Genomic DNA, 72,089 nt, shown 5'->3' on the forward strand with positions numbered 1-72,089 from the left:
GATGCATGCAAAGATCAGGATTTAATTGGTTCTGCAACTAAAGTGATGAGCATGGCACCTAATTGCTTCACCCTGTGCAGCTGTCCCACTCAATTTACCCTTGCTGCAACTTTACAGTGAATGTACAGAAAGCATGGACAGGAAATATGCCAAAAAATAGTGACAGGGAGATAACAGTCAACTAATCAGTCATTAATCACATATAGGACAGCAACAAAGACTAGATGGTAAAGGAAAACATAAGAAGATATGCTGACATAAGAAGAAGGGACAGAGTGCACTCTTTTTATAGATACAGACTTTTTTGTTGATAACATGTGAGAAACAGCAAAAGTATGATTCTTTGTTCAGCTCATCTCCCTATGAGACAAGTGAAATAAAAGTGCCAGTGATTACTCTGACAGACAGCAGATGCACATTTATCGGGTTCCTATTGCGTAATCAAAGTTTTACAACTTCAAACACCATATGGTCGAACTCATATGTTTGAAGTTGTAAACAAAAAAGAAAAAAACGTACCTGATTGTTATAGTGCAGTCTCGGAGTTGGTATATTTAAAGAGTGGGGGGTGTGGGGGGTGCAGTAGGGCTTGCCCCCTGCTTAAAACAGTCAGGTAAGTTTTTTATTTTTTTTATTTTTTTTTTTACGTTTTCGAAGATTTACAACTTTGAACATATGGGTTCGACCATATGGTGTTCGAAGTTGTAAAACTTTGACAATGTAATAGTAACCCCATTCATCCGACATTGTTCTTTTTTTAATCTCTGGCAGGATGGTTGTCGTGGTCAAAGAAATAAATATCACTATAACCTTAAATCTTGACACTAAGCCAGCTAGGGATATGTCCACTGGGAGATAACTTGGTAGCCATACCATTTTGTCTTGCTGGCTGCAGGGCATGGTGTTCAGACCATTTTATTTAAATGGTGACATTTCTTCACCCATCATCTAAAATGCTAATAATAATAATGGTGTTTTTACGTGTTACTTAAAAGCAATGAACAAATAGAATTGGTACTTCAAAAATATATAAATTCTTTTAGCAAATTATTTTGTGACAGACTATATATTTTTTCAAAGGCCACACATCTGGTTGTAACAAAGTACATATGCTTCTGTATGTGAAATAATGTAGTAGAGTTTTATCTAAAGCAGTGTCAGAAATACTGGTGTAATAATTGATCTGCCATTATGCTACTGATTTCATTTACTTAGTTTGCTTATAAAAATGCCATGAGATATGCTGATTGTTATAGCTATTCTGATGTTAAAGTGATTGTTTTTATATGGCCGTGATAGGAACTGAAACTCTGTCCTACTAAAGAATGAGATGAACTATACAATAAAGTGCTACCTCATATGGCTCAAACCCTGGGCTGGATTCTGTAAAGCCTACATGGTACGCTAAGACTGTGTGCCCATTGTGGTATGACACGCACACAATATTACACTGTTTTGTATTCATTAAGTGGCTATACACACTGTATAGAGCTGTATAAACACTGTGTGCCCATTGTGGTATGACACGCACACAATATTACACTGTTTTGTATTCATTAAGTGGCTATGCACACTGTATAGAGCTGTATAAACACTGTAAACATCTTACAATATTTTACAAAGTGACATGCATAAGCTGAATTGTATGCTAATTAACCAATCCAAGATAGAGGAGCTATTCAACAAGCTATAAATCAATTGTGTAGACTCAGTTCAGATTTTGCCTGTGAATTCCAAAACCTATTGACATACAGCCACAGAAACTACTCTACATGTAAAGTATGTTAGGGGCTGCTGTTGCTCTTATACATGTGAATGTGCAACAGGCCCAAGTATATTTTGCTGCTGCTGCTAATAGACCAAGTCCAAGAAGGAAAAGGGTATTTAGACCCCATTTAACTTTTCACAGTCTGTATAAGGTGGAAATTGTAGAGTGCTACAGGGTGGATAGAGATACAACAGGAACTTTGCAACCTCCATCATCCTCAACTGAGAGCAAAGGCAAACTGAGGGGAACCAATATCTGTGGAGACAAAGGTATGTGTAGCACCTAGAATATTAGCTACAGGAACTTTCCAAAGACCAACAGGGGATATGATGGGGGTGTCACAGGTGTCAAAATCCAGGATCCTACATCAATTCCTGAATGCTGTGCTACAACATGCCAGGGACTGCATATATTTTCCCCGTACACCTGAGGACAGCGCTACAAATATTCAAGATTTCTACCTGGTAGCACACTTCTCTGAAGTCATGGGTGCCATAGACTGCATGCACATTGAAATCAAAGCACCACCCAGGGAACAGAGAAGTGTGAACATAAACAGAAATGGCTACCACTCCATTAACTGCCAGGTCATGTGTAATGCTAAGGGAATCATACTGATGTGTGGCTGGCAACTCAGGCAGTTACCACGATTCCCATATCTGGCACAACTCTCAACTCTATCAGAGATTTTCAAGGGGAGAATGCCACAGGGTCATTTACTGGGGGATGCAGGTTACACACTCGAGGCATGGCTAATGATGTCCATCAGAAATGCACACAGACCCATAGAAGAACACTATAATGAGGTACACACTTAAACAACAAATATCATAGAGCATGTGTTTGGGCTGCTGAAGTCACAGTCCTGGTGTATAGCTACATTCAGGGGGAGTACTCAATGAAATTCCCATATTTGTACTGAAATTTCACTGTGCCATCTTTCACAATATTATTCTGAGAAAACAGCTTCAACAGAAACATCAAGGAGAAGGGACACACATCCTGCCACCACTGGCAAAGTCACCACAGCCACACACAGGTGAATTTTTATTTATTTTTTATTTATTTTGTATTTTACATTTGTTGACCGGGCTAGTCTAGCTGGATATATGCCCATTTTCAGTAGAGGCCTGGGGAGAAAAGCTCCACAGCAGCTGGATACAACTAATATACATAAGTAACTATAGACATAAGGGGATACTAATCAACAAATGGTTATACATGGTAAAAGCAAAAAAAAAAAAAACCTTACGAGTTAGGCTTATTTACATTGCATAACAAAAGAAACAGCAGTGAGGGAAGGACATATAAGTAGGTGTCTAGCATAATAGGTACAAGACAAAATAGACACTTTTGACAACAGAGTTTAAAGCAGAAAAAACTTAGTAAATAAGAAAAGGTTAGTTGTGACAAAAAGAGTTTCAGCCAGGATTAGTGCATGGACACAGCCATTGTGAATTAAGGAATATTTTTAGATGCTTTTTGAACAGAGGAGTAGATGAAAGGGATATAAGATTACTTGGAAGTTTATTCCAAAGGATTCCAATGGTGCTAGTAAATAGAGAATCACCTGATTTGTTATTGGATTTTAGGATTGCGTCTAGTAATTTATTGGTTGAGCGCAGGGTACTTAGATTTTTATAGGGGTTGATCAAGTTACAGAAAATGGGAGTATTTGTAGGATGATGCAAGATTTTGTGGGTGATGGTTAGTTGTTGAAAAAGAAGCTGGTTTTGCAGTTCCAACCATCCTAGTTTACATAGATTTTGACAATGGTGAGTACGGAATGAGGACCCAGTGGCAAATCTGGCAATGTTATTGTAAGATGTGGCCAGCTTATTTTGATTATTTTTAGATAGATTTGTAAAAATTGGGGAGGCATAGAGAAGTGTGGAAATTAGGTGAGTTTGGGCAATACTAGTCCTGGCTATAGGTGTTAGGAATGGTTTTAGCCTATAGAGGAGTCCCAGTTTTCTATTCACTGATTGGATGGTTGAGTTTATTTGTGAGTCAAAGTTGAGGTTCCGGTCAATTGTTATGCCTAAGAGTTTAGTAGTTGAGTCTGGTACAATTACAGTGCTATTATTTGATGTAATTGTGAAATCAATAGAGGGAGACTTCTGGGTAGGGGTAAACAGTAGAAGTTTGTTTTTTTTGGGGGGTTAAGGAGGAGACAGCATTTGGAGAACCAGTTTTCAACTAAGGTAAATACTTTTTGGGTATTAGACTGAAGTTCAGCAGAAGATGTTGCTGCACAGATTAGGGTCGAGTCGTCGGCATATTGAATACAGGTGGTTTGAGGTAGGCATGTTTTCAGGTCATTGATAAAAATAGAAAATAGGAGGGGCCCCAAGATAGAGCCTTGTGGGACTCCCTGCGAGATAGGGAATAGAGTGGATAGGCCTTTATCCCAGAGGACTTCCTGTTGTCTATTTCTAAGATAGGATTCAAACCATTTGACTGCCTGAGTGTCAACTGAAAGTGAAGTAAGTATATCTATCATTAAGTGATGATTCACCATGTCAAAGGCTTTGGAGAGTTCTAGAAAGAGGGCAGATGTGAGTAAGTTGTTGTTTCTATTTTTATTAATTGAGTCAGAAAATGATAGTAGTGCAGTAGTAGTACTATGAAAAGGCCTAAAACCATGCTGGCAGTTAGCTAAAAGATTATTTTGGAGGAGATGATCGAGAAGTTGCCGGTGAATGCATCTCTCCATGATTTTTAGCTAAAGGAGAAAGTAGCGCTATGGGACAGAAATTAGAGAGTTCAGTTGAGCTTCCTCCCTTATGTAGAGGTATAATGTATGAGACCTTCCAAAGAGTTGGTATAGTACATTCTGTGATGGTCCAATTAATTAAGATAGAGTTAGGGTAAGCAAGTACTTCAGCTGTCATTTGCAGAAATTCAGCTGGAAGGAGGTCAGCTGAGGGGGTACATGGTTTTAGTTTTTGAAGCTGGGTATGGATGAGAGAGGTTGTAACAGGCTGTAATTGGAGGGGAGGAGGTAAAATGGTTTGTGAGAGTGTGTTGGAGATGCTGGCTGGTGATAAGGTACACGCTAATGATTGGACTGAGCCCACAAAGAATTTATTAAAGGAGTTGGCAATTTGGCAGGGAGAATCTTGAGTCAAATTAGCTGGGGTTAGAGTTTTGGACTGGCCTGGGTGGAGTAGGCTATTTATACCTTACCAAAACTTTTGAGGGTTTTTATGTTGGGTGTGTTGGAGCTTATGGAGGTGGTTCTTTTTATCTTGGACTGTTGATTTTTTGTAGCATTTCTCAACTGTCTAAAGATTTCATGATCAGTTGGGTTTTTAGTATTTCTCCATTTAGACCAAATTTGATTTATTTGAAGGATTTTTTGTCTTGTCTCCTTAGTGAGCCAAGGTGCAGGTTTGCTCTTAGTTCTGACTGTCCGAGAGGGGGCATGGTGTTCTAGGATTTATAGAAATGTATTATTAAAGTAAGAGACTGCTTTATCAAGTGGTAGGTATTTAAGGGGTGACCAATTGCAAGCTTTAAGTTCGGCTTGAAAGCTAGCTTGGTTGAGGTGTTTTTTGTTACAGATAGTTCTGTAGATTGTGTGGTTAAGTATGAGTGTTTTGTGTCTGGTAATGAAGATAAGAGAATGGTCACTAATATCATCAGGAAGTATACCTGATTTATAGGAAAGGGGATTACTGTTAACTAGAATCCAGTCTAAGGTAGTTTGCTTGTTGCTAGGTTTATGGGTTCTGGTAGGGGAGGTAATGGTTTGATTAAAGCCATATAGGTTTATATGAGTGTTAGGCTGGGAAGAGTTACAACAGTTCCAGTCAATGTTAAAGTCACCAAGGAGTATGGTTTCTTGTGGAAAGGATGTGGAGAGACAATTAAGGACAGTTTCAAGAGTGTTAATGTTGTTGCCTGGAGGGATATAGGAGCAGAGTATATATAATGATTTATTAGCATTTATCAGTAGTTTAGAGATTAGGATTTCAATGCTATTGGGTGAGGAAGGTTGGGTATTTAGTGATATAACCTGTAAATGAGATTTATATAATATTGCTACACCACCACCCTTTTTATTTAGGCAATCTGATCTCAGGATGTTATAACCTGGTGGGATTATATCATTATCCTTAGTAACTAGTTTGAGCCATATTTCTGTAAGACATAGAATGTCAAAGGAATGTACATGTAGAAGGGCATGAAGGTGGGTTATTTTATCATTTAGGCTATGAATACTGAGGTGGCCTATGAGGAGAGAATTGTCAGAGATATTGGAGATGCGAGAAGCGATGGGATGGTCAGAATGAGGATCTGACATTGTTTTATTTGGGCCTGGGTTAGGATGTATATCTCCATGCAATAATAGGAGCTGTAAAGGGCTATGAAGGTGTTTCAAGACTTTATAACGGAGAGGGATTTGTTTTTTAGTGTGTGGATACATAATATGGGTTAATCTGTGGAATTTAGGAAGGAGGTAGGATGGTGAGGATGTTATGTTCAAGTGGGTTTCTATGGTTAGAGGAGAGATTGAAATTGTGTGTTTTAAGGGGAGCTGAAAATTAGAGAGGCTATGATGCTCATTGCAAGTAAGGTAATGTGATAAAAATAGGGGGGTAATAATAGTGAGAAAGAGAAGGCCATTATTGAGGGTAGGCCTGTGTATAGTAGTCATGCCTGGGAGGAATAGGAGACAGATGCCTGGAGATATGAGACAGAGTTAAGAGCAAGGTTAAAGGGTAGAGTTGTTAAAGGGAAAAACAGGTGAATAGGATATGTCAATTAATGAGATAGTAAAAGGGTGAAGTAGTTAGAGAGAAAAATGTGGTAGATTAAGGTAGCAGGGGATAGGATGGGTAAGTTAATGAGGAAGTGAGAGGTAATTGGTTAATAGAAGATGGGGTGTGGTCTGAGTAGTATAAGGTTAAGTGTACTGGGGTGGTTGTGAATTGGCGATAGGGTAGGGGAGCAAAGTGAGCCCACAGGGTGAACGGAGTGGGTTAGAGCAAGTGAGAAATAGCTCACAGAAACAATCAGTGAAATAACAAAATAGAGCTGAGTTCTTGGAAGTTAGAGGTAAGAAGGGAGTGTTAGTATATTTAAAACATAGCTAGGGCTAAGGACTATAGCTGAAACAAAGAAGAAAGGAGAAGGGACTAGACGAAGTAAGCTAAATGGCAGGACAGAAGAGTATAACAGAGTAGTTTAGTGTTGAACCAAAATAGATAAAGGTAAGGATTATTTAGAAGCTAATAAGAGCCTTGGGAAGGGAGCCCCCTCGTGGAGAAAGTTTAAAATTACATTTAAATTATGTAGGAGGACGAAGAAGAAAGAGGACAGGGTTAGACAACACAAACATAAGGAGAGATAAATACCCTAAGGGGGAGATGGGGAGGTAGGCTGCTGGTTACCTGGTTCAGGTAGGAGATTTAATACAAAGTACTACACTGTAGCGAAAGACTAGGTTTTAGTTACAATACAACTTCTCAGTTTAGTAGACAGGTCAGACATACTTTCTCTGATTCTTTGGATGGAGGGAGATTTGAAAAATAGGACAACAGCTTCCTTTAGCTTGTAGTTTGATAATTGAAGTTATGTTGGGGGTTCTTGCAGGGTGGGTAGGTAGCATACACAGGTCTTACTGCAGGATAGAGTTTATACGTTTCTCTGATTCTTTGGATGGAGAGAGATTTGAAAAATAGGACAACAGCTTCCTTTAGCTTGTAGTTTGATAGTTGAAGTTATGTTGGGGGTTCTTACAGGGTGGGCAGGTAGCATACACAGGTCTTACTGCAGGATAGAGTTTATAAGTTTCTCTGATTCTTTGGATGGAGGGAGATTTGAAAAATAGGACAACAGCTTCCTTTAGCTTGTAGTTTGATAGTTGAGGTTATGTTGGGGGTTCTTGCAGGGTGGGCAGGTAGCATACACAGGTCTTACTGCAGGATAGAGTTTATAAGATTGATAGAGGCAGACCCACTGGGTCAGGGGAACACAATAGCCAGGGGGAGAGTGAGCCTAATAATAATAATGAAGCATCAGGGGGGAACCATATGCCCTTGCCCTGGCCAAGTGGCAATGGATAACACACACGCTTACCATCTAAGGTTCATCCTATGCACATACATACAGTGACATTGATGCCAGGCAATGCTCATAACCTTTACTTACCCATGTGATGGCTGTGTACTGCTAGCATCACACAGTCAGCCCCAAATTAAAACTCTTCTAACTGCTGGACTATCAAAGTAAGTATTGAGCCTGGAATATGAAAATAAATGGCTAAGAACACAAATGAATAGCATATCCTTACATACTGTTTCTTGCTAATGTAATTATCTAGAAGTTGGGTGGTTTTAACAGCAATTACATCAATATGTGACAGCAATGATTTATTTCAACAGATGTGTTCTCTATCAGCTAATAGACCTCATGTATCAAAGATTCACACATTACAGAAATCTGTCTTTTCAAAAGAGCATCACAAACACATATATACTAAGCACTCAGTCAGCTATGCACCCTGGGCATCAGACAAAAGACTTATGTACCCTTGAATCCAGAAGATAGAAAATCAAGAATATGGCACAGTTATCATCATTTGCACAGGGTGTTGTTTGGGGAGCAAGAGGCCAAGGCTGACACAAAAGGTAGTAAGTACATGTGAGTAAGAAAGACAGGCAGGCAGAAATTTTGATAAAGTATCAAATGGCCACTGAGACCAAATGAGCTGTGAGGCTCACAATTGACCCATATAACTGTTATGTGTGTTTGTCTGTATGGGCACTCAATGTGAAATGTGTGTCTGAGTGTCTGCAAGAACATAGCTAAACTCTGTGCCAGCTCTACATCCTGGTATGTTGGACAGGTGTGAACCATGCATGGCAGAGGCAACAGTTCACCATAGGTGCCCTCAGTTGTGAGAACTGGCTCTGCCAGGAGTTGCACTGGCAGGTCCATGCCCATTGTCTGATACACTGCTGCTACCTGAACATGACTAATGGCTGCTGGATGAGTTCTCATCATGGGTATGCCCAGGACCATGACCCCATGGCCTACCACATCTGGGTGTGGACACCTCAATCACTGATGGAGCAGTGGAAGTAGTGCCACTAATGGAGCATGATGCAGCATGGCCACATTTAACATCAGAAGATGCTACAGATCCTACGTTCTTGTGGATACCATCCCCCTCCCAGCAGACATTCCATCGCGGGCACTGCCCGTTCCATCATGTCATTTATCTAATCTATTGAATCAGCCACAAAGCAGCAGAAGTCACTCATGTCAGCCTGTTCCACATCTACAACCCTAAGCATGTCTTCATAGGCCCTAGTGGAATGTGCCTGCAGTCCCTTGGCCCTAAACACATGTTAAGGGACAAGTAAAGACACACTAGGATCAGGTGAAGGGTGGACAGCAGGCCTCCTCCAAACAACCCTAACTACCCTCCTGCATATCACCTTGCCCACAGTTTGGCTATGGCCAGAGTCAACTAGCACCAAAGCTACAGTAACCACACTACCCTGATCAAATGTGTCACCCTCCACCTGTACAATATCTGAGGGTCACTGGAACAGATATGTGTACTGGCAGTGTCCGATGGAAATACAGAGGATGGCTGAATGTCAACCTCAGTGTCAGATTCAACCTCTGCACCCCCTGACTGTGCCTCTGTCTGGCCACCATCTGCCAATACTCTGTCATCAGGTGGTAAGAGTCCTACACCTCCACTGTCCGGATCACCTGTGATAATAAGCAACAACACAGGACACAGGAATGAAATTAATGCCTATACTAAAATTTAATATATGATAAAAAACTAACACTAATGCCACTATCACAGATGGTAGAGCAATACACACACCGCACACAGATGGATGAATGCATATTTCTGGCAAATTGTCATCAATAATCAAATACAAATATTTGCCTTATTCTATGCAGACAACTCCACAATTGGTAGGGAAGATGGTCCTGGAAGAATTGCAGCAATGTAAGGATGCAATCATCACAATTGCAATAACACAGGGGAACAGTGAATATACAATGTTTGCTTATATGTCCAGTAACAATACTTTTAACTGAAACTTGGCTGACACATCCACCCAAAGCCCATGTGTAATGAGCAAAAATGTGTCATTAACTCTATCAATTTATCAATAAGTTCATCCAAAAAACAGGTGAACTATTACTTACAATATTTTACTATTCAAAGCAAATTGCACAAATTGACATATACAAGCTTACCTGGAAGCTCTTCCTGAAACATGTTAGTCCTCCAAGAAATGTCAGCACCAACATCAATCACATGTTGTTTTGCAGTTTCCACTGAGCTCTCTGGATCTCTGACAGTGGACAGGAGCTCTCCATTTGGTATCAGTGGTGGCTCTGTAGCAGGCCAACCCCTCCCCTGTAGCCAGCTGCAACTGCTCTCCTCCAGGTTGATGAAATCATATCAGTGGCCCATATACCTGGTCATAAGTCCTGGTGCCCCCCCCCCCCATATGGCATTTACATCATTGACTATCTGGTTCTAAATCTGGATTTTCTCAGTCATATCCCCATGTCTCTCAAGCAGAAAGGTGCCATGGCACCTGAAAGCCTGCACCAGAATGTCATTTACCGAGTCACTGAAAGGGGGTTTACCTGGATTTTGTATGATTGCATGCCATAATTCTATGTGGCATAAAACATAGAAGGATACAGCACATAAATATCACATAATGAAATTCTTGATTATATACACACATATTTTCAACATTAACCACTGGAAACACACATATCAATTAATAAAATCTAAGGTTATGTTGTTGTACCATATCAGTGATGTATTGTTTACCATGGAAAGAACAGGATGATTACATAATTTCAACAGCAAATCTCTTGAAACACAACTTGGCTTCCCACCTCCCCAAAGCAACAGGCAAATGACAATTTGTACAAATTAAGGAATACCACATATTTAAATTGTTATAAACGCTTTCTCATCTCTCACAAAATACATCTAGAAATTTACAACAGAAAAGTCAATTTTATATGATTGCCAGTCACCTCTCACTGTGTCCAGCATTCTCGTGGAGGTATCTATGGGCCATCTTAGAAGCCTTACACCCCTGTGACATTGACAATATAGCACATTACATTTCCCTGAAATAACATAAGAAGAGTGTAAGATAACCAGTTGTAACAATATTCCTTGTGATGAAAATTAATAATGGCTGTCTATCTGAGAAAGTAAAATGCCTAGGCCAACAGTAAACTATAAGAACTATGTACATACAGAAAAAGTTCTATTTTCTAATGCATGTTTATACAATTTAGCATCTAGTCGAAAAATACACTCATACTTTAGTGAGATCAGAAGCCTTCTGTGCAGATAAATTAAAACGGAGAGCAATCTTCTGTGTTCTCCATATATACAAACCTCCTCATCTTCAAGTTCCCTAGCTACCTTTTTATAGTGTACATTCAGGCCTCTGAGCATGGTGAAGATGCAGATGAGGTGTAAACTCAGTAAAATTGCTAAATCCCAAACTTTTACTTCAGGTCGCAGGTGTAAACATAGTGTAGGCACTACCTCAGTATTAGATGCTAATGGATTTCAACTGTGAATGATTAGTGTGAGAGAGAAGACAGATACAACAACAATTCACACTACCTCACCTGCATTGGGTGTGTCACCCAGGATACAACAGTAATTCAGACTACCTCACCTGCACTGGGTGTGGCACCCAGGATACAACAGTAATTCAGACTATCTCACCAGCATTGGGTGTGTTACCCAGGGTACACTTACAAAGTATAAAAGTAACTGCAACAAGCTCTTAAATGAAAGTGAACAGCATACATTTCTCATTTCATTTCACTAATAGCCAAACTCTACTCCCTTTTCTGAAAACTTTTTTTACTGTCATGTAATTTTATCACACATTTAAATGACATTGATATCGAATGTCCTATAGCCTGTGTGTCTGAGAATACAGCACAGATTAAGAACCAGAACAAAACTAAATGAAATGAATGGAACCAACAAGCAACAGTCCATGCCAGCTACAATTCAAAGGATTTATTAAGCGCTTTTGACAGCTCAGTCACCTGACTTCTTCAGAATAATTGCATGACAAAAACGAAGCCATATTTATACAAAAATAAAATCACGACATTATGCAAGCTTATAGCTATTACATCAATTAAAATCAACAACCCTTACACACAAATAATTAAACATTTATGAGCATATAAATAATAAATACCCTACTAGATAAAATAACTACTTATTGAAACTAACCAAAAAAAGAGAAGACAACTTGTTCAATTTGATCCCACACACACTAGGGCTCGAATGGTTTGAGGAGTTTTTTATTTGATTCCAACAAATTCAGCAATAATGATGTGGCAGTTTTAGTTACACTTATGGAACTAGTGTTGAAACACAATTTTGTGTTTTTTGAAAGGCAGTTCTTCAAACAACTTACAGGGGTAGCTATAGGGGCATGTTGTGACCTCATCTTTGCTAACATCATTATGCTTATGTGGGAATTTATTATTATTTATTATTTATTATTTATTATTATTTCAATTCCCCATTTACAGGGTTATGGAAGTTGTATATGAGATATACTGATGATTTGTTTTTTGCTTGGACAGGGGATGAGTATGAAGTACAGGACTTTCTTGATTATATTAATAATTCCACAGAATTTCTCAAGTTTACACACAATTATAACAAGGAGGCTATGAACTATTTGGATGTTATGGTCTCCAAAGACATGGTTGATCATAGTTTAGTTAGTAACCTGTACAGAAAACCTACTTATAGCAACAATTTGTTGCACTACACTAGCTGTCACTCTGTGCATGTTAAAAGGGCAATTAATCCGAATTTCTCGGATGGTCAATAGGGAGGCAGATTTCCAAGATCAATGTAGGAAGATGAACAATATGTTGTTATCAAGCGGTTACCCCCTTGACCTTATAGAAAGAGCCATGGATGAAGTTATCAGGAAAATAAATTCAGGATTATTTAGTCCTTTATTGAAGGGGGCTATTGACTCTCATGAGTATGTTTCAGTTACTTCAGCTACTTGTAATGAAGTTGAGCAAGGTTCATTTCCAGTTACATCTTTCATTACTAGGTATTCTATGGACCATAGTGACATCTTTGACATTTTAAGTAAAAATTGGACTGTTTTAAACAGTCAAATAGGGGTCACAGACAAACTAGGGATCTCACCTAATATTTTTAGGAGGGGAAAAACCTTCAAAGATTTGTTACAAAGTATGTATAATGAAGGAACAAAGTATGGTAAGGGTACTAAAGCTTGTGGATTTTGTGCACAGTGTGCTCAAGGTGGTCATTAATGGTTTTAAGGTAAAGGCAAGAGGGAATTACTCTTGCATTACAAAAGGGGTGGTTTATGCTGCACTCTGCTGTCAATGTGCCAGGTTTTACATTGGGAAAACTAAGAGAAGTTTTAAAGATAGGATTTATGAGCACATCCAGGACATCAGAATTGGTAATGCAAATAGTGCTTTAAGCAAGCACATTGTAGAATACCCCAAACATACATTTAGATTTTTAGTTATTGATAAGTTACACTGGATTTAAGGGGAGGTCCTTGGGAGAAAGTTCTTAATTTTAAAGAATTATGGTGGCAAATCAAACTTAATGCCACATCTACTCCAGCACTTAATGACAACATTAGTATCAGTAGTTATTTAAAGCTACAGTCTTTTTTTGTTAGTTTCAATAAGTAGTTGTTATTTTATCTAGTAGGGTATTTATTATTTATATGCTTATAGATTTTTAATTATTTGTGAGTAAGGGTCGTTGATTTTAATTGATGTAACAGCTAAATGCTTGCATAATGTCATGTGATTTTATTTTTGTATAAATATGGCTTCGTTTTTGTCATGCAATTATTCTGAAGAAGCCAGGTGACTGAGCTGACAAAAGCGCTTAATAAATCCTTTGAATTGTAGCTGGCATGGACTGTTGCTTGTTGGTTCCATTCATTTCAATACAGCACAGATAACAGAAGAATGAACACAACACAAAGAGAAGACAGCTGCACTAGTGCAAACAAAAGTCATAAATGGTTGTGTGATCATTCATTACACTAAATATGTAAGCTACACATGTACAAACAATACAATACAAGTGTATATGTATTTTTAATACTGTGGAGGAAATGGGACTTGCTTATCTGCACAAGGATTTGCATTACTGCTGCAAACTTGTTTCTATGCAAAGACAGATAAGACACCCCATAGTGTGTTTTGTAGTTTTGTTAGTCTTACAACTCAAATCCAAACTTTGTCTAAAAATCTGTAAGGTGTGTTAAAATTATTTGTAATGCTGCTATATTTCCTTTTTTGTAAATATTAAGATTTGCACAACACATGGCTTAGCGCAAATACAGTGAAATAGCAAAATAAATTAAAATTAATAGAAGTTGCTTCTATGATAATGATGACATAAAAAGCTGTGAATCAAGTGTGTATGTAGCACACCTACTAAACAGGATGAATCCCACGGCACATAGTATATGTAGATGAAGGCTCAAGTCTCATATTTATCTTTTAGTGATGAAAACTAATAAAACTTTTTTTTACAATAATAATACATGTTAAGCTTTGCTAATGTCATTTGCACATTGCTCACCTCCGCAAAATCATGGTGTAATTGGCCCAGACAACAAGCAGACATTGTCAGTTTCATAAAAAATATATTGTTACATCTTTTGCCTTTCATTGTGTAAACACACTAAGTGGCTTTGCGAGGTGATTAGCAAGCTTCCATAACACCTGCAAGTCTAAAGCACCTGCAGACAATAGGCAGACACTGTCAATTTCAAAAAGGATACATTGTAATATGTGTGGTCTTCCACTGCACAAACGCACTAAGTTTCATTGTGCTGTGGTCAGCACACATATAGACAAACAAATGTGAAAATATACAGCTGCTGTCTAGTTCTTCCTGTGGCAGCAGGAGTAAGTTAAGGGTTATGATACAAATGAACCATGGTTCCAATCCAGCAAACTCAAAAGTTTTATTAGAAAAATTCACAATAGAAAAATAATTACACATACAAATAACTATGTATAGCAGGTGCAATAAGCATGCACAGGATATCATATATATATTAAACGTCTAACTGTAGGTATAAGTACAATTATGGTTCTATAATTAAACATTTATTTTCTGAACTTTCATGTCACTCACATACATGCTTAACCACTTTCAACTTTTTAATGCTTATGTATAACTAATGAGCATGTCTGACAAATAAGTTCTCAGTTGCAATGAGCACTTTGCACAGTAATAGCTGTAAAAATACACCTGTTGCCCAGCCTTCCCTGTTGAAATTGGTATAAGTAAATGCCCACAGTAAAGGTGAGCCAAGGCTCTAATTTAGCACACTCCAATTTTTATTAATGCTTGTCTAGTCAATTTTAAAAACTAAAGCACAATGTAAAGGTTATTATAAATAACAATAACTATGTATATCACCAGAGATCATATGAATTATATGTGTGTCTGAGGGTATCCTGACAATTATGTTTCTGTTCTTAAAAGTGTCTTTTCTGTCCTGGGATGGACTTCAGGCTTCAATGATAATCAGATATACATGAATGTATAAACCAGGATCTTGTCAGGTCACATATATACATGGTTAACTACTCACGCTTTCATGTATCCATATAATTAATGAGCATATCTGACAAGTTCTTCTTCTGTGGTAAGGATAAAAAACACCTATATGGAGGTAGGTTTTCTCTATTTTAAATAGGTTTGAATCCCACATTGTACTATTTACTTTTATCAGTGTGTAAAGCCACACATAAAGATGTATCAGGTCATAAAATGAATAATCTTGGGGAGGGGTTGGGAGGGTGGCCTAATGGTTAAGGTGTTTGCCTTATAAACACAAGGTACAGGGTTTGAGCCTCACAAGGGATAACTGGCTAGGCTTAAAATGGCTTGCAAGGGCAGTTAGCCTAGTACTAATCTATGAACCTATGAACCTATATCTCTGCAAAGTTAAATCAATTAACAAATACAGCAGCAAGCAACCCATAAACTAATGGCAACTGTCATATTACCCTTCCTGTTTCAACAACTACATTTCTCCCTGTTTGGAAATGTTACTCTCCACTTAACATCATCCAAACATGGTTGGCGTTGTTGTTTGAGTTTGTGGACTAAGCTTAAATGTGATATTCTGAATTGGTGGGACAACACTTTAACTGTTAGTGTATGACCTGTACAGGCATGGCAGGAGTGAGAAAGGGAGATGCCCAATTTAGGGCTCAAACATGGGGTGTAGAGGAGTCCAGAATATTCATTGGACTCCTTCTATTGTGCCACAGCCATAAGGTATCGCAGTGGTACTATACTGGGTCTCGATGTAAATCAGAAACTTGGAATAGTCTTGCCAAGGCTGTCTCCAGTGCAACTGGCATTCCAAGTGCTGGACAGCAATGCAGGCATCACTATAATGACCTGACAAGGTGCAAGCAGGAACAACTCAATCAGTGGCTGGATGAGTTTAGGACTGCTGACATCCCACAGTTGTGTAAGCATACAGATAAAGATACTTTAAATTATATATGAAGCTGGATATAGCCAAGACAGGTATGCAAAATGCTCTTCTCTTTTTTTCCTTTTTATTTTACATCTGCCCAGGAGATTGTAGTGAACAGGGAAGCCCATGCTGAAAAATTGGAAAGCTTAAGAAAAGCAAAGGGTATTTATGCACCACAAAATAATTATTATTTTATCAAATGTATTGCTCTTCTATACATTTGTAGCAAATTAATCACACGTATCTTAACTGTAAAATCAAGCATGCATGCTTCATTCTGTAGCTCAAGGCAATTGCATTAATCAGTTGTAATAGTGCATTCAGATGCTTTGGGTTCAAATACCACAAGTAACAATACATTGTAAAAAACTTAAAAAATATGACATAATTTGACTAAATTGGCATAAATGCCATTTTGTTAACTTAAGCTATATTATTTGAAAAAATATATGTACAATATATGCACATTGTAAGAACTACTTGGGACAATTATCAGTACTTGTTTGTAGGTTTTAAAAAGTATAATTAATGTAAAAGTAAAGTTATATTTATATCATAGTAATTTATTGTATACAACTAATGATTCTAATTATCTTTTTTCTTTTTTTCTGTCTTACCCCACCACTTAACTCTCTTTTTATTTTTATGTGGGTGGTCATAACATTCTGATATCATCAATTTCTGACAACTGATAAAATGCTTTCCAGCATAGGGAGGTAGGCCAACCAGTGCATCTCAGCCTGCCACCTGTCCAATGGCTACTGCACAGACACCCATCACTTCTGGGACAAAACCTGGCAGTCCTGCCTCTGCAGTCCCTGCACTACCTTGGCCCTTAACATCAGGTAGCATTACCCTGGCAGCTGATGCAGTGATACCTCTGGGAGTACTGGTGGAGGTGATTTCCTCACCTCCCCCCCCCCCAGGAGATGCCAGGCATGGTACGTGAGGTTGTGGAAAGTACTATTGGTGTATGACTAAGGATGAGAGTAGAAAGAGAAGGGCAAGACAATGGTGTATGTAAATCAGAAGATGCTCACTGGAATGCTTGGGAAGAGAAAACATCAAGTACTCCAACAGCAAGCCCAGGAAGGGGATTGTGATGACAGTTCCGAGGGTGAGGACTAGATCTTACTGTCCCCATGCTTGACAGGCATGGCATCTGATGTTTTCTCTCTCTCTATCCCCAGTCATGGTGTCCCCCAACCATCTGTGTCCCTAACCATCCTTGTCCCTGTCTTGGTTGTCCTGTTTGTTTGCAACCGCTTCCTCACCTTCCCAACTTAATTGACCCTGGCATACCTATGTCCCTTGCCTAATATTCCTCTCTCACTGAAATTAAATCAAACAACGGGCACCTGTACCACAAAAAAAATATTGTCTCATACATAGCTCTCCACTTCACACGTGTCTTTTCAACATACTTGATTCGGTCCAAGTGGCTATACAACATGATTGTGTTGTTGTCACCTAGCTTTGTTGCAGTGATAACTCAAATTCATCCAATATTATATCCATGTTCATTTTACACTGTTGAAGAAATGGATAGCTATGGTTCTTTCCTAATTCCCTCTTGCACATTCCTGTAATACTTCCCCTTTGTTCTTCCCCCTGCTTGCCTCCCATTTCACCACTTTCCTATCTACCCCATTTTCACACCTTTAATCTGGTCAAAAAATAGAATCACACACCACACACATAATAAATACTTAATGAAAGCCTCCACTTTTTAGCCTCTACATTTGCATGAAGTTTGGCATCGAGCACCAATGTCGAGCAAAGGTGATACGCATAAGTACTTCTCAAGTTCAAGTAGTAGTCATAAAGAATACCTCTGACAATGGCACACCAAAAAAACTCCACTTCTCCAAACAGAATTTGTAAAATATGCACAATTTATTTACCACTTTAATTTTAAAAAAGGCTTCATCAGAATGAATGACATGTGTTTAAACCCATATATATAACCACAACCTGGAAAAGAACATTGTATCACTTCATGGGGCTCACAACACACTTAAAAAATTTACAAAAAGTGGTGCAATATTTCCACATTATGACTCATAGAAACTGTTATTACTTATCCAGACAGAACACAGTATAAATAAATAAAGTACTCGAAAAATAAAACCATGTGTTTAAAATTTTGTTTTAAAGTCAAAACATTATAACCATAAAAAGTATTCAAAAAATATGTAACTGTTTTACTGAATCTTTAAACATAATATGAACATAACACCCTTGAATTATGCCACCTAACATGGATGGACTTATAACCTTGTTGCTCTCATTTTGAGGACCAGAACCAAGGATATCTGGTCATTTAGACCTGGTGAAGTACAAGCATTTAATCGTAACTACCACATTAGTTCACAATATTCAAGTAAAGTCTCCCACGACCCTCCCTTGGGTTAATATGAACCTTTTTTAGGACCCAAAATAAAAATTTACTTTGGGGACATGTAGCAGCATGCCTGTAAAGGGCATTAGTTTCTATATTTATTTATTTATTTATTTATTTTATATTTGTTGACCGGGCTAGTCTAGCTGGATACATATCCATTTTCAGCAGAGGCCTGGGGAGAAAAGCTCCACGCACAAATAACATTAAGGCATTAAAAACTTAGAAAAAAATGACTAACTTAAATTATACAGCATAACATGTAAAGAAAGTAAATTTTGTGAATACTGTACAGAGACATTAGAGTAGATTTTGGAGATAAACATGTCTTAATTCAATAGAGGGGTTACAAATACAATCAGGCAACAGTTAAACATAGTAATTAAGCATCAACATTCATTTGAGAGAAAAAATAAAAACCACTAAGTAAGAGAAAGAAAAATAGAGACTAGGAAGGACAATAATGCAGGTAAGAAGGGGCAATGACTCTCAAGGTGGGGTATTTGTTATAAAGCATGAGAGGAGGGGAGGAGAAAAAGTGAAGAGTATTTTTCAATCAGGCTTTGAGCAGGGACAAAGCCATTGTCTTTTTAGGTAATGTCTGAGGTGATTCTTAAAGAGTTGTGTAGATGAGAGAGAAGTGAGTGTATTTGGAAGCTTATTTCAGATTCTACCAACAACATTGGAAAAGAGTGAATCTCCTGCTTTGTTATTAGATATATTGTTGGCAATGTGTAACTTATTAGCTGAGCGTAGTGTTGTAAGATTTTTGTATGGGGAGATCATATTAGAGAGGATAGGCGTGTTGGTGGGGTGGTGCAGAATTTTTTGTGCAATCAGCAGTTGATTGTATTGTAGTTGGTTTTGTAGTTGTAACCAACTTAGTTGTTGAAGGTTGAGACAGTGGTGGGTTCTATAAGGGGAGCCAGTGGCAAATCTAGTAATATTATTATAGCTAGTTTCCAGTTTGTAAAGATTAAGCTTAGATAGATTGGTATAAATGGCAGATGCATAGAACAGGGTAGAAGTAAGCTGAGTCTAGGCAATAGATTTCCTAGCTAGTGGGGTAAGGAAGGGTTTTATTCTGAACAGGGAGCCTAGTTTTCTATTGATGGTTTTTATAGTATTGTTAACATGGACATCGAAGCTGAGGTTATGGTCAATAGTTATGCTGAGGACACGAGCGGTAGAGTCAGGGGAAATACAAGTACCATTGTCAGAGGTAATGGTAAAGTGGATCTGTGGGGATTTTTGGGTGGGAGTAAAAAGTAAAAGTTTTTTTTTTTGGGATTAAGGAGGAGGCAGCGTTGGGTAAACCATTTTTCTACTTTGTTAAATACAGTTTGGGTAAGGGTCTGGAGGGAGGAGGAAGACTTGGCAGTACAGATAAGCGTAGAGTCATCAGCATATTGTATACAGGAGGTTTGAGGAAAAGCAGTGTGGAGATCATTAATGAAAATGGAAAAAAGAAGAGGTCCTAGGATAGAGCTTTGGGGTACTCCAGTGTCCACTGGGAGGGGTGGGGATAGTTTATTATCCCAGAGTACTGCTTGCTTTCTGTTTTCAAGATAGGATTTAAACCAAAGGATTGCTTGTTGGTCAAGATATTGGGCTTTTAGTGCATTGATAAGTAGGTTATGATTAACCATGTTGAAGGCTTTTGATAGATCGATAAATAGAGCAGATGAGAGAGAGTTGTTGTTTCGATTCTTGTTAATACAGTCAGTAAAAGTTAGCAGGGCAGATGTAGTGCTATGAAAGGGCCTAAAACCGTGTCGGCAATTAGCAAGCAAGTTATTGTGGAGAAGGTGCTGAAGTAGTTGATGGTGGATACATTTTTCCATGATTTTAGCTAAAGGGGAGAGTAAAGCAATTGGATGGTAGTTGGAGATATCAGTGGATTTACCTCCTTTGTGTAAGGGGATTATATGGGAGATTTTCCATAAGGAAGGGATGTAACCTTCGGAGATACTTCTGTTTATAAGGATAGAAACAGGGTATGCAATGGCTTTAGCAGCGATTTGAAGGTATTCTGCTGAGAGACAGTCAGCAGAAGGGGTGCAGGGTTTAAGTTTTTGAAGGAGTTTGCAGATAAAGGTAGTTGGTACTGGTTGTAAATGGTTGTAAATGAATGGGGGGCAGAGAATTGCTGGTATGTTGTGTAGGAGTGAGGGTAGGGGATAGTGTTTTAGTAAGGGTTTGAATGGCTTCAATTAAGTAGTTGTTAAAAGCATTTGCTATTTGCAGAGGGTTGTTATGGGAGATAGAGCTGGGAGAAGGAGTTCTACCCTGGCCTACTTTGAGAAGTTTATTAATGCCAAACCAAAACTTTTGAGGATTTTTAGAGTTTGAATGTTGAAGATGGGAATAATAGTTCTTTTTATCTAAGATTATATCTTTTTTGACGGCATTTCTTAACTGTTTAAAGTAGAGGTGATCTGCTGGGCTTTTGGAGGTTCTCCATTTTTCCCAAACTTTTGCTAAAAGTGCCATGAATCAGCCAATATGTGTTTATGTGATTGTAAAACCAGTTTAAGTTTGCTGTCCACAAAAAGTGCAGTGGGATAGGTTTTAGAACCCAAAGTAGCCACAATAGGTCTAAGGGGGGGATTAGTGATACTCTTTATGTATTTTGGTTATCCCAAAATGGCCGGAATAACTCATTTTGAAAGTTTTAAAAAATCATATAAACCCTTAAGGATCAAACCCTGTGTAAGACTGTCCTCTAATATCATATAAATTTTCCCATACACCATTTGAATTTAACTTCAAGAAACCTATGAATAAGTGTCATAGCTATTTAATGGTTCTAACATTTTTAGCTATGTGTATCTAGTAATCCATAACTACCACTCCACCCCCTTATCTAGTTTCGTAATACAAACATCCTTATTCATACACAATATATTAAAAACTGTCATTTCTTTTTGAGTAAGGGTAGAAACCTTCCAGGTTTTCTTTTTAACATATCGTCTGGTTTCTTGTTTGACTAAAGATTCAAAATTAGCTAATATATGGTCTGTTGGAGGTTTAGAAGTGCTTTTCTTACTAAACCTAGATCCCTTGTGACAAATCATGTTTTGTCGAAAAATAACCTGTAGGTTTACCCTCCTTAAACTTAACTTGGAATCAATCAAAAATTCCCCTATGGCAAGATGGGATGATGGTAAAAGTAAATCCCTTTCTAAAGATGGAAAAAAGTTTCAGGCCACTGTAGCTGAATACTTTTAGTTGGCCTAAAGTACATCCTACCCCATTTGTGATAATGGCCTCTCCTTCCAAGTCAGAATCAATCACCTCAGCAGTGCAATTTAATTTTGCCTTCTTCTTCTTCACCATCTTCAAGCCTTCCCATTGGAAAAGCTGTATCCATCCCTCCTTACCGTTCCTTCTTGATAATCAGGGTTCGACTCGTCTTTCAACCAGATGGACCTCCGTAGAGTAGGAAACTATGTTCTTTATCTCTATGATTGCTGTGATCTGTGTTTTTTTTTTTTTTTGGGGGGGTTGTTTTTTTTTTTGGCTAGTTGATATCTTTGGTTGCTGCGTCATCTTGTAGGGATACCATCCATGTCTCTCAGGTGGAGGTAGGTGGATGTTTCGTGCAAGCAAGCCAATCCTAGTGCCTAGGATTATATACTCATGGGAACTACAAGTTAAATAAGTCTGAATACCATGCATGCCTTCCCAAACTACCACTCTCATGAAATGATCTCCTTGTTTCTAGGAAGGCTAGACATGTCATACCAGGAACATACTTTTAGGTATCCATCCAATCATCAATATAAGACATTACATGAAGGGGCAATTTATTCCAGAGACAGGCACCTGCTAGGTAATAATTCTATCCCTCCAGAATGTTTTATTTATAGATTGGTGGAGATTTAGTCCCTTAGTTTGGATATATGTGATGCTACTCATCTTGTGGAGGTATAAGAAATCTATTAGGGTGCTGTATTTGATGGCCTAGAATGTATGGCATAGATCTGTCTTTAAGAGACAGAGTATCGGGGTAGGGATTCAAGTCTGTCTTGACAGCTAATGGATTTTACTCCAGCAATCTTTTTCATAAGAAACCATTGATCTCTTTATTGTTGTGTGATATGTCTACCTAAGAACATGCCACAGGGCACTGTAATCAATAGTTGGTCTAATTAGAACACATTACAACAGGACAATAACATTACATAATCAACCTCAATGAGATACATGTGGATACTAGTTGTGCTAAACAGAAAAATCACTGTTGCAACATGATGGTCAAAGGTGAGGGAACTATCTGCCCAAGTGCTGAGATCTCTGACAACTGTGCCAGTATGGAACAGGTTATTGGCTATGTTAGCCTGGGTGAATTTGGATGGGTAACCATTAATTCACCTCTGGGGTTCCAGTTGTGCCCCTTTTGGATAGGGGCAATAGGTGCTGATTGTGAAAATAAGGGTAGAACTTGGCTAAGCTTGTAAGGACCCTAGGGCCTTTAGCCTAATAACTTCCTATGATCCTATAAGTTGTGGGTGGAGGTGTTTCCCAAAAGGCAGCAATGCTGCACTTGTTAATAGTTAATCCAAGTCATTTCTCAGTACACCACTGGTTAGTAAGGACTCGTTCTTGTTGAAGCACCTGTGTATCAGTGAGGGTATGAACAATAGAACACAGCTTGCAGTCATTGGCAAATTTGTCATTCATAGATCATTGTTTGTGGTGTGGGGTCAGAAAAGTATACATCGAAAAGGATGGAACCTAGAAATGTACCCTATGGTACTGGTTACTTTCTTATTTGCTGAAGCAGCACCTGCCATCATAATTGCATGGGTTCTTTCCTTCAGCCACTTTACAACCAGTCTTACCACAAAAGGGTCTAAGTTTACGTATTTAACTTGTTTATAATGTCAGCACGGGGTGCAGTGTCAAAGGCCCTAGTCAGGTCCCCATGTGTTGTGTGGAATAAGAGGCCAATGTCCTATGTGTTGGTGACCTTTTCAAAGAAGTTTATCAAGTTAGTGATGATCTGTCTCTGACAGATGGGAGGAGTCATCATCTTGCCATATGAGGGTCTACCTTTATATCTTTTCACTCGTACTATGTTACATGCAATGGCTTTGTGTTTGGCCTGAAAGCCACTGGTAATATATACCTGCAGTCTTGTGCTTGGATGCTTCTGGGAAGTACAGCACTACACCTATTCCTTCAGCTGGCATATAACCACTGTGCTCTAATATATCAGCTGAGTGGATGAGCAGTGTTCATAACAATTTGTAATAAGTATAGATGGTTTTAGTCACCAGCAAAGACTGTTGCCAGTGGAGGCCTCTTGGTTGGGGGGCAAACACTACAGGTTATCTTATTTTGATATTTCGTTGCATGTTTTTTAAAAAACGAAGGAAAAACTAGTACAGCAATTTTGTATACCTTATAAGTTAGATGGGTAATAATAACTCTAATGGGATGAGGAATACTAAGGACTGGTACCACTGTTTCTCCTCAAAATTCAAAGCCATCTCTGGTTGTAGTGACAGACTTGATTATGTCAGCATCTGTTTTGACATGCAGCAGGATTTATGGTTTCATTAAATGAATTACACTGCCATGTCTCTTTGAATTAGGTAAATCCTACTAGTGGAAATTATTTCCACTAACACTAGTGTACACATGTAAATATATTTAAACGCTGCCATGTTTGGAAGAGACACAAACAAAAACTAACAAAAGCATCACTTTTTGTGCCACCAACTGTCCAACTACTGCACCCCAATTGCCATGTCCACTTTATGAGGTAAATGGGCATCTCTGCTCATCACTGTGAAAAGTAGAATGTCTGTTTTTCTCTTCTGTCTCAGACACCGTCACATGACACTGAAATGATGCATGAGCAAAGCTGGATACCTTGATGAGGTGACTTCAGAAACGCCCGTATTAAACTTTGTAAAGTCACGTCCCTGATCTCCTGATTTAATGGTCTACTGTTGGTTTCCTGGACAGAATGAAAAATATGTGTATGTGGCAACTCTGTCTGTTAATTAAGACTGGGTGTATAATTAATTTCATGTTATTGGTTATTCCCTGACTCTATTATTTCAGCCTGAGGCCCCAATAACTGCTAATTCTCCTGAGATCCCCTGATTCTGTTAATCATGCTAATAACATCTGACTTCTGTTTTGACTTCAGTGGGTCCTCTAAACTAATTTTGCCCAGACTCCTTTGAGTCTGTTAATTTGGTTGGATCCCCAATTCTCTTAATCTTCTTGAAATCCATCCTGATTAATCCTGCTGTGGGACACACTTATTTTGTTAATTCTGATCCCTTAGTCTGACATTTCTCAGCTGTTGGGGATCTGACTTCATTATTCAAGCTATATCTGTGCTGATTCCATTAATCCTGTTGGGAAACACACTGATTTTTTTTCATTCTGGTCCCTAAATCTGTAATTTCTTAGGTGGTGGGGCCTGACTTGGGCTGGAAGAGTAACCATTTGAAATGTCTGGAACCACTAGAGCAAGTCCCAAAAAGACAGAGACTGTATTGCCAAACTAACGGACTTACATATACTAAGTCCAAGATGCCTTTAATCAGAATAGTTCCTTTTCTCTGAGATACTGCAATTTTTAAGTTGGTATATATATATATATATATATATATATATATATATATATATATATATATATATAGGTTTATATCAGAACATGAACAATAAACAATAATAAACTCCAAACGCAAAAAAGAAAACTGAAGTAGGCACTGCGACACTCAAGAACAAAGTAAAAAAAGTAAAAAAGTAATAAAAGTAAAAAAGTAACTAAGTACTTTTTTACTTTGTTCTTGAGTGTTGCAGTGCCTACTTCAGTTTTCTTTTTATATCAGAACATCAAAGAATGATAAGTCCGATGCTCACAACTTTGAACTGCAAACCTCAAAAACTGACAACATCGAACTGCAGAACAGAGATTGCCATAGAGTGCAGGAAGGGAAGAGTTCCCTTTACTGCACTATAGTGCAATCTCGGAGTTGGTATATTTAAGTAACGGGGGGTGTGGGGGTGCAATGGGACTTGCCCCCCTGAACAGAACTTTTTTTTTTTTTGAGCAGTTAGCATTTTTTTTTTTTGCCATTCAATGTTGTCAGCTTTCGAGGTTTGCAGTCCGAAGTTGTGAGCTTCGGAGTTGTAAGCTTTCAATCATCTGATATAGACCCATATATATATATATATATATATATATATATATATATATATATATATATATATATATATTCTGTGAGATATGAAAGTCTCAGAGTTGGTAATATAAGTCGGGAGATAAGAAAGGCCACCCTTCCCGTATGGGGAATGAAGAGTTTTTTGTCCTCCTTCAAAAGACGACTTTAAAGGAGAAAAGCAATGTTTAGCATTCACTGTTCTCTTCTGTTTCCTGTCTTTTTTTGTCATTCCAGGCCTTGTTGTTACAAATCTTGACATTTTAAAAGGGAGCTTATCCATTTACAAATTAGAACTTGTTAATGTGCAGCAGTGTTTGCATACCTCTTCTACTCAGTAGCAACTACAGTGTATTTATTCAGTAGGATACTAATAACTAAGTTATCATATTTTGTCTGTATGAATAAGAAAACAAGTACTTTTTGCTGAAAGAAGCAGCAACTGTTTTGTTCTGCATTAACTAGGAGACGTTGATATCTAATCTAAATATGCTAGCTTCATTTATCATATTTTGACTACTGAGTACATGTCATGTTTTGGGGGGCTAAGTAATGCATGGCATATTACTTTAATTGTTTTTGGCTAACACTTCTGCTAATATTTATACTATACTGCAGTTAAAAACAAAAATTGTCAATATGTTTAAATCTTGCATTTAGTAATTCTTGCATACATTTTGTGGTTGCACAAATGGGGAATAATATTATGTAGCTCCTGATTAAGCCATCCTTACCTTTTATATGCTTGACTCCATGAATGATGATGGGATGCTTGGTCAGAATGGGAAGCTGAAGTGATAGTTAATGGCATGAATAATGTTTTAACAAGATAGTGAGACTGATCAGGTGACCTTATTTCCAGGTCTGAGTATAAATGATGGTGGATTGACTGTGTCAACTGGGTAACTGGCTACCTTGGTATGGCAAAGAAATTTGTAACAAGAATGCAAATACACGAGTTGGCATGTACGTTGTTTGACAACAAAATGTAACTGTGCATGACTAACTTAAAATGAGAAAACACGTCTTTACTGAGTAAGCAAATGAAGGGGATCAGATGAGATAAAAGGGAAAGGAGACATAGTGGAGGAGAAGGTAGTGGCGATGGGGTGGTTAGATAAGCAAGAAGTGGTAGTTCTGAATTAGATGAAAGGATGAGGGTTATAGTATGTTATGGTAAACAATCCATGCTGTGTAGCCCATAAGAGTGAGGCTTGCTAAATGTCCCAAAATGTTAACACCAGCCCTGGTAACCATTGTATTCATGAGAAAATGCATACAAAGGTAGCATGCAATACATAAATGCCTGTAATAGTACTGTGGAAGCCAATTGCACCATTCACAAAACACTAGTAGCAAACCTATGAGAATAAGTTCATTAGCACTGTAAACAAAAACAATGCAGATCAAATATATGTAAGAGGGAGTTACCATGACATCCATGGAAACATAATAGAATGAAAATTTTTCAATATGGAACAGCAGACATAAGTGCAACATTATCACAAAGCCACCACAAACCACATTCCTTTTCATATTCTAAATGTTGTAGATATAGACACCACCATAGTAGTAGACATAGCTGCCCAGCATGGAGCATCAGCCTGTCACCCCAGAAAGTACTTCAGGCTGCAAATTTTGTATACTGTGCTCAGCAAGCAAAGTGGCTGCAGATTTCATATGGATGTACAGAGACTGAATGAGTCATGACAAATGCATCAGCATATAGAAGTTGGTGGATGGAAGTGTAGCCCATTCCTCAAAAGACTGGAGTCATAACTACTGTGACCATCCTTGCAACACACACCTCCTGAGGGCTCAATGGAGACACAGCATGCATATCACAGTCATTGGCCAGTTACGTGCTGCAGCAGTTTATAGACAGCATCCTGACCAATATGTAGAAATATATATAGTTCCCAGAAACAAAGCTTGAGATTCTCCACATAGTATAAGGCTTCCACAGTATATAACTCATACATATTCCAATGCTCAAATCTCCAGCTTAAGACGAAACTGCCCACCTTAATAAATATAAAGAGTAATCTGTAAATTCTCAGGCACTATGCAATAATACTGTCCACATCAACAGTGTTTGCACTCACTGCCCAGGGTGTCATCATGATTCTAGTGTCCACATTGCAGTCTACTATACTAGAGGCATAGCTGGCTCAATCAACACCCTGTGCTGGTATCACAAACTAGCACCCGACAACATCAGTTCTTCAACTGAAAAGCACAAAAAATAAAAATGGACTTCTGCAAAACTGCAGGATGCCAATTGGCTTCCTGCAGACAGTCATTTTAAAAAGTGCTCTCTGCTTGTGTAAAGTATATCAAAATGACAACCAATAAACAACAAAAGACACAGGACCACCACAGCATCGAAGACACCAAGTTATTGAGTGCTTTTATTCACAGGAAAATGAACTTCTTCAGAATAAAAACATCTCCCATTAGGCCAAACGTATCAAGGAGTTGGGGTGGGGAAAAAATCTGTCATTAGGTCAACTTGTTATCATATTTCCTGAGGACCAGTGCAGTGGAAGTACAATTATTCAACCCAGGCGCAGTATCACTACTAAACAAAATCTGAGAGTGTGGTTCATTACATAGCCAGCCTGTTTCCCAGACTCTTCCTTTCTCATCAAGCTGAACTTTAACTAAAATAAAAAAAGAAAACTTTTTAAAGTTGTCACAAACAACAGAATATTTAAAAAGGACATTTGTCATACCCTTAGACTTGTTGCAGTAATAATGCTCCTGTCTTCTCTTTTTACATTTATGTTGGGTCTTCCCAGTATACAGTATCCTAAAAAGGAATTACGTTTATCTCCATAGATGACACCAAAAGTGTTGCATTTAAAGTTGCCAGAGCAGAGTAAAACCCTGTGGTACAGTTTAATGACCAGTGTTGGTGTCCTCTTATATGAAGTGACAAAAGTTACAAACATCATATTTGAACACATGACAGCATCTGTCATTACGGACCAACTTATATTCCAGCTGAGCACCTGTGCTGAATATCCAGCTTGGCCAAATCAGGACAAACATTTTTCAGTAAGCTCCATTTACTGTCCATAATCAAACATATCTTACTAGCTTGATTGAAATGGTGTAGAATCACTGATTTAGCAAAACCATTCCGGTCTATATCACTTTATCGAACAAGTATTACATCGAATGCATAATGATCAAACCCTAATTGTCAAAATTCCTATTTGTCAAAGTACCTACACATCGAAGGAAATGTTGTTGAAAAGTTTTAGTTGGCCATCCTAGAAGGCTAGGTTCACAGCAGTATATAACTCGCAGGAATCATAGTAGAAACTGCCACTTAAACCTCGCCTCCCATTCAACAATTAGGTAAAATAAAGTAATATTCATACCAATATCAGCATAAATATTTATAGTGTACTCTTTGTTTACCGTTTTTCCTCAATGTAGTGAGATCTTGGAGTTGGTATATTTAATGGGCGGGCTTGCCCCCCCTAAAAAACAAAGAAAAGAAAGTGTGGTGCTTATTTTAAAAGTCAGATAATGCAGGAAAAATGAAGAAAAGAAAGTGAGGTGCTTATTTTAAAAGTCAGGTAATGCATGTTTTAGTTGTTTGTTTCAAAGGGTATACCCACTTTTGCCAAGATTGCTTTGCTAGGTTATTTAGTTATAGAACGTGGGTTTTTTTTTGTAATTTATTTTATTTATGTAGTATGGTTTGTTTATTAAAGTTGAAAATACTTCTGTGCTAGCTGTGGTTTGTACAGTTTTGTACATTGTTCTGGATGTTTATATTATAAAGTTTATTGATTTATCATTTCTAATGTACGGTTTTGGCCAAGAGAAATATTTTGGCAACTTTCTGTTTACTATTTAGGTACTTTGATGAATAGTGTCTTCGACAATTAGAATCTGATCATTAGGTATACATTGTAATGATCATTCAATAAATTGATATACATCCAATAATCAATCACCTCCAAGCCTGAGTTTTTAGTCATATGATCTTGTAAAATAGTGGCAAATCTGGATGTTCTGTTGCCACAGACAGACATACCATATCATGTCTTTTAAAAAATTCTAAAGATAGCCTCTGAAATGGAACATCTCTAAAATGTGACACTCCTTCATGAAATTGCCATCATCGAAGAAAAGTCTAGAAAGCCAGATACACTGCCCCTTAATGATCCCTCTTTTTAGGTTGAAACTGTGTGCATTACCAAATGTAAAAAGTGACTGGAGTATGGAGGCTTCCTGTATATTTCTGAACTGAAATCACATGATTTTTTTCTCCTGTTTCAAAATCAAAAAAGATATAACACAGTCATCCACTTGAAATGTAAAGTCCATGGACATGGTGGTTGTCTTGACAACTACAAGGAATTCTTCCAAGATACCTCTGGTGCCATGCCAGAGGATGAAAATATCCTCAAGAATTAATAAGAAGCTTTAAGAAATAGGGCAAACCTGCTCCAATGAATATATTGCTGTTTCCAGTAACATAAGACTAGATTAGCAAATACAGACGCACATGATGCCCCCACAGTGACCATAGACAGCTGCCTGAAAAATTCCCCTTCAAATGTAACAATATAATTATGTAGAACAAGGTCCATGAATAAACAGACATAGGTTCATATATTCATATGTAAGTACTAGCCTACCTGCCCTTGCGGACCAATGTAGTAGCTGCCTCTGTCCTTTAGTAGTACAGAGGGAAATCCAAGGGTAAATTTTCTGTTTCCCACCTATAGATCAAAGTTGTGCTTGAATATGAATAGGGATGAACATTGTTTTATATGGATGGGGAGTCTGTTCCATAGCAGCAGTATCCTCTGTGAGATATACCTGCCCCTCCAAACCATTCTGTTGTTGTTGTGGCAGAAGAGGTTTAGATACCTAAACCAAGTATTTCTGATGTAATTTGACTTGCTTATGTACAGTAAATTTGTTAGTAATAATGATTTGGAGGATGCCTTGTATGCCAGACAAAAGTCACCTCTTACTGGGAATATTACAGGGCTTTGAGTTGGTCCATGTAGGACATGTTGTTTGGGCCTTGTATTCTTTTAGTAAGGTATCTCTGTGTACGTTCTACTTGTTGCATGTGTCTGGACAATATAAAAGTACATTCTTACAACAATAGACATGTTGGTCAAAGGTTAGGTCACTGTCTACATTAGTTCCCAAATCCCGAACAACTGGGTCATCTCTTAGGGGAGTATTGTCAATGTGGTACTTCCCTGGGATATATGACTTCCCAAAGGACACAATAATGCATTTTTTGGCATTTAGTTTCAGTCCATGATTTTGGCACCACTTATTTATGTGAGGCAAAACTTTCTGCAGGATGACTAAGTCATTTGGGGATTCAATGGCTGCTCCCAGCTTGCAGTCATCTGCAAACAGTCAGCCAGAGCCCTTTGGTATTGGCTTTTGCTTCAGAAAAGTAGATGCCAAACAGCAGAGGTCCCAGCACAGAAGCCAGAGGGGACTCCACCATTGACTGGTCTCTTTGCGAGGGAACCTTCCCTTATTTTGATTATCTACATCCTATATTTGAGACAATTTGCAGTCCAGCAGGTGACATAGAGATTTGTTCCTAGTTTATTTAGCGTTTCTTCTATGCCTGATTGGGGAATTGCATCAAGAGCTTTAGCCAGGTTGAGGTATGCAGTATGTACCATTTTGCCTTCATCTGTTGCTTTGTTAACAAAAAGATCCACTAGGTTGAGTAAGCATGACTTACCCTTGATGAATCTAGACTGAGACAGGTCCAGTGTTTGGAGGTTCCCTATATCCTGAATGATTAATCCCATGAATAAGTCTTTCCAAGGCTTTGCATATGAGGTTGGTCAGACTTATGGGACTGCAACTGCCTGGGTTTGTGGGAGGGTCTTCCTTATGCAGGGGAATGACTGTAGCTGTTCTCCATTCACTTGATACAAAATCTGTATGGAGGCTGAGACTGAACATTGTTGTTAGGGATGTGGCTAAATTGTGGTTTGTGCTATTTAAGATGCATTCAGTGATATTGTCAGTGCCCAATGATGCAGTATTTCTGGATTTTGATAGCACTTTTAAGACTTGGTCTTCTGAGATAACTGGAGGCAAGCCAGTTTCAGGCATATTTTAAAGGGCAAACAGAAGGGAAGGAGTGATAAAGTTAGAGCTAAATATATCGGCCCGTAGGTTTGCTCAGGGGTACTGGAAGCTGTTGAAGGTTGGGTGAGAGGAGGGCAAGAGGGGCACTTAGTGATTTAAAAGGAGCAATTTTTTAAAGCTATTTACTGCCATTACAGGAGCATCAGTGTGATACAAGCTAAGTTTCATTAAGGATAATTGCACATACATTTCTTACAAAATTACAAATGAAGCCAACCTGTGTTGATCCATGTTGATATGTGTTACAGAAGCAAATACAGTACTGTTAAATCAATCTGTTAAATCAAGCATACCAATCTGAACTACATTACCCTTTTCTGTACCACTTACCAGTGGAGATGAATTAGCTGACAGCAGGAGTGAAATAGTTTGACTGCTATGTACTATTTGGTCAATGCAGTACTTGACCTGCATAGAAAGAGAACAATTGCAATATCTTTGTAAGCAGGGATTCAACGGATCTATTTCTGACCACAGTACTGACCACATACCATACACTTTATATTGTGCAGCTGTAAATATGCATGCTGTAGTACTGCTAAAGCTTGTGTGTTTCCTACTGTGTAATAAAGTTTACAGTGGGCTGCCAGGCCTGTGGTCAGTAATAAACAAACACAAAATCCCATCTTATACTTTACTTGGCATCCAGTAACAAAAGCTGGAGAAAATAAATACTGTGTTTCTGAGTTTGGAAGAGCCCACACACACACACACACACACACACACACACACACACACACACACACACACACACCACACAATGTTGCTGCTTAATTCTCCATTATACATTTTCAGTCAATTTACTATCTCCAGTGTAAGAAGCAATAATGAAATAGAATGCAAGCTTACATACGAACATGTCAGCTGCAATATAATGAGGTAAAAGGTGTCTCGGCAGAACTTCAGCACTGTTGGTAGGATAACACTACATCATACAAATGCAAATAAGGGGATCATATCTGCATACCACTTAGCAGAAGAACTACAGAACAAGTACTCCATTTATTACATCAGGTTGGATTATACAGTTGGCATTATGGACTTCAGAACAGAATATTATATCTTCTCAGAAGTTCAACAACACTGATGCTTACTTTCACACAGATTCCACAGTCCTAAATGAAAGCAGTGACAATTAGGGCAATCAAACTCTGTATAGTAAATGTCGCAGCATTTTCAATACAAAGTGACATCTTACTGAAATAGCTTTCAATGAATGTGTTATTGATTCTGCACCCACTTTTTCCATTCCATACATCCTAACCAAATCTTACTATAGCATGATTAAACTATGGTAGTAACAAGCTACACAGAAAACACTTTATGGTATACTTATTTATTCTTTAAGTAGGTAAGGGACTGGTCAAACAACTCTTTTACCCATAACCTGAATTCACAGTGTAACAGAAATGGTAGACAATGAAATATCATAACAAGCCTTCATAATATCTGCCTAAATAATCCATTCTTAAATTTTCAGGTTCTACTTATTAATTTCCCCTCACGTGTTTGGCAGTGCTCTGTAAAGAAATACACACCTTGATTGTCATTTTTCATGTAAAAGCATGATTGAAATTTCACCAATACCTACCTGTACACAGGACAACTAGTTTGCAGTGACAAGCAGCACCCCCAGAGTTGCAAACGGGATACTCCTGACATTGCTTTGTATTCTTACTCCAACTCTCTAATCAATAAAAAAGGGTCTGTTGCCATGGACATGACCTTTCCCACTTTCTCTGTTACCAGCTTGGTGGATATGGGCATTCTGAGACAATGTAGAAGTTGCCTCATGTTTACTGACAACCAGTTAATGCACAAACAAACTGATAAGGTATATGAGAGATACATTGCCATAGGAGGCAAAGCACTCACATAAAATTTATTTATTTATTTAACATTTGTTGACTGGAAAAGTCCGACTAGGTTCCACAGAGCCTATTTTCAGCGGAGGCTCGGGGAGAAATGCTCCAGATGCATGTCTTTGGAATGTGGGAGGAAACCCACGTGAACACAGGGAGAACACGCAAACTCCACACAGAAGGCACCCCAGCCGAGAATCGAACCGGAGAACCTCTTGCTGAGAGGCGACAACATTAACCACTGCACCACTGTGCCGCCCAAAAAGTATTCTTAATGTCAATAAGTTTGTCAGTAGTACACATGCTACATGGATCACACACACTGCAAAGCAGACATATAGACACACATATGCTGAGGCATTTAAATGTAACTTTCCTAAACCCAAAAGACCTCCTAGATGAAATACACATAACAAAATCCCTCAGCATTCCCAAATGCAGTTTTTCAAAACAACACCCACATCGACACATGTAGCCACATCTCAAGAAGCCTCTAATTCTAAGCTCATAAGGCAAGCCACCACACAATCTAACATTCTGGTCATTGGAGACCCCAATGGGAGACACACTGATATCCCTTTGACCAGGCTGAGTAAGGAGAAAGTCATGGTCAGTTGCTTATCAGGGGCTAGGATCTGCCACATTATGCATGCACTTCAATATTGGATCACAAGCACCAGTAAGACTCAGTCATAGTCCATGTGGGTGTAAATGACCTGAGATGTACCTCCCTAGACTATATAATGGAGCTCTTGGAATATGTGTCCTAGGCTGGTATGAGCCTAACATTGAGCAGCATTTCTCCAAGGATGATGCCTCAATATGAATAAAAAATAACTGACTTTCATAATTGGCTTAGTTTCTGGTGTCATTCTAAAGGGGCGCAATATGTGTCATTATAAAAAGTAAATGGTCAACAGACTACGCTGCTTTGCCAGGGATGGTCTGTACCTCACACCTCTAGGCTTTCGAATATTAGGTAAAACATTGTCTTCCCCCATAGTGCCTTTTTTTAGGCAATGCCAAACTAAAAGTGTTTCTGACATAGCAAATTAAAACCAAGAAAATCTAAAGGTATTACTGCTCAATACCAATGGTCTAAACAAAAAACTCTACTCTCTAGAAGCTCTCTTCACCCTAGAGAATGCTGATGTCTGTGCAATCACTGAAACATGGTTTAAAACTGCAGAGAGCACACCAGTAGTGCAAGGGTATAATGCTTTCCACACATTTAGACCAACTACTACATAGATAGAGACTAAAGTGGAGGTGTTTTGATGTACATAAAAATAAATATACCTCGTAATAAATAATCTAATCCCCAAAATACTATTATTTGCAGATGATATGCTATTAACTTTGACTGAAGGCAATTCTTCCAAGCAGTAGAAATATTCCAGAAGAAATCAGGAGTCAGTTTTAATGAGAATAACAATAACATGCTACCTGTTAATTATAATATTAATAAAATAAAGAAGAAATTGCATAAATACATTGTGAAATGTGGTAAAATCAGTTACTTAGGGATAATCTTGTCTCATACTATTAAAGATATAACAACCCTTAATTATAATAGTAACTTAAATTCCATAAAATAACTCTTAGTAAATAGAATATTTTTTTCACTATGGAAGACTCTCCTTAATTAAAATGATTATCCTTCCTAAAATTCCATATGTAATACAATTTTTACCCCTCTCACTCCCAAAAATATATAAAAGAGTATAAGTAAAAGAGTAAAAGACTCCTAGCAGGTGACATAAACCCTAATCCTGGTCCAAATCCAAACCCCTCCATTTCACTAAAAAACTCTCCCAACCCTAGCCAATCATCCTTATCAAATAAACCAGTCTCTTTCTACTCTATCAATACTCGAAGTATACTTAATAAACTAAACCATTTTCATGCATGGGTATCTTATCATACCCCAGTTGTTATCTCTGTCACTGAAACCTGGCTTAAACCCCAACATCAATATATTGACATTCTCCCCCCTGGAAACAACATACTTCGCCAAGACCGCCTAAAGAAAAAAGGTGGTGGTATTGCTATAGTGTATTCAAATAACCTCACCCTCTCCCATCCTAAGCAAGCAATTCTCTTTTTCTCCCGCAGAAATATTATTAGCAAATCTTAAACTCAATAATTATACTACCATTACAGTAGCAGCCATATATGTTCCACCAGGGGACAACATTATCCTGCTGGAAAATATACTCTCATCTCTCTCCCAAAACATCCCTAATGAAACTATCCTTCTAGGAGATGTTGACATTAATTGGCTGAATCTCAACAATTCACACTCGCCACATCAAATTAATCTCTACGGATTTACACAACTAATCTCCCAACCAACCCACACTAACAACGCACATTCTCCTAGCTCCCTGATAGACTGGATACTAGTCTCTAATCCCTGCAAATACCATAATCCAGAAACACTACCAGACTCCCTGAGTGATCACTTATCTATAAAGGTACTTAGATATACCACCCATCTCCCAAAGCCACACCAGATTATCACCTCCCGTAAACTCTCCAACTTTAGCCCAGATACTTTTTATACCCTCATCTCTAAAGTGGACTGGAACTGCTTAACACAGCTTCCACTAGACGAAGCAGTAGAAACCTTCAACTCAACTTTCCTTAGCATTCTAAATTCTCTAGCTCCACCCACAAAAGTTCATGTAAAACAAATATTTCTTCCTGGTGATCTAAAACTATCCGTACCCTCATAAAAACTAGGGATAGAGCTTGGAAAATATGGGTACAATCCAAATACCTAACCAACCTACAAAAGTACAAAGAACTAAGAAACCAAACTAAAAAACTCATCAACAAAGACAAAAAATATTTCTATTATAATCCCCCAACTACATTTAAGTCTAATCCCAAAAAATTCTGGAATGCATTAAACCACATAATACACCCTGGCGCTCCTACATCACCTAATCCCTGTCCTGACAAGTCACCAGAAGAGGCTGCCAATATCTTCAATATGTATTTTATAGAAACAATTTCAAAACTATTTAACCACAGCCACTCTGACAATAACACTCCCAACCCCCCTGAAACCCACTCAACTATCAACTCATTAAATCCCTTCTCACTCAAACCTGTCTCCACTTACTATATCAAAACTCTACTCTCTCAACTCAAACCATGCTCTGTATCTGCAGACAACATCCCTTCATATTTTCTCCATACTAGTGCACACTCCCTTGCTATACCTTTAGCTATCCTAATAAATTGCTCAGTCTCTGAATCAACAGTTCCATCTATCTGGAAACAATTTTACACTCTTCCTATTCATAAAGGAGGTAACTCCATAGAAATTGCTAACTTCAGACCAATTGCTATCCTCTCCCCTCTCTCTAAAGTCCTAGAAAAATGTGTACACAAGCAAGTTATGCACTACCTCTTACAGGAAAACTTGCTCACTTCCACACAGCATGGCTTTCGCCCCAAGCATAGTACCACCACAGCTCTACTATCCTTTCTAAATACCATTACCCAAGCCAAAGATAATCATAAACTAATATCTTGCCTATTTCTTGACCTCTCAAAAGCTTTTGACACTGTCTTTCACTCTCTGCTACTTAACAAACTCATTAACCTTAACATCTCCCCAGATACAGTTGCATGGTTCTCTAGCTATCTCTCTGACAGACTGCAGTCAGTGAGATGGGACAGTGTACTATCTACCCCCTTCCTGTTAGTACAGCTGTTCTCTCAAGCATCCATTCTTGGACCACTACTCCTTAATATTTTCACCATTACACTTTACTCCTCTTGTCCTCAGTCAAATACAGTCCAATACGCAGATGACTCTACAGTCATCACTATTGCAAATTCACCTTCTGAACTGCTTTCAACTACCCGGGCTTCCTCTAACTCAGTAGAAGCATGGCTCACAAATAACCAGCTCATTCTTAACCGTACAAAAACTAGTAACCACGTCAAGACATCCTTTTCCATAATTTCCCTAAACAATACTCCCATAAAAGTTGAATCAAGCACAAAACTACTTGTCATTATCATTGACGATCAACTAAAATTTGATTTACACATTTACAACTGTATCAATAAAAACATCAGAAGCTAGGACTCTTGTACAGGAGCAACAAATTCCTCACAACAGAAGCTAGAATTACTCTTACTCATGTATACCTTCTAACATGTTTGACTTACTGTTCCCAAATACTCACTAATCTAAATACATCCCTACTTGCCAAACTGGAATCAACCTATCACAAGATAGCAAGATTTGCTGCTCAACAAACATATAAATCTCACCACTGTCTCTCCCTAAAACACCTAAACTGGCTAGAACTACCTCACCTGCTTCTTCAATCTCAGCTGCAAATCATTCACTCCATTCCATATCAGCCATCCTTCTGCCTTGCTCTATCACCTCTCATCTCTAACTATTGCCCTACCAGGCATGTCCGAAGTGCAACCCAAGATCTGTTAAAGGTTCATAAACCCAATTCCAAGTCAGGCTGTAATCTATATAGCTATCATCTTTCTATTGTATGGAACAAATTCCCACTAGAAATAAGGAATCTTACTCACCCCAAACATTTAAATTAGCTACCAAAGACTACTTTAAAACACACTGGACCTGCCACTGTCCACAACCACCTTGACCACAACCAACTCACTCTGAAATGTATAACAATTACTCATCACCTAACATAATAACTTACTCCCTTTACTTCGTAAGACATTCTCCTAAAGTATTGTCTATATTCTGTATAGTATTGTTAGATAGCATACTAAAACAATTGACTTCCTATGTGTTACACTTTTTATCTTTTTTGATTTGTATTGTTTAATCTTGCCATCTATTTTACCAGAATAGTAACCTTTTGTATAGTGCTATGAGTGTAAAAACTGTTATTAAATTGCTTTCTATATTGGAGCTTTTCTCCCCGGGACTCTGCTGAAAAAGGGCTTTAGCTCAGTCAGACACTCCTGATCAACAAATGTAAACTAAAATAAATAAATAAATAAATAAATAAATAAATAGATACATTTTTTTTGTTTCTGAGATTTTTATGGTTTCCTAATAAGCTAGATTAGCTTTAAACCATCACATTAAAGAATGGACATTGGATGGTATTGGTCTTCCAGATTTAGAATTATATTCCTTATCCTCAATTGTTAAGACAATAATTTATTGGTTAAATAACAATTATAATGCCAAATGGAAAGATATTCAGGGAGGCATTTGGTGTAAATCCAATAATTTAACAAAATCATATCATACCAAAATAGCTACTAATACATTTCATTGCTTACTAAAAGACTATTTTATAGAAAACAAAAACAAACCACTTAACTCTTATTATATTAATATGATAATAACTGCCTTTAAAATTTTCATTTTCAGGAACCCCTAATATAAAGCATGGATTTTCTTTATATCAATTACTAGACAATGATGTTACAGAAAAATATATTGTCTCATGATTATTCTTCACAAAATGCATATTGACTTGAAGTTTCTTCACAAATGTGTCAAATAAAATGTTTATAATATGTGTATGTTAAAATTAAAAGGTAAAATAGATGCATGATTATAAAACTATAGTTTCACATAAGTTGTAGCTTTATATTTCAAGTGTCTTACAACTGCATTCTCTTTATAGTGTACTGACAGAAAACTGAAGGCAAAGTAAGTGCTAAAAAGTTAAGGGATGCTACTAGGTTCAAAAGAGTCTGGTTTCAGAATGTAATGGAGGGAGGAAAGAAAACAGTGTGCCAGTAATCTTTTGAAAGCTCTGGCCTTCTCAGGTTGGGAAATGAGTCATAATAAGGATGCCTGTAAAAGACAATGTGTACTGGTACTGAATGTTTCAAGGTTGAATGACCGATTCTTAGACCAGGTGGTCTGTGCTTAAAATAAAACATATTTGTCAAGTGTTCATGTGAAGGTCTAAGCAAAAAGTACGAGGCCACAAATTATTCTAAAATTGTATGATTTGTGAAAAGCTTTGGTATGCCAGAGTTCTGTATGCATGAAATTGATAAGATATCATATGTTGTTATTATTCTTTGTTTTAAGACTGATCTGAAATTTTGTGAAGGCAGTCCGTCAGTGCAGTTTATGGAATAAACCAGTACTTTGCACATCCTGAAGCATTATTCTTGACTCAAGACAAAAAATGTAAAATTCTCTCAATGGGAAGTCACAAAATGTTGACAATATCATTAATAAGTTTGAGTTAAGCAAAGATATGTGGTTAGAAATTCAAAATTGTAGACGATTAGTTGAACATAAGATTAATCTAATGCAACTAATTGTTAGAAATCATTTCCCTACATTCATTGATTTACTTATTATTCTAAAGCACCAGAATATAATTGGAAAGGGACTACTATCTAAAATGGTACTTAAAAATCAGCAGTATGTCACAGAGAAAGCTAGTGGGATTATTTTGGACTTGTTAATAAAAACTCCCCAAGTGAAGATGATAAAAAACTAATACTTCAATCTTCAAAACAAGCTACTTCATCGCTAAGGTGGAAGTCCGAATGGAGAGATGATAAGTCAGCAAGCAAAGGAGAGTAGTATTCCTGAAACTGAATTTATCCTCAAGTCTTGGTGAGTTCCTTCACAAGGTGGACCCTGTTTTTCACAAAATCTCACCAAAACGGCACTGATATATAGACTGCATTTATATAGCATATGTCATGGACAGAAGTAGGTCAAAAATTTAAAAAGATAGCTGGGTGCACAAGACCCAGGATAAAAAAGTGCCCAATCCTGGTAGGTGTACTGGTGCCAGGACTGGAAAAAAATAACACTGTAGAGTCCTCAAAATACAGAAACATTCCTACAATGGGGCTAGCCCAGGCCCATGGGGAGGATGACTTCACTATTATAGGAGGAAGTAGCAGTCCACAAAAATCACAAAAACTGACAGGCCAAAGAAGAGCCATAAAGACAAGTGAGTGGACTATTGAGGATAAGAAAGAAATTATGTGTTGTTACTATTATGTAAAAAGCCCATAATTTCCAGATACAAGGTATAAAAAAGATTAAGAGAGAAATTAGAGGAAAGAAAAATACTTCCACAAGAAAAACTGTAAGAAGCCTCAAATAAAAATGTGTGTTCATTAATACAACAGAGTTGTGAAAAACATTGTATATACCAAGACACTTTGATCTGTTTGGAAAAAGAAGCATCTGAGGAAGTGCAAAAATATGAACAACAAAACCTAAAGATTTTTGAAAAGTATAACAAAGAAATATGGACATGGACAAGAAAGAGAGATTTGATTTGGTGCAATATTTATGCAAAGTTGAAAGCCATATTAATCAATACAAAAAAGCAGCCCCAAATATATTCAAAGAAAAATATAGGCAAAGGCATCCAGATATGGAAATTTTACATTAAAGAAAATAATACAACAAAAGAGGAATGTAGAAAAGAAGATTAGTAAAATAGAAGTTAAAAAAATAGAAGCTGAAGTTATGGAATGCCTGTGAAGTGAAGGATTTGGTGAAGGAGATCTAACACAGGTTACTTCACAGCATGATGGAACGAGTTCCCAAAGTAAGGAGAAACAGGAAGATCAGGAGACATCTGAAGAAGAAATATGGACATGGGAAAGAAAAAGAGATTTAATATGGTGTAATATTTATGCAAAGGGGAAAGCAAAATGAATCAAGACATAAAAAGCAGATATTTGAAGAGAAATATAAGCAAAAGAATCTGGACATGGAAAACTTTACAATACAAAAAATAAAAAGACAAAGAGGAAAAGGAGAAAATAGGATTAGTAATGGAGAAGTTTAAAAAGTAGAAACTGAGGTTATGGAGTACCTGCAAAGTGAAGGATTCAGTGTAGAAAATCTAACTCAGACAGCACCACAGCAGACTACAGTAATAGACATCCAAATTAAGGAGAAACCAGTGGAAAGGGAAGCAACTGGTCTGTTGCTGTATGAAGATATTTGGGAGCCTTCCACAGGAAACCAGTATAAACCAGTATAAATGTTCATTTGAAGCTGGACAGCAAGGGAAGGAACAGGAAATTGTGTCAACTCTGGAGCAGTCAATGTTGAGGAGCAATAGGCCAGTGAGTCCCCATATGACAGAGCAATGGATGACACAAGATGAAATTGAAAAGAATGTTCTACAAGAAGATGCTATAGAACTTTCTATACAATATCCGCAGAAAATGGACAACAAAAAATGTGCCCTCGGTTTAGAAGAAAATGAGGTAAGGGAAGAGTTGCTTGATTTAATAAAGATAGATAGACATATTAAGATCAATACAAAATAGACTGAAAAAGGTCAATAAAACCCAAAAAGTCAAAATTTTGATAAAACAAATGAACACAGTAATTAGGACTGTCCATAGAGACCTATGAGATATAGCAGAAGTAAACAGGATATATTACAGTGCAGCTAAATTAATAACCGATAAAATGTTATCACAAGAATACAGGGTAGTAAGTGAAAGGAAGAGGAGAAATTGAGCACCATCATGGAAGTACTGAATAGAGAAAACTATAAAGCAGTTAAAACAAGAAGTGTCACTGTTAAAGGATTATAGAAGAGGGAACAGATCAACAAAAATACTCAGAAAGATAGACGTGATAAAAGCAATGCACAATATTATAACGGATCAGGATATATCTTGCACTATTGCAAATAATAAACTAAAAATATCAGCACAGCCAGATAAACTTAGAATATACACAGATAATTATAAAGGAAAAGTATAAAATAAGAAATTTATTGATGACCCCAAAAAGTTTTACAGAGAATTGGGAAACAAGGTAAAAGGAATTGAAACACCACCCAAAAATAGGAAATAGATACATTTTGCAGAAGTATTTATAAAGATCCTGTGGAACATAGCAAAGATGCTAAATGGATAGAAGAGTAAAAGAAAGTATAAGAGGTTCAAAGGTACAGGATATGAAATGTGATGAAGTAACAGCCAGAGAGATTGAGATTGTTTGTTTGTTTGTGTCTTTCGGCTTTTCTCGGTTAGGGGTCGCCACAGTGGAACTCCGGTCCGCTAATGATTGGTAGTTGATTTTACGTGCTGAGTTACCAGCCCTGATGCACAACCTTCAATGAAGGTACGCCCATTCACGCATGTCTCCACGCAGAAGACGCTCTAGCTGAGAATCAAACCGGACAGAGTCTTACTGTGAGGAGACAATGCTACTGCAGCACCACCACCGTGGGTCGAGATTGAGATAAAGTTAAGAAAAGCCTCCAACTGGAAAACACCAGGCCCAGATGCAGTACCTAACTTCTGGTTAAAAGTATTACCATTTTTGCACAAAGAATTAGCCATGAGTAACAACTATTTATATGGGTACCCCAAACAGACACCAACCTGGTTAACAACAGGAAAAACAATACTCCTACTTAAGAGTGAACCTGCAAGGTATCCTAAAAATTATAAACCAATAACTTGCCTTTCAACTACATATAAACTGTATACCAGAATTAAAGCCAACAGCATTTATAGTCATTTAGAAGAAAATTCAAGTATGCCAATAGAACAAAAGGGCAATAAAAGAAAGTCATATGGAACAAAGGATCATCTGTTGCTAAGGAAAATCATAATGGAGAACTATAAATGGGGAAGAATCTAAGTATGGCATGGATTGCCTACAAAAAAACATTTGATAGTATCCCACATTCACAGATAAAAGAGTGCTTAAAAATGTATAAGATACATTCTGCACTGATCAGTTACATTAAAGTGACCATGAAACAGTGGCAGACCACTCTGCAATTAAGCCATAGTAAATGACAAATTATTATTCCAGGGATAAAAACTCAAAGGGGGATATTCCGGGTTCGTATCAGTTCGTTGAAACTTCAGCAGTTCGAACACCATATGTTCGAACTGTGAAGTTTGAAAACTGATTATCGCGAAGCCGCAGAACACCAAATTCATTCCCAGGGAAATAATTTGGTGGGCCGTTTCTGTGGCTTCGCTATATTCAGCACTGTGGTGGAAAGTTACGGGTCAAGGTCATGTAAGTGTGTGATTGTGCTGACATTAGGGTTATGGCACGGGTTAAGTGATTTAGGGTTAGGGCGCAGGTGAGGTGGGTGTGTGATAGTGACAGACTTTAGGGTTAGGGCGGGATAGGTGAGTTAGGTTTAGGGCACGGGTCAGATGAATGTGCGATAGTGACGGACCTTAGAGTTAGGGTTTGGGTTAAGGTAAGTGGATAGATAGTAGTGTATGTACAGTTTAATGTAGGGTTAGATGTAGGATTTTAAATGTATGTGTGTGGATTGCTGTTTTTTTGGTGTGCTTGTGTTGTGTATGTATTTCTTGGAACAGCGATTGTTTACCCTGGGAAAAAAATCGCTGTTCTAACACTTCAATGTTTTTGCACTTCAAGGTTAGAAGTTCGAACATATGGTGTTCGAACTTCAGCCATTTCGTCAAAGTGATATAGACCTAGATATTCCAGGGTAACTCCATGTCACCGCTGCTATTCTTTCTTGCCCTTAACCCTTTAAGCTATCTACTTAACAGATTAGGCCATGGCTATAATTTGGCTCCTAGAAAACAACAACGTGCAAAGACCTCTCATCTTCTCTTTGTCGATGATTTAAAACTGTATAGCTCATCAGATGAGGAACTGAAAGCACAACTACAAGTAGTCAAAACATTTTCAGATGATATATGAATGTCATTTGGTCTTGATAAATGTGCCAAAGCAACCTTCAAAGCAGGAAAACTGCAGCACCAAGAAAACATCAGTTTGGGACACTAATGTGATATAAAAGAACTTGAGCAAGAGAAAGCGTATAAATATTTGGGAATTGATGAAGGATCAACAATAAAACATGAACAAATGTGAATACAACTTAGTAAGGAATATTTTAGAAGACTTAAATTAATCCTGAAAACAGTGTTGATATCTAGAAACAAAATTCAAGCTATAAACCAATTTGCTCTTCCTGTCCTAAATTACAGTTTTGAAGTGATTGACTGACCCCAAAATGTGTTGGATAGATTAGACAGGAAAACAACAAGGATGCTTCATGCTCAACAAATGATTTATAAATTCAATGCATACCAGGATTACATATTCCCCGTTCCAAAGACGGTATGGCCCTCCTTGAAATTGATTACATGTATAGATCTGTAATTGTGGGACTGCACACATATCTGCTGACCTCACAAGACCCAAATGTGGGGAAAGTTTTGAAACATGAGGAGAATAAATCTAAGATGACTTCCCTGCTTAGTGTAGCAGAAGCATATCGGCATCAAGCAGGAATGGAAATTAAAGCAGAAGTAGATAAAAATCAGTCAGCAACTGAATATGCCAAAAAACAAAAGAAAGAATCTAAGGTGGAGGATTAGATGAGAAAGCAAGAAATGTGGAAATGCATAAATGTAGTTGCAAGTATAGAAAACTTCTAGAAGAACATTATGTTGATCAGGATTGAACACAGGAAGGATTAAGGAGAGGCAAATTCAAACCAAAAGATGAAATGTTAATATTGGCAGCCCAAGATAGTGGGCTATGTACACATTGGTTACAAAGTCCATTGAACATGTGGGAGAAACAGACAAATATAGGTTTTGTAAAACAGAACTGGAAACAATCGCACACCTTGTTGCTGGTTGTAACATACTAATGGCAGAAGAATTGTATACTGAAAGGCACAATAATCTGGCAAGACTGTTGCACTGGGGATTATGCAAACATTATGGTATTGAAGTGGCTAAAAAACACTGGAAACATGAACCACAAAACATCATAGAAAATGATGAAGTCTACATCACATGGGATCACCCACTGCCAACAGTTCAAAAGATAGATGTGAGAAAACCAGATGTAGTAGTCCATGAAAAGAAGACAAAAGTAGCACTGATCATTGAAATCACTACTACCAGTGACTACAGAATCTTGTGTACAGAGAATCACAAAGTCATAAAATATCAAGATTTGCAGGCAGAAATGAGAGCAATGTGGAAGAAAGATACCCAGACAGTTCCAATAGTAGTAGGAGCAATGGATCTTATATAAAAAAATCTACAATCATATTAAGTTATGTTACCAATACATGTAACTCCATACGAACTGCAGAAGGAGTCATTACTGGGCACACTGCAGGTGCTTCAAAGAGCACTTTTGGCTGACATCAAAGACTGAAACAATACTAATTGAATGAACTTTAATCGTACTTTGACTTAGGAATGGGGTCCATTTCCGTCATGGTATTATAAACCCAAAAGATTTGGAGAAATTAAAAGTGGAGGATATTCACTTGAAAGTTCTTACAAAAAACCTTTATCAGACCACATAAAGTTGAACTGATGTTTAATAAAGACATAGGATGCTGGAGATGTAAGCTAAATGTTAAAGCTGACTGGCAGCATGTTTTACGATTGAATAAAACTTAAAACATATTGGGATATATGAATTCTATCTTACATTCTGTTTTTATTGATAAAATTATGCTGACCAAATCTCTTATTTTATTTAATACACCCATTCCCACTTGTGTCATGAAAATAAAATACCCTCTTTTATGGAGTATCTTAACATTAGCAAGAAAATTCATCACCAAGAACTGAAAGAATTAGACAACTTCTACTCTGAAGGAATTTGTACACTTGGCAAGTGAAGTCTGTCATCTTGAACTTATCACATTCAAGACAAGAACATCTAGGATCACCTCTTCATATACTATATGGTTGAAATTCAAAGCACTGCTGGATAAACATATTTTAATAATTAACTAACAACTACTCATCACATTTCTGTTTAAAAAGCTTTGTTTTATAGTAGACATCATTGTAAATAGTTATATTAGTTTTTGCTTATTAATGTTCTTTTAGATATGTATATTTGTTTTATAACATTTTTATTATCATATATTAATTTTTCTTGCTAAAATGTTCAAACAATAATTGAGAAAAAAATAAATAAATATACCAAAACGCTGGTCAAACGGGACAATGCACTTGAGATACTCCATGTTCAAATCACCATAGGCAAAATCCAGTATCAGTTTCTTGCAAGCTATAGGTCCCCCTCTATGACCCAGGAAACCCATACCATGTATTTAAACTTACTGGAAACACCCACCACCCAGCCTAAAACCATATTTTTGATTGACTTTAATTACCCCACTATGACCTGGGAATCCTGTAAAGTACCAAACATGCAGGCGCACAGATTCTTGGATTTTGTAAACGCAAACTCCCTGGACCAGATTGTCAATACACCAACCAGGGGTGCAACCTTACTGGATCTGATCCTCACTAATATGGGAGATTGCTGTATACCCCCTAATGTAATGTCTTGCATGGAAAGGTCAGACCTCAAAATGGTCTCTTTTGAAGTTAAAATAAATCCTGGACCCCCAGCTAACCCTGGAATATTCAGGAACTACTCTAAGGCTAACTTCCTGCTATTAAGTGATAACCTGGCAAAATTTCAAGCCCCTATAAACACTGAGAACACTGCTGCCTACGCAGAACTGTTCACAGAAACCCTGTATGAGCATGTTAATAGCTGCATAGAGGCAGATGTACCCACCAGGAAGAAGTATAGAACTAACTCAAAAAAACAAGCCACGCTGGTGGAATCACAAAATCAATCAGATGTATAACAGGAGGAAGAAAATAATTGCAAAAATTAGGACGTGCAACACCTAGCAGGATAAAAGCACTCTCATCAAATTAAACAAACAACTCAGAGGGCAAATAAAGTCTACCAAAGCCAAATTTGAGGTAAATTTGGCCTCCCAGTCCAAGGACAACCACAAGGCAATCTTTAGCTATGTCTGCAACTTCAAAGGCAATACACAATTGTGTGCAGAGCTCACTGTAAATGAAGCCACCTATAATGAGCCAGAAGATATAACAAGCCTACTGGCCAAATTCAAATCCTACTTTACCCTGCTCACCCCCCTTAACTTTACCTCTGGAAATACCATCAAATATAACTGCCTCTGCTATCACTAGAGAACAGGTCCTTAATGCTCTCTCTAGGGCCAAGAACACTGCATCAATGGGTCAGGCAATATCCCAGGACGCCTTCTAAATAGCATGAAACATGACCTATCGGGCCATCTGGAATCTATATTTAACTGTAGCCTCCAAACAGGTTTCATCCTCATGAATGGAGAACAACAACAACAGTCATTCCTCCACACAAAGGTGGGCCATCTACAGACCATGGAAACTGCAGACCTATATAAGTCTCACTAGTCTTATATGCAAAGCCATGGAAAGAATTATTATGCAAATCCTCAGTAATGATATTGTAAACCTCCAGACACTGGAACAAACCCAGTTTGATTCCATCAAGGTTAGATCATGCCTAGTCAACTGGTGGACTTATTTGAGAAGGTCACCAATGCAATGGATGAGGGAAAAATAGTTCACACTACCTACATTGATCTGGCCAAGGCATTTGACACAATACCTTACTCAGGCATTGTTGACAAACTCAAGAGGTTAGGTAGAAACCTATATTTCACCCAGTGGATAGCCAACTGGCTCACATACAGGACCCAGGAAGTTAAAATTTGGGAGTTTACCTCTACAGAGAGGACAGTCACAATTGTAGTCCCTTGGGGATCTGTTCTTGGACTGCTTCTTTTTGGCATTTACGTCTCTGAAGTCAAGGCCAATGTCAATGCTCCCTGACTGACTAAATTTGCAGATGATTGCAGATTAGGAGCTGTCATTGAAACCCACACCGACACAAATTTTCAACAAGAAGGGCTAACACAGACAAACAACTGGTTTCAGAGCCATGGACTAAAACTAAATGCCAAGAAATGCATAATAGTATCCTTTGGCAAGTCATCCACCCCTGGTAACTATCATATTGAGAACACACCCCTTAGAGTTGAGCTAGTAGTCAGGGACGTAGGGACAAACATAGACAGTAATCTAGCCTTTGACCAACATGTGTCTACAGTAGTGAGGAAATCATTCTATGTTGCGCAACTTATAAGCAAAGGTATGGCATCTAGGTCCAAGGTAGTCATTGTTCTACTATATTGAGCATTCACCAGACCTATCACTGAGTACAATGCCCACTTTGGTATGTACCTAGCCAGTTATATCCAACAATTGGAATGTATACAAAGGTTCCTCACTAAAAATTTTCAGTGTGTAAGTAAAATGTCATGCACAGACCACTTCTAAGACCCTATCACTGTATTCTGTCTCCTACAGACTGTTGAGGGGAGATCTATATCTGGCATAAAGGGCATCGTCAGACCTCACGCTGATGGACCTCCTGCATATTCACAAAAAAAACAGTACTAGAATTACCCATTCTAAAGAATTAAGCCTTGCCTGTGATATAAATGGGACCCGCGCGAGCGACAGGTATGTATCCCAGAAACTACCCTATCTCTGGAACAGGCTCCCCATCCCTGTGAAGCAGAGTTCTTCCCTAACTCAATTCAAGTGTAACTTGGACAACTGGATGGGGAACAGGAAATTCATCCCTGGCTTGGCACCTAACTCTCTAATGGACACAGGCAACCTGTTAATGTTTCATCTCCCAAGCCCCTGCTTACACTTATCAAGGGTACCAGAACTTGTCTGAGATTTAGGATGCATGGCTAGGCTTGCAAAGGCCCATGTGGTTGTCAACCTAGTAAACAGCTATGAACCTAACTTATTTACATGTATAATACACCAGACATTTGAAGAAAAGAACCTTACAGACTTTTAATAAGCAAATATTCTTGAAGCAATAAGTTTGCCTGCAGTAGTCATTTTAGAATCCTAACACCTCACTAACAATTCAGACTAGTGCTATACGTTAATTTATATGACTTGCCGCACAAAATACTCTTTCAGTGATTCCAGATAGTTGAATGTATGAGGTTCCTATCACGTCATCGAACTATTACAAGTTTGAACCAGATATGGTCGAGACTATATGTTCGAATTTGTAGAAGTTCGAGCGTGTGAATGGAAATCTCCATAGGCGGAGGTTTGCATTCACTTCAATGTGGTGCAATCTCGGAGTTGGCATATTTAAGTAGCGGGGGGGCTTTCCCCCCGCTTACAACAGTTCATTTGCTGTCCATTGTGTTTTTTTTTTTTTTTTTTTTTAGGTAGTCGAAGTTATGTAACTCCGAATATAATGGTTCGACCATTAGGTGTTCGACGTTACGTAACTTCGACTATGTGATATAGACCCAAATGTATGTGTTAGCACTGAACTAAAACAAGTTACTTTACAACTTCCCAAAAAAGTGAAGTCTCAGTTCATTTCTCTGTGCAAACCCCTTCATAATTGCTGTACACTTCAACTTGTCAGTCCTTTCGTTGTGCATGTGCAGAAGCATTAGGTGATTGTACCTCTTCTCTGTCATAGTCATTCCTAAATATGATTTTATTCTGCAGTGGGTAGAAAGTGTTTTTTCCTGGTTGCTGTACTCATTGGAACAAGGAGGTAAGTTTGCATCTCTATGGTCACGAGTATAAAAAAGGGGGATCCTAATTCCACTTATGGCCACACTGGGCTCATTACCACTAATAGCACCTGTCTCACATACTGGTCCAAAATACGGGCATGCTGTTGTAGACCTTAACTGATCTATATTAGACCAATGTCTATTAATCTCATCGAGGCTGTACCCCCTAGCTAATAACTTCTCTTCTAAACTTCCAATCTCTACCAAAAAAACAGCCATAGTAGGATTTAATCTAGAGGCCCTCATTCCTTGTCCTTTTATCAAATTCCGGAAAATGTACCCGGGGTGCATACTGGACCTGAACAGAAAAGCATTCCTATGGCATGTTTTATGATAGACATCAGTGTTAATAGTATGAGCATGTAATTTCTCAATATAGAGATCTAAGAACTCAATGCAAGTAAATGACCAGTTAAATGTAAACTTCAAACAGTTAGTCAAACCATTCATGGTCTCATGAAAATCCACTAAGCTATCCAATGAACCTCTCCATAACAGAAACAAATCATCGACAAAACGCTGATAAAATAGAACATGCTCCCTGAAACCCTCAGTAGCAAACAGGATGGTATTCTCCCAATGCGCAAGAAACATATTGGCTTAGCTATTGGCACATGAAGTGCCCATAGCTACGCCATGTTTTTGTAAGTACATTTCACCATCAAAAGTGAACACATTATTTTCAAGGACAATCTCTAAAAAGTAACAAATTAAGTCAACCTGAGTCAAGGTATAATCACCATGAAGCAAGAGATACGCACGTATATACTGGATTCCTAACTCATTAGGAATCATGGTGAACAGAGACTGTACATCAAAAGTTACAAAAATAACATCACCAACATCAGGAATGCCTCTAGTGCATTCATAGAGGTCTAATAAAAACTATTTCGAGTCCCTTAAAACCACCTGATTCAAATTAATGACTGGTCTCAAAAACTTCTCAACATAGAGTGAAAGTGGCTCTGTGACCCACCCTCCACCTGCCACAGTAGGTCTCATAGGTGGGTCATTCGGATGTTTATGTATCTTAGGCAGGCCTTGTATAAGTGGAATCAATGGATTAATTACCTTTAGGAAAGAAAATAACATGGAAGGTGATTGTAGCTTTTATGATAAGATAACTATTGAAGATGTGCATAGGGTAATTTCGTCAGTGAGTAATAATATATCTGATGTTTTCTCTGCCCATCTCATTACTGAAGAAGAAGTATTTTATTTCCTAAAGGTAATGAATGGTTTGACTAACTGTTTGAAGTTTACATTTAACTGGTCATTTACTCACATTGAGTTCTTAGATCTCTATATTGAGAAATTACATGCTCATACTATTAACACTGATGTCCATCGTAAAACATGCCATAGGAATGCTTTTCTGTTCAGGTCCAGCATGCACCCTGGGTACATTTTTTGGAATTTGATAAAAGGACAAGGAATGAGGGCCTCTAGATTAAATCCTACTATGGCTATTTTTTTGGAAGAGATGGGAAGTTTAGAAGAGAAGTTATTAGCTAGGGGGTACAGCCTCGATGAGATTAATAGACATTGGTCTAATATAGATCAGTTAAGGTCTACAACAGCATGCCCGTATTTTGGACCAGTATGTGAGACAGGTGCAATTAGTGGCAACGAGCCCATTGTGGGCACAGGTGAAATTAGGATCCCCCTTTTTTATACTAGTGATTATAGAGATACTACTAGCTTCTTTGCATTGCACTGGCCAATCCTACAGGTAGATGATGATATTGGTAAGATTGTTGGTGATAAACCTAGGTTTCGATTTAAGAACTGAAAAAATTTGAAGAGGCTACTTTGCTATGATAAAGGATCTAGCACTACGGCCTCTACTTCTGGTTTCACTATGCCATGTGGTGATTGTAATTTTTGTTCTTTTATTAATACTTCTGACACTTTCCATCGTCCAGATCTCTGCAGAGAATTCACTTTTCATGCTCATGCGAACTGCATGACTCCCCATGTTGTTTATTTAGCAGAGTGCGTTGCCTGCAGCTCCTTTTATGTTGGTAAGACCAACAGGGTGCTGCGTGATAGGATGAGGGAGTACATCTACCACATTAGGAAGGGTTCTATACACAATGCACTCTCTAAACATGTCCTGGGACTGGGAGAATCTCATACATTTAATTTTAGGGTCATTGAGACCATTTCCCCCAGTGTTAGGAAAGGTGATATTATTACACACACGGAACATAGGGAGACTTCTTGGATTATCATGCTCCATGCAGATAGAGGTAGAGGTCTAAATGAGAGGGCTTCTATTAAGCCCTAATTAAAGAAAAGAAGACTTCAGAAGTAAACAGTATATAGCAGTTGTTTTTTATTTGTTTTTTATTTTTGCACATGAGAGTACCAACAGTGCAGTACGTATATTTATGTATATTTATTATACACAATGTTTTATATATATTTATTCTCTGTATTATTTTTTTGTTTGTATAGTACTTGTAGAGAATGCTGTTTTTTAATTAGCTTTAATTATTTTAATTAACGTGTCCTTGTGATTGGGTGATGTCTCATTATCATTTGTTTAAATGGAGTGCATTTTAGTATTTTGTGTTTGGTCTGATGAAGCTTAATTGCGAAAGCGCTTACCTTCTGTTGCAATAAATACCCTGGATTGTTTTTATTATTTGAGGACTTTGTGACTATGTCCTTTATCTTGATGTCTGTTTTTATCTACTGGAGGAATTAGTGACTGTGCCTTTTTGCTTTAGTCATTGCAACTTTCGGCCCGGTTTCTGCTTGGTTTACTCAGTTGCTTACTTGTTACATTATTTCGGTCATTTACATTTATTCAGCAACGGAGTATTTATCCCTTGGTCTGCACTTCCTTTATTTCATTAATTAATTCATTCATTAGATCATTCATTGTTTGATCAGTGGTGTTCAGTTTTAAAAACCATGTCATCTGGTTGGACAAGGTAAATGCAGTCCTATCATATTATATGGATCATCATCACTTGATGCTATGCTTTCAAAATTAGATATTTTCTGAGGTGATGCATGAATGAGTCCAGAAGCAAAAGAGAGGGCATCCTCAATAGCAATGCAAGTTTTTGTGCAGTTTTGCAACACCAGGCCTAAACAATGATTGCTACAGTGGACATTTAGAGCGAGTAGATTGTCTTTTCTAATTCTGGTAGCAGTTCCAGAAATCTATCCACTCACATTGGCTGCACAATCATATGCCTGCCCTCTTACGTTTTCCAGTGGCAGATTACACCTTAATAAAACATATTTCAGTGAATCTGTGATGGATTCTGCATCTGTTTTTTTCCATTTTATAAATCCCAATCAAATCTTCACATATAGTGAACTGTGGTAGTGACACCCATTGCAGACATACAGTCATCTGTTCATGCTGACTTATTTCCCAAGATTCATCTGCTATTATGGAATATAGTTTAGCTTTGTACCTTATTTCATATAATAAATTCCATAGAAGCTGATAAGCCATGATCTCCATGTCTTCATTCACAACATCGGAACTCTGATACATTCCCTCCTTCACCCACTTCAGCAGCTCTGGTACGTCTTCTGCCCTTGTCATCCCAAGCTTTATGAAAGAAAGGATGAATATTTTATGTTAAAAATTATGTTTTGCTTGCTCAGATTGTAACAGGCAAGCTAACTTTATGTGGTTTTCTTTTTTCATAGTAAATGCAGCAACCATTTCTGCAGTGAATGCTTGCTGCCACAATTAACATTTGCAAAACTGTTCATTGTTATATCACAATGAGGGGGAAACAAATGTTTGCATGTCTAAAAACTGTATAGGTGGAAAACTTGGTTTAAATCTGGTTTCCAGATAGAGATTAAAAAAAAAATACCCTACACCTCCAAAGTTTCTGGGCTTTCTGTTTGGCCCCACCTACCTCGATCTAGACAATGAATGACAGCACCACAGAGTGTTAATCATTGTATACTTTGTAGGTAGGATGCAGCAGAAAACTATTTCCAGTCCCTGTTTATATTGAGGAAAAAAAAGTCTGCATACTTTGTAGATGGGACTAAGCAGGGAAAAAAAGTGCAAGTGGTGCCCTTGACTAGCTGTTGACAGCATGCAGACTATTTTAGATCGAATAAAAAGCACAGTACAGCGAGGTAAAGAGAAGCGGCTGATCATTGCCTAATCAGAACAAAAACATCCCAATTCTTCTAGTTACTATTACTGGATCACCCGGCAAGGAGATGTGTAAAATGCATCATTATACATGAAATTCTCCTCTAACAAATGAATTCATGTTTTTAATAAAAACAGATGATTATGCCAGTCCTTTGTATAAAGCAATTTAAAGATGCTCATTCAATGAGCATACATTTATTTGTTAATGATGTACAAACTAAATCTCTCTGTGGGATCACTACAGAATACCGAAATTATTCTGAATCTCAAGGACCAGAATCTTGAGATTGCGGAATCTTGAACGTAGTGAATGAGGATTGCCGTACAGTATGAAACAGGAACTTTGCCATTCACTCCACTGTAGTGTGATCTTGGAATTGGTATAGTTAAGTTGCCGGGGGTGTGGGGTTGCATACACAATAGAATAGTTTGTTGTATGTTTTACTTTTTTTTTTTTTTTTTTTTTAAGATTTGAGATTCCGCAATCTCGAGATTCTGGTCCTCGGGATTCATAGTTTGAGGATTGTGGAATTCAGGTATTCCATAGTGATTCCCTCTCTGTACATATTTTCACAAATCTTTCACAAACTCAAATGTGTCATTACTTAATGACTTCGTTCCTCAGTCATTTGGGAGCAAAAAAACATAAATTTTATGAATAACAGACTAAAAATATGAAGTGAAAATGTGAATATTTGAAAAATCTATTTATTTAAGTTTGATGACCATGGGAAATTCTCTGGGCCATAAAGAGCCCATTTCAGTGGAGGCCCAGGGAGAAAAGCTCCAGCATAATCTAGTTACAGATTATTACAAATTACAAATTACATGTTACAAAGTATAAAAACAGATTTGTACAGAAACAATTTTAAAAATTCAGAAATGTGTAAATACATTATGTAATAGACTCACTAGTGATTTAACATTTGAATACAAAGTAACTAGCCCATATTTACAGGTAGGTAAAACTGATCATTGCAGAAAGTCATTTAAGTCAGATGAGCATTGTAAGTTAACATATAAACAAGTAGCTACTGGTTCTTTGCAGGTTAGGTGGATCATTTTGCATGGAGATAGAACCGCAAGAAAGTTTGCTGAAGTAAGATTACATTGGATAGAAAGATAGTCAGACCCTGGCAGGGGGGGGGGATTTTTAAGGAGCTAGGTAGACAGAGATTGAGGAGAGGAGTTTATGTAGGAGCTCGGCAAGGGCATTCCCATTTGGCTGATAGATGAGATAGTAGCTGGGATTTTAAATTGGTATGGTTAGGAAGGTTGCGAAGGTGGGGGGGTTCTATTTTTTGCCTACAGAGTAGGAGAGAAGTAGCTGGCCTGGAGGATGAGAGGGTTTGTGGACCATTAGGAGAATTTGGTTTGTGGATCTGAGTTGGTGGTTGGGTATATAGGTTTTTAAGGATGTGGAGAGAAAGATGGGCAGTTAGCCGATTTAAAGATAAGCTTGTGGGTAATGGTGAGTTGTAGGTAGCTGAGGTAGTTGGGGAGTTCAAGCCAATTGAGGGTGAGGAGGGCGTGGCAGTAGTGGGATGAGTTTATTTATTTATTTATATATTTATATATTTAACATTTGCTAACCGGGGAAGTCTGACTTTGAAAGAAGCCAATTTTCAGTGGAGGCCCGGGGAGAAATGCTCCAGAGTTCGTAGAATTGGCTGCAAATTTGCAGATTTTGTGGTAGCAGGATTCCAGTTTGGTTTGTAAGCTGATGTGGAGGTTTGAGAAAAGAGAGGCACCATGCATTAGGGAGGGGAGCAAGAAAGTGGATGCTATGGTTTGATGGGTAGAGGGGCTATGGAAGCAGTTGTGTTTGTAAAGGAGACCTAACTTTTGACATTTTTTTTGATAGCGGAGAGGATGTGGGTGTCAAATTTTAGTTCATCATCAATGATGATGCCGAGAAGGTTGGTGGTGGGAACGATTTTAAGGTGGGTGTGGTTTGGGCTGTGTATGGTGAATGTTGTTTTATTAATACTGGAGTTTTTTGAAGGGGAGGAGATCATTAGTTTGGTTTTATTTGCATTCAGGGCTAAGTGGTTGGATTGCATCCAGAATTCCATTTTGGAAAAGGCTAATTGGGTTTTTGCTAGGAGATTGGAAGGTGAGAAGGCTGAGCAGATGTTAGTCAAGTCATCAGCATATTGAATGACAGATGACTCTGGGATGAAGTGGTGAAAGTTGTTATTAAACAGGGTAAAGTGGAGAGGGCCAAGAACTGAGACTTGAGGTACACCTGTGGGTGTAGGTAGGAAGGGGGAGGTTGAAGTTTTCCATTGGACAGCTTGTTGGCAGTTGGACAGGTAGTTGGAAAACCTGGTTATGGTGGAGGGAGAGAGATGCAGAGTGGAGAGCTAGGATATGAGTAGGGTGTGAGAGATGGTGTCAAAGGCTTTTGACAAATCAAGGAATAGTGTAGATACAAATTGCAGACAGTTGCAGACCTTATTTTAGAGATAGAGTAGTCTTGAACTCCACCAGTGATTTAGAAGCCAGTAGTGCAAGTCTATTTAAAGATGTGACTGGTAACAAATTAAGGATGCCACTGACTTTTGCCAGCAATATTAGTATGGTCTGTGATGTCATTAATATGAAGTGGGGCATTCTTTCCACTGTTGATGGATTAAAGGATGTGATTGATGCTAGACCGAATTTTACATTTCGTAATAATAGAACTTTAAAAAGCCTCTTATGTTATAGGTCCGATGCACCCAATATCTTGTGTATGTCAGACAGGACAGGTACATATGCATGCAGAAGCTGTGTAGCTTGCACACATATTCACACAGGCAGTAGTTTTACACATCCACACACAGGTTTTAGTTTTAATAGTACTCATTATGCAGATTGTAAAACCTCAAATGTTGTTTACTTTGCATACTGCATGATATGTTTTTTGTTTTATATTGGTAAAACCAACAGACATTTTAAAGATAGAATTTTGGAACACTACCGAGACATTAGAAACTGTAAAGAGAGTAGTGTTCTTGCCATGCACAATATGAAAGAAGGATCCAACCATAAATTTAAATTCTTAGTTCTGGAACTCTTATTCGATAACAGGAGAGAAGGGGATTTAGTGAATTACACAGAAGCTGCTAAACAGAGATGGATTATGTTACTCAGTGCTGATAAACTTCCTGGTTTGAATAATAAGGTGTCCTTGAAACCTTTTTTAAAGGCTAAGCCATTGAAACATGAAATTGTTTTTAGATATATTTTTTATTAGTTTTCTATGCTTAGGTTTATTTCTTATATGTAGAGTTTGCACATATTTGTTTGTGTGTATAATATGGATATGCATATGCGTGCATGGGATGTATACATTTGTATGCTTATGTGCGTATATATGTGTATATATGTGAGCTTTTTATTGTATTAATTACAGTTTATTTTAGAGAGTAAGTTTGAATTTGTTTTAAGTGTATTAATGCTACTGTATTTTTAAATGTTGATTGTCTCTGATTGATGGTACTATTTAAACCCTGTAATGTTCATTCACATGTAGTCTGATGAAGGGATTGGATCCCTGAAAGCGCTTACTCTACCAATATATTACGTTGCTGTGGTACAGCTGGTGTTTCTTTTCATTTGGTAAATGCAAATTTGCCTGCGTCACATTCAGTGTTGATGGTTTCTAGAAAGACAGAAGAGCAGTCATGGTGGAGTGGCCAGGGCGGAAGCCATGTTGGGAAAGGGAGTGGAGATTATTTTGGGTTAGGTGCTTCATTAGTTGCAGGGGTGGCTCATGCTATTGGACTGCAGGACTTCAGCCGCCCAGCTGTAGAAAGCAAAGAGAAAAGAAATATGAAAATAACAAAAAAGAAAAAAAACGAAAATAAAAGAATGATAGCAACTCCTGGAACTCCGTGCATGCATGCTCAGCATTCCCAGAACTCCACGCATGGGTGCAGGAATCCGGACTAGTTTAACAGCAATCCAGATTAGGAAGAAGGCATCAGACTAAAGAGATGCCCAGAAGTCTATGCAGTTGCAACTGCATAGACTGGAAGGGGATCGAACTGCAACATCTGCAGGCTGGATTATCCAGCCTGCTCTCACGAGAAAGTTTTTTTCATTGGACTTGTAGGATATTGTACTTCATCCTGGGAAGGAAGGATTTTGTATTTCAACAGAGCAGGAAGGATTGGGACTTGTATTGACTCAGGTATAGTGTGAAGGATTTTGTATTTCAACGGAGCAGGAAGGAAGGATTCAGACTGACCTCAGATAGTGGAGGTTTGAGATTGGACTTGTATTGACTCAGGTACTGTGTGAAGGATTTTTATTTTAATGGAGCAGGAAGGAAGGTGTGGGACTGATGAGAAAATCCTTGTCAAGCAGGATATGTCATGTATGGTGCAATCATGATTAACTGACACAGTGTTCAAAATATTAGTTTTCACAGACAGGTTTGTCAACTCTGATCTCACTGTAGTGTTACCTCAATGTCCCTACAATCTTCTTCTACATAAACAAGTTTCTAAAACTTTAAATGCTTGTTTAAATTGTTTCAAACTTTGCTTTTCTTACAGCTGAAGTGTAATCCATAAAGGTTTCCTTTCCTTCCAGTAATCAGCAACAGCAGTAGTTCCATGTTCCTTTTTAATAAACACAGCCCATAGTTTGTTTGTCCCAGCTTGCCAGCTGTATGTTTATGTCTGTTCATGTTACAGAGTTACATCTCAACAGGGAACTTAGATGACACTTTCCGTTGCTGAGACTAAAGAGCTATGACATTAGGCATGCACCTGCACTTTGCGCTTACATATTATATATTGTGAAAATAGACATGGACGTGCAACAGGTAGTGCAGGTGAACGTCAGGAGGAACTCATGAGTCAGGCTTTGTGGTAACAGGACCTCAGCAGCATGTGGTAGGTGGTATTCAGTCCTTGCAGTGACTTTAGGCAAAGCCAAAAAAAGAAGCAATACACTGTTATATCATTACTACTAGATCTATTAGTTGTTTGTTCTCACTATCATTGTAGTAGGTTAAATAGCAGTCATCCAAAACCCTAGGCAGTTAGGAGGTACAGAATGGTTATGTTTCACATTTGTATAGGTGTGTGGGGCAAGTACAGTATATTTTCTCTGTGTATTTGTAGTTCTTGCATATTTCTTACTTGTCCTGATGCTAAGATTAGTTTTTCCAGGTATTTATATGTTTTCATAGGGGTTTACTCAGGTTGCTATGTGACTTCTGTAAGACTTTCTTACGTCACCGCCAAGATAGATAGATTCTTATTCTGCCAGTACCATATGGTATATTGCAAGAAGAGCTTGGCAACAGCAATATGTGTTTTTATATTGTCAGTTTCTGAGATAAGGCAACACATTAGTAACTTAAATATTTTAATGTCATATGGTTTGAATGATGTCTGTATAATCACAAACTATGGACCAATGTGACATGTTAATATATGTTTTCCTTTGCACTTACAAACATTTCAGTAGTTAGCCTTTAAATGATTTCAGTAGTTTGCCATCCAGGCCTAAAGCATGGGTGATACTGAAGGCAAAGAAGTGTAAATGGAGGTGTCCACCCTGATTAAGAGAAGGGAAATTACACTGATAAGAACTAGTTGAGCCCATGTTAAGACTGCTCTGGGGGTTTCAGAGTAACAGGCAATCTACTCATGTCATACTGCTGAATAGGGATGATGTGACATGAACTTCACTTTTGATCAACTGGTATAATTACAAGTACTAAGCACTTTCTATACCAAATAGCCCAAGGGCATCATACCTTTCAACTATCCAGATTTTCACAAAACATCCAGAATTTTGCTTCATACCTTTGGTCTGTTCCTCAAAAAATCTGTGGTTGTCACAAAAGGGTTACTACAGCCTCTGTGTTAGTGTGTTTATTTTAGGGTTGCAAGGTAGTATAAGAGGGCAGAGGTACTCTCTCTACTTTGGAGGTACAAGGGACATAACCTTATCTACAGAAATAAGTTTTATTTTGTTTATTCATTGTACTGCCAGATTTGTGTGTGGGAGATTGGCATAATTTAAGGTGTTCACCTTACTGACACAAAGTGCAGGGTTTGATTCTCACATACTGACCTTAGATAATATGTGTGTGTATAATGCCCCAGATAAATATACCTGGTGGCTAGAGAGAAACTCAGGAAACAATAGTGTTTAGAGAGAAACATATCTGGTGGAATAGAATAACTGAGGCTCAAACCCTGTACCTTGGATGCAGGTAGCAATAGCCTGAATTCCCTACCCACCACCACGTGTGAAAACAATTCAGATTTTTGCCTCATGATTTTGTTCTGTTCTGTATTTCATAAAATCTGTGGTTTTATCGATTTTGAATTCACTAAATATTGACAAGCATTTGAATTTCAGACTTCATATTCTTCAGAAAGTGCATGGTAACACAAAATCTTTTATTCTAGAAGTTTATAAGATCAATATTTGAAATTTGTCCCAATTTCTGGGGCTGTATTCCCCCATTATTGGCTTTGCCCATGTTTTTGTGCTAAGAGGTTGAAATGGTGAGAACTGAATTCACTGAATATGTTTGGGGACTGTATTCCCCCATTATTGGCTTTGTCCAGGTGTTTTGTGCTAAGAGGTTGACAGCTATGGTGAGAACTGAATTCACTAAATGATAGCCATTCCAGTTTCAGTCTTTGTGTCACTCAAGAAACAGTTGATTTGGCATAGTGGTATGTTTCTCTGACTCTAGTGCATAGGGTCCTAGGTTCAAGACTTGGCAGTGAAATGTATGTTGGTAACATAGCATTTTATTCTAGCAACTTTCCAAGATTATACAAGCAACGTTTAAAATGTGACCCTGAATTTGGGGCTTCCTCCCCCCAATAAATTTTGGCTTTTTCCAGATTTCTTGTGCTGCAAAGTTGAGAGTATACAGTTGAGTGTCGAGCTGATTTTACAAAGAGCTGAGAGCTTCAGGGGAAGAGAAGTTTAGTGCTGCTTATGCTGAGTCTGCTTGATTATTAATAGCACAACAGGTAATGTATGTGCTTTTGATGCAGAAGGCTGTGGGTTTTAATCCCACAGTATGCAGATACATTGTTGACACTGTACTGTATTATACTTTTAAAGGTGGTGGATGCTGAAGTCCTTAGAATGTCCTCTTTGGCAGAGATACCTAGTAACTATGAACCTGTTATCAGTTTGCCATCCATTCCCTATTGCAATATTACTAACTTAGAATTTTTTAATGTAATATAGGCAATTTATTCCTCAAGGGCAACAGGCACTTTATTTGTAGATGAAACAATAAAATATAAAGTTGTTTGCTAGCAGCAACCTCTGCATTAGTTACAGATCTCTTTAATGTGGAATTATTTAGATGACGTTTACTTCTGCAGAGATTGTGCATGTTTACTGACACTGATGGACTGTAGAAGTTTGAGTAGACTTTTATGCTGGAAATGTTCTGAACTGGGAAGTTTTGTCATTATTGATGCATGCATTTTCATTGTTTACTGGAAAAATGTTCAAAACGATGAATTTAAAATGCCCTCTAACAACTGTATTGTATTGTAGAAGGAATATAATTTAATACAGTCAGGAAGGTGTAGCAAAGAAAACATGTGTGTTTTGTGTGCAAGGGCATATGATTTGAAAACAGCCCAGGGTTAATCTTTATCTGCCACTGGCCAGATGTATTTTCTTTGAATGTGAGTTTCAATGCTGTTTCAATGAGTATGGGTTTCAAGGGCAGATAAGTTTTAATGCTGTCTATTTTCATTGTGAGATTGCATTGCTTTGTTTAGCAGATGTATATTAGTGCTTGTGCTGTAAAATGTAAAATAATACTTTTAAATGAAATTTAAATCATCATAGAAGTAAAGCAGTATGCACACTGCAGTGCTTATGGTAAATGGGGTGAAATAGCCAAGTAATGGGACATTGGAATGGCTGCAAGGGGGGGTCCCATTTGACCATGATTTTGTGGGGGGGGTCGGCAAACTCAAAGACAGCCCCAGCTGAACTATACCTCTCAACTGTCCAGATTTTCACAGAATGAATACATTTTTGCTTCTTATTTTTGGTTTGCTCCTCATAAAATTTGTGATTTTCTGGCAAATCATTTAGGAATGAAGTCATGAAATAATGACAGGCATTGAGTTTCAGACTTCATACCCTTCAGAAAAATGGATGCTAAAGCAAGACCTGTTATTCTATCAACTGCCTAAGTTTATACAAGAGCAATTTCTAGTACTGTTTGTATGTTCCCCCAATATATTTGGCCTTGTCCAGATTTCCTGCATTAAGAGGTTGACAGGTAAGCGCAAATAAATCGCTTTGCAGAATGAGGTATATACAAACTTCTTAACTGTCCTCAATTTTGACTCAAAATGTTGCACTCTCCCTAATAATCCCTTTACAAAATGGCAATTTTGGAAGAAAACTTGGAGGGTTTACAATTAATAAATAATTGTAAAAATCAGAGTTATAGATTACTTTTATTTTAGTAATGTATGTAGATTCTCTTATTTTGTCAGCTGCTCAAGTTAACAGTACTAATATTAAAAAGGTGGCCCTTCTTTGACAAGTTTCCAGCTGTATTGTGTGGTTACTTTATATTTTTGCATCACATTTTTGGTCCGTTTTTCATAAAATTGTGGTTTTCTTGCAAATTATTAAAGATTGAAGTTAGAAAATAATATCAGGCATTTGGGTTTCCCTTCAGAAAATTCATATGAATGCAAGACCTACTATTCTATTAGCTTTCTAAGTTTATAAGAGCAATATTTAAAATTTGTCCTTATTTTTGGGCCTTTGTCCTACATCTATTTATGGCTTTGTCCAGATTTCTTTCTTTGAGGTTGAGAGTATGACAAATGTGTCAGGACCATCACCATCAGCCAGAGACATTTCAAATTGTGACATACTTGTTGCACCCCACTCCCCCATGTAGTGACTCTGGATGTGTCCAAGCAAACTGTAAGTATGCAGAGTATCCCCCATTCAAGGTAGACACAAGTACTACAGTGGCTTTTTATCTGTCCTTGATTTTGCAGAATGTTCTGGTTTTCTGTCATATTTTTATACTGTTGATTTATGCTTCTTATTATTCAGAAAATGCATGTTGTTGCGGTGCCTGTTTCTCTGTGTTTAAGTAGCAACACTTTAATGACCATCAAGTAAGGTTGTCTGAGACTGTAAAATGCAAGTAAGCTTTAATAAGCATACTGTTAAAGAATTACCAACATTGAAAGCTTTTTTGTTGTTGCCATGCAGAGAATATTTACATAACTAGATAATGTATAAGTCTTAGGTATTGAAATGCATATGCCAGTATTTATAACAAAGGAAAGGATTACAGTATTTTCAGAAGCTCATTACATTTGTTGGAGACTTGTAGTCATCTTTGCAGGCTTTACCCGTAAACTAAACAGAATGCCAATCTATCATGTGTGGTCCATAACCTGTGCAGTAATCCTTTAAGCAATTTATCTTGAGCTTATTTCTTGTTTGCTGTTTATTTTTTACTTTGATCATATTTTCCCCATGAAACAATTATATAGCTGTTGTGAGGCAGCAGGTCTTTTTTGGATAAGAATCATTTTACAAGTGGGGGTATCACAGAGATTGCTACTTTCAGCATGTTTCTTTGTACATTTATAAAGCTGAATATAAATTATAATTAGAACTGTGGTGGAAGGAGAAGTGGTTGAGTTGAGTGCTGCTTGTTTTTTTATACTTTTTTGACTGGCATTCCAGTAATATATTTAAAAAGTAGTTAATGTTTTCATGCATCACAACCTTTTTGTTTCCATCTAGATATTACATAAGCTGTCATGTAGCCAATACATCGAAATATTTCTTTCTTCTACATTTCATTTTGTCTTGATTGGGCTTTCATAATGACAGTTTGTCACCAAGGGCAATGTATTTAATTAAAGTCCCAGTTTTTGTGGTTTTGAGCATAACCTCACCCCTTTGTGGTAGGCCACATCCCTTTGCATTGGCCCAACATTCAGCTGTCTCCTGCAGCCCCCCTTTGATTTGAAGTCACCAACCACCAGTAAGTAGTTGTACTTGGATGGTTTTCTCTAGGATTTTAGACAGAGGGGAAAGGATGGCAATAGGCCTGAAATTGGTGGTGTCTGTATTATTACCACCTTTCTGGAGGGGGATGATGTAGGCATGGCACCAGATGGAAGGGACATATGATTCTTGCAAGGACCTATTTATAAGTATAGAGATAGGGAAGGCAATGCTGTCTGCAGAAAGTTTAAGGAAAGTGGGAGGAAGATTGTCAGGTGCATTGCGACAGGGCTTGAGTCTGAGGAGGAGTTTTTTTTATAGTGCTTGTGGGAATGGGAGTAAGGCAGAATGATTTTGAAGGGGGAAGCTGATTGGGGAGAAGGTTGTGGAGGGAGGGTTTGGGGTTGGACGTGGGGGGGAGGGAAAGAGCTGGATAGTTTGGCTATGCAGTCTATGAAGAATGAGTTGAATTGGGAAGCAGTGTCTAGATTGGAGAGGGTGGGATTAGGACAGGGGTTTACTTTATTACCAGGGTGTAGTATTGATGATGTGTAGTCGCAGAATTTTGGGGGGTTTGTTGAATGCAGAGACTGGAGCCTGGAGTAATGATCTTTGCAATCTTTAATTATTAGCTTTTTTGTGGATTTTCAAGGTTGCTTGAATTCTAGGAGGGAGCGTGGGTTTTTATTTTTTTGATAGTTTCCATTTTTATAGGTTCATAGGTTCATAGGATGGTACTAGGCTGTCATCCCTAGGGCCTATACAAGCCTAGCCATAACAATTCCCTGGATATTTCTTCCCACAATATTTACTTCCCTGGACCCCTGTCTAACAGGGTGACTGATGTGATCCCTGGGGTGAATTTCCTATCTCCCATCCAGTCATCAAGGTTCCTTTTGAAGAGGGCCAAGGAGGCACTCTGCTTGACATGTATGGGCAGTCTATTCCAGAGTATGGGGAGTCTCTGGGTCAGGAACCTATCCCTCCAGCATGTTTTGTTCATTGTGATGATAAGGTTTAGATCCCTGGAGCTTGTGGCTCTGAGGGATTGGGATTTCTTTAAGTGGATCATGTCCAACAGCTCAGGGTTTGACATGGCCTTGTATGTTAAGCAGAGATCACCTCTGAGTAGACGATATGCCACAGAGTATAGCTGGAGTTTTTTTAGACGGTCAGCATAGGGCATCTGCTTTAGGCCTGTGATTCTTTTAGTGAGGCATTTCTGAGGCCTTTCCAGCTGTTGCAGATGTCTTGTGAGTCACATACCAAATGGAGCATTGTACTTTATAATGAGTCTAATGAGGGATGAGTACAGTGAGACAATAACCTCCTTTTTTCTGGATGAAAAGCCCTTAGTGATGAGATGTGCCACATAGAAGGATTTCCTGACTGTTGTGGCAAGAGACCACTGCCCACCTGTGTCACTAAGTATCTCATCACATTTTCAGTGTTTAGTGTACTGCCACCTATGTGGTAACTCATGGATACATGTTTTTTCCCAAAGGGGATAACTATACATTTCTTGGCATTAAGCTTCAGACCATGGCTCTGGCACCAAACATCTGTTTCTGTAAGGACCTTTTGTAGAATATCCACATAATTTGGGGATTCAATAATGGCTCCCAGTTTGCAGTCATCTGTGAACTATGTTAGCCAGAGTCCCTTAGTGTTGGCCTGTACTTTAGAGAAGTAGATGCCAAACAAGAGCAGTCCCAGGACTGAATCCTGAGGTACTCCACATGTCACTTGTCTGGGGCTGGATTTGGAGTCGGCTACTTTTGCAGTCTGGGTTCTGTCACTAAGCCAGTAGGGATTTATGCCCAGCTTAATAAGTTTATCTATGATTCCAGAGTGGAGGATGGTGTCAAAGGCCTTGGCAAGGTCCAGATAGGCTGTGTGGACTGCCTTACCCTAGTCTACAGCTCTGGAGACTGATTCAAAGAAGTCAATCAGGTACAGAAGACAAGATCGACCCTTCACGAACCCAAACTGGGTGGGGTTCATTGTTTGAAGGTTGCCAATGTCTTTGTTTATAAGTTCCATGATAATGCGTTCCACGCCCTTGCAGATCAGGCTCATCAGACTGATGGGATGGTAGTTCCTGGGATCCAAGGTGGATGATCCCCCTTGTGAGTGGGATAACTGTAGCTGTGCACCACTCAGTGGGCTCGAAGCCTGAGGTGAGGATATGATTAAACATGACACTTAGGTGAGGTGCCAGTCCATTTTGTAGTTAATGTAGTACACAGCCCCGGGATGTCATCTGGTCCCATGGATGCTGTATTCTTAGCTTTGGAGAGTGCAGTTTCTACCTGTGTGGCTGTGATTACTGGAATTTTGCAATCTTTTGGTATTGAGATGGGCCCTTTAAGGAGTGAGTGGGGGGTGAAGTTAGCACTAAATCAGTCTGCCAGTCTATTGGCAATATCCTTGGGATCAGTATATTTAATGCCATTCTGTTGTAGCTCAGAGCATATCTGAGCTTTGCCATTTAGATTCTTGACATAACTATAGAATACCTTGTGGTTGCCTTTGGAATCTTTGGCAATTTTATTTTCATAACTAGTTTTGGAGACTTTTATGAGCAATCTCAGCTTCTTGCTGAGGCTGGTAAGGGAGTTTTTTGCATCCTGGGATTTTTTTCTTTTCTGCAACAGTTTCTTTCTTCTGTTGTATAGTTTGTTTATGGCAGGGGACCACCAGATCTGCTTCCCTTTTTTGGAGGAGATCATCTTAGTTCTATTTGGGATGGCACGATTCATGCACGAGTGGATGTGCTCATACAGTGCCTTATTGTAGGATTCAGCAGTCGAACCTTCAGCTCCCATCTGCATAGGTGTCATGAAGTTTGTCACTTCAGACTTGAGTAGCATGAAGTTGGCTTTGGAGAAGTTTTTTTACAGAGGTTTCCTTACTGGGGGTGGGATGTGGATGTCAAGGGTGATTTGCTTATGGTCGGACCTGACCAATGAGGGGGTGACCACTGGTGTGGAGCATCTATCTCCCATGTTGGTAATGACCAGGTCTAGGATATTTGAGCCCTTGGTGGGACAATGAATTAGTTGATCAAGGGCATTGGACTTTATGAGTAGTTTTCCCAGTTAATGGCAGAGTAGTTGAAATCACCCAGTATTAGGGTGTTTGGTTGTATCTTAATATTTTCCAGTATGTTTAGAAAGGTGTAGTGAGAATCTTGGGGCATGGTGGCGGATATGTAGCAAGCTGCAATTTGGATTGCACTCTTACCTAGTGTTAGTTGCACCTGGAGGATTTCAGATTAATTGTGTTGGGCAACTAGCCTGGAGGTGTGAATATCCTTGGTGAATATGGACACTCCTCCACCATTAATGTTTCGGTCTTAGTTTGGTGGCTGAAAAGTATGGTAAGAGTTGTAGCCTGATATTGCAGGGGTGCTGTCTGGACCCTTGAACCAGGTCTCAGTTACTGCACAGATATCGATGTTCTCCATTTTTAGGAGTGCCTTGAGAGAGTGCATGTTGAGGTTTAGATATCTAACATTGAGTAGCATTGTCTTCAGATTTTGCATGCTGGTATCTGTTACAGTGGTGGTTTTGTCCTTTGAACCTTGCCTAAAAAGGCACTATAGGGGTGGCAAGAGCTTTAGCCAGTAACCTGAATCCCAGGGGTGACAGGTGCAGGCCATCTCTAGCAAAGCATCATGGTTTGTCGATCATGTCATCCAAGGCAGACAGATACTGGATCCCCTTTGAATGACACCAGAAGCTTAGCCAATTGTTGAAGTCAATCATTTTGTGTCCCTTTGTTGCATGGGAGGTTTAGTTTCTTTAGATAACCATGGGAAGGGATTGGTTTTGACATGTTTGGTTCTTGGGGGGGGGCTGTTGGTTGAGGAGGGTAAGAAATGATTGGTTAAAATAGGAGATGGCATCATCTAGAGGTATAGTTTTTAGAGAGGACCAATCAGTGCATTTAAGGCATTCTGAAAAAGTTTGGGTATTAAAGGATGAAAGGTTCAGGTTTGAATGTAGTGGTGTTTTTGTAAAGAAGGATGGTAGTCAGTCAGCGAAGGCAGGTAAGTGGTCACTTAGGGGATCAGGTACTATTTCAGATTTGGTGATTAGATTTGGATGTGTTATTAGGATCCAGTCAATGATGGTTCCTGTGGTAGCATTTTTATTGAGTCTTGTAGGTGAATTAATTTGTTGGGAGAATTTGTATAGATTGATAGTGTGGGAAAGGACCTTAGAGGTAATAGAAGTCCAGTTTATGTTGGTATCACCAAGGATATAGGTTTCATTTTTTTATGTTAGAGGAGAACCAGGATAGGATGTTCTCAAGAGTTTTGATATTATCACCAGGGGGGATGTAAAGGGCAGTAATACATATTGATTTGTGGTTGTTTATTTTTAATAAACTTATTGCTATTTCTGTGTTGGCAAAGGTTAGAATATTATTGGTGTAGAGGGTAATGGTAAGAGAGGAGGGGTAGATTATAGCTACTCCACCTCCTTTTTTGTGGTTTCATTCATTGCAAATCATTTCGTAACCTGGTGGAAGGATTTTGTGATCTTTATGAAGGGTTTAATCCATGTTTCACAGATGACAGTAATGTCGGGATGGTTATGGGTGAGCCATGCATGAAGGTTGGAGATTTTGTTTCTAAGGCTTTGAGCATTGAGTGTAGTCAGACATATGGACTTGGCTTTTCTGGGCTGTGAGGAGAGTTTGGAGACATTAAGGTTAGAGGTGGGTCTAGGGTTGGGGTGGATGTTACTGGTGAGAGAAAGATAGATGTGGTGGAGGAGTAGAGTGAGATAGTGTGGTGGTGAAAGGTCATAAGGTGTATGTGGGAGTAGAGACTTTCTGGAATGAACTTTATTCCAGCTTCTAACTGTAAAACTGTAAAACTGAAAAACTGTATCTAATCTGTATGGCTGTAATCTGTTTAGACCCTTTTTAACTACCATTATAATTCTTTGAATTTGTGATAATTATTACAGTTATATATTGTGTCTGTGTATGGCTGTAACTGTTTAGAGCTATTTTACTACTGTTATACTTCTTTGAACTTGTGATTATTTTTTACTGTATAAAATTGTCTGTGTTGGAGCTTTTCTCCTCGGACCTCTACTGAAAATGGATTTTATTCCAGTTAGACTAGCCCAGTCAACAAATGCAAAATAAAAAATAAATAAATAAATAATAAAATGAAACTTTAGAGGAGTGTATAGTTGGGGAGGTGAGAGGAATAGTTTAGGTTTGAATAGGTAGGTAGTGTTGCAGCTGAAGAGTTCATGTGAGATTGATTTGTAAGAGGGGGAGTGAGGATGATTGTATGATGCAGTGGAGTGTGTAAGTGAGGTATGATAAGGGTTGGGAAACTGTGTGAGATAGGTTATAAAGGAGAGAGAGATTAGAAGGGCTAGTGGAATAATTGTGAGAGTAGATGAGTATAGCATTGTAAGAAGGGAATTGGAGAGCAAATGGAGAGTTTGGGATTAAATAGGTGGGTGGAGTTTGGCTGAGGCAAGTTGTGATTGGATAAAGTGAGGGGGTAGAGTTAAAGGATCTATAAGAGTACATATAGTAGGGGTGGGTGGAATTTAGGGGCAGGGTATGGGAGTGGAGTGAGCCAACAGGGCGAATGGAGCAGGTAGAGCTGAGAGGTGTAAAGCTGAGAGGCGAGATGGCCCAGAAAAAACAATCGGTGAACTGAAGCTGGAATAAAGTTAAAGCCAGGAAGTGGGTTATACCTTTGTAATGTTTGACTAGTAAAAAAAATATATGTTAAAGATTATTTAGTTCTTCATCGAAACCTTGAAAAAGTGATGGTTATTCTACAGAATCTCAAGTGAGGGGCAGAGAGAAATTCAATAGAGTATACTTAGAAGGGCCATGTAAAGGTGTTTTGCAGGTCTTTCAGGGTGTGCTGCCACATAGTGGCAAAGAAGGAAGGTGGTACCCTAAAAGTAAAAGGTTCTTCATGACTTTTACAAATTAATCTTAAGAGGTTTAAATAGAAGTGGTCAGGGAGTAGTATATAAACCTGAAAGGGGGGGAATCAGCGGACTGCGGCAAGCTACTATCAGTCACACTGTGGTAGAATGCTGGACAAGATTATATATTGGCTACAACAATATTCATTATAGCTACATACACTGAGGTTCCTTTGTAGGAGGGAACCAAACCATTTTGTTTGGGTGGCATTGATTGAGCCTGAGAGTAGGTTATCCAAGGGCATCTTCACTTAGATGGGAGGGATTCCTGTAAAAATGTATTTATTTATTTTATTTTATTTTACATTTGTTGACCGGGCTAGTCTAACTTGATATATGTCCATTTTCAGTAGAGGCCCGGGGAGAAAATCTCCACATAAAACAAAGTAGAATATTACAACTACAGATGCAGTTCACTTGTCAGACACAATAGCTGTATACAAGGTAACATAGTAATTATAATAGATAACAAACAAAATAAAAGTTTTTTTTTTTTTTTGACCAAACACTAGTAGAAGAAAGAATGTATTTAGGAGGGTGTGAGAAATTTGAAATCAAAGTTGTGTATTTGTCACAGAAGAACAGATAATTATTTACAAGGCAGGGACACAAATTTAATGGCAGTGACTCATATATAAAGCAATGACACATTTGTAAAGGCCTTCATGGGTACAATTATCCTAATCTATAATAGTCTCTGAAAAGAATGAGTTTTGTACAGTCTCTGGATAGCTATATGAGCAGATTAACAGAGGGGAAGGAGGTAATGGTCTTAAAAGTAGCTATGAGGTGAGTAGTATTTAATGATAGACTTTGGGATAACAGGAAGAGGGATGTCAGTCAGGGTTGCTACAAGGACATAGCCAGTGGGTTTTAAGATATATTTTGAGTTCCTTTTTGAATAGTGGAGTAGAAGAAAGATGTGAGTTCACTAGGAAGTAGGATCCAGGTTTTTCCCACAGTGTTAGAGAAAAGGGAATCTCCTGCTTTATTGTTGGGTTTTTGTCTAGATACCAGTAGTTTATTTGCTGAGCATAGGTGTGTAAGATTTTTATATGGGGTAATTAGAATTGTGAGTATTGGTGTCTTGCATGGATGATAAAGGGTCTTATGGGCAATAATGAGTTGGTGGAATAGAATTTAGTTATGCAGCTCCAGCCAACCCAGTTTTTTTCAAATTTTGGTAGTGGTGGCTTCTAAAAGGGGATCCAGTTGCAAATCTGGCAATGTTATTGTAGGAGGTTGCCAGCTTGTTGAGGTTGCTTTTAGATAAATTAGTGTATATAGGAGAGGCATAGAAGAGAGTAGAGATAAGGTGGGTGTGGGCAATAGTAGTTCTAGCTATGGGAGTAAGGAAGGGTTTAATTTTATAGAGCGAGCCTAGTTTTCTGTTAACTGACTTTATTGTGGTGTTGATATGAGTATCATAGTTAAGGTTGTGGTCTATTGTTACTCCTAAGAGTCTATTGGTAGTGTCAGGAGATATGACTGTGCCATTATTAGATTTGATAATGAAGTCAATAAGGGTGATCTTTTGTGT

This window comes from Protopterus annectens, chromosome 11.part0 (assembly GCF_019279795.1).
Source record: "Protopterus annectens isolate FY-2018-M chromosome 11.part0, PAN1.0, whole genome shotgun sequence".
NCBI classification, from domain to species: Eukaryota; Metazoa; Chordata; order Ceratodontiformes; family Protopteridae; genus Protopterus; species Protopterus annectens.